This window comes from Triticum urartu, chromosome 3, assembly GCF_003073215.2.
Source record: "Triticum urartu cultivar G1812 chromosome 3, Tu2.1, whole genome shotgun sequence".
NCBI classification, from domain to species: domain Eukaryota; kingdom Viridiplantae; phylum Streptophyta; class Magnoliopsida; order Poales; family Poaceae; genus Triticum; species Triticum urartu.
The window spans coordinates 22,933,414-23,005,502 of record NC_053024.1 but is presented as its reverse complement, the minus strand read 5'-3'; the positions used below and the strand labels follow the sequence as shown (position 1 = coordinate 23,005,502).

General features: G+C 46.1%; 1 protein-coding gene across 1 annotated transcript; it reads left to right on the top strand.

Moving 5' to 3' along the window:
• Positions 1-39,333: 39,333 nt before the first annotated feature.
• Positions 39,334-41,635, top strand: LOC125542479 (cytochrome P450 84A1-like). Its single transcript, XM_048705531.1, has 2 exons — positions 39,334-40,329; positions 40,889-41,635. Exons 1-2 carry the CDS (start codon positions 39,415-39,417, stop codon positions 41,519-41,521), a joined length of 1,548 nt encoding a protein of 515 aa, XP_048561488.1. The 5' UTR covers positions 39,334-39,414; the 3' UTR covers positions 41,522-41,635.
• The last annotated feature ends 30,454 nt before the right edge of the window (positions 41,636-72,089 follow it).

Here is a 72,089-nt window from a genome sequence, read left to right as displayed (position 1 = left end):
CTTACCGCAAGCACCTTCACTTGCACTTCGGACGGAAGCTCTGCCGAACGCGCGTGATCCGCTGGCCCGTAGACCTGGATCACCACCAGCTCGCTCTGAGACTGACGATGGCGAATGTGCCCGGCCAGGAAAAAGGTGCCAACATCCCACGCGACCACCTCGTAGACTGCTTGATCAAAGCCCAGCAGCATACCCCCGGAGTGCCCATTAGCAGCAAGGTGATACCAAGAGAACCTCTCTAGGGGATCGATCAGCAGCAGATCGTGATGCCAAAAGTCAGACTGAATGGTTTACTGCAGAGCGACTATATCAATCCCTTATCTACGCATGTAATCCTTCAACTGGGATCGCCGACCCACATCTAAAGGATTCTGTTCCGGAGACGGATGCCCCTAGAGGACACCGCTTTGGACACGCGCCTCGCCTTGACCCTGCAGGGCGAGGGAGGAGGGGCAACCCCTATTGCCAACACCTCCTCATTGGGCCGAGACGCTAGAGCCTGCGAGGCCCCTGCCTCCTGCTCTAGCTGGTCAGCGCGCGCAGCAGCCGCAACTGCGATCGCCGCTTGAGCCTGCTCTGTTGCACGCAACAGAGGCAACATCTCACGCATACCCCCCAAGCTCGACGCGTCTACACCGCTCGCCCGTAGCACCTCACTAAGATGATCGTCAGTAAAGGACTGCAGAATCGTAAAGCGAGGGGGAGGGTTACCTGATGTCTCGAGATTCTTCTGCGCTTGGATGAGCTAGGCCTGCTGCAACACCGGCAGGCCAGCCTTAGCGCCCCTGGAGCGCGAGCTAGAGCGAACAGGGGCCGCGGACACCGCCTTGGATCGCTTGGCCTGCACAATCGGGGCCGCCTTGGAAGCCTCCTGGAGCAGGGCGTCGACGATGGGCTGCGCAAGGGGAGCAGCGAGCGCCATCACCGACTGGCGCGGCGTCGGCGGCGCACCCAGCGACTCCATGGATTTGATCCCGTCCGCAACCATCTTGCGCCCTGTGAGCTTCTTCGCCTGCCTCACGGATCCTCTCTTGCTACCTCCCTGCCCACCCGAAGCCGGCGAGCCAGCCAAGAATGGGAGGACGGTGCTCGCAGACAGCTGGATTGGCGTGCGCTCGCACGTTGGGACTCCTGTGTCGCAAGAAGTCGTGATCCCCTTGTCGGCCACCGCCTGGGAGGGCACCATGCCCAAGTTTGAGTCGTACTGGTCAGTCACCTCCATGGCTGTTTCCCCCGCCGCAGAGGGGGCGAGGATTTGGCACTGCTGGGCCGGCGGCTGGCCAGCACCCCGGATACCGAGCTTCTCCCAAGCCGCCGTGTCGATGGAGTCGTCCTCCATGCTCGCGTCTGGGTCCTTGTCGTGCTCCTTGTCTTGAGTGTCGTCTTTGTCGCCGTGATCCGGGCTCTTGTTGTGACTTGGAGGCGGGGGTGGAGGCAGCGCCGGAGCACCGCGCCAGGGAGGGGTGAGCTCCGGCTCTAGCTTGATGAGGAAGCCTTCCCCGTCGAGCCAGAGCTGGACCGAACCCCGCAACTTCTCGGGCTTGCGGCAGGAGAAGTGCATCCGAACCAGACCGGAGTGAATCAAGGTCAGCTCGTCCACCACCACTGGGCGACCTAACATCGTCATCCCCGCCATCAGCCGATCCACCATACGGAGCTTGGGGGGATGCCCCAGAGCTTCACCGAGACCTCGGGCATCGCTTCTCCTTTGGGCTTGTCAGCAGCGGCGTCGTGGATGAGGGCGGTGATGCTGTTGATGGACAGAAACAGCTTCCCGCTTCGGGTTGCCATTCGCAGCATAGACGGGTCCGGGAAGACCACGGAGAAGGTGTCGTCATCGATCTGGGCCACCTGCCAGTCCCACTCCCCCTCAAACAGGTGCGGCAGCTCCACTTCCAGAAGCTCCTTCGACAGCATGCCCAGGGCCGCAGAGAGGATGGCGGCGTTGACGCTGAACCCGCACTGAGCATCTTCAACTTCGTCTAGGAGTTGCAAGCAGAAGAAACCCCCTCCTTGGATGGCCTGCCCCATGGTCTGGAGAAGGAGCGGCTTGCCGCGGGAGGGGCAGTTCGCCGAGACGTGCCCCTCTTGGGAGAAGAGGATGCAGAGGGGCACGAACTTGCAAGCGCTCTGGAAGTGCCCCGCCCGACCACACTTGAAACACTCTCCGTCATCGGCCTCCTCCACCGGGATTGGCTCGGCCGCCATGCCCTTGGAGGACCCCGCCTGCAGCGCGGCCGGTGGCTTGGAGGCATGCTGCCCCGCGGCCTTGAGCTTCTTCTTTTTCGGCGCGAAAGGGTCGCCGATGCGGTCGCCTTGGAACTGCGGCATTTCCTCGATGCGCTTGAGCTTGAGCCCTTTCCGCTTATGCTCCTCCTTCTTCCGCTTCTTGTGCTCCTGTTCCTTCAACCACCATGCCGGCGGCGGCCCCCAACCGCCCGATTCGCCACCGCGCGGCGCACCTTGCGCCTTGGCCTGCGCCCGAAGGTCACGCTCGCAGCCGCGTTCCGCCACCGGATCGAGAGGGGAAAGGGGCGCTTGTCCGCCCGTCGGTCGGCCTTGGAGCCCATGGTCACCACCTCGGCGAAGGAGCGCACGAGGGGCGGTGGAGGGGGAATGGGGAAGAGGGAGCGGGCGGAGTGACGAGAGCGTCTCGCTTCCGATTTGGTGGCTGGAAACCCTAGCTGCGGTACTCAGCCACTTCCAAAGCATGTTTGTGCATGCTGCCAGGAAATTTATACCTCAATTAAATTAGCTGCCAATTCGCGTGTAAACAACCATTTCTTCTTTATTCGTTCGGGTTGTTGTCTCACGGGCATTCTGAAGCACAGAATGCCCACCACAATTTGGATTAAGTCTGAACATCATACTTTCGCGGCATATTATCTGGTCCTAAATCTGTATACTGATCTTTTCTCATCAAAAGTTTCACCCCGATTTCCATTAGAGGAAACCGGAATTTGGTACAAAGTCCCGAGTACGAATTTCTCTAACAATGTGCTTTCTTTTCTATATTTCCTGACAAGTGGCCATATGTTTCTGACACTAGTTATTTTTCCTGGAGGTTGGAATAAGTTTCTCAGGAAGATAGGGGTTGACTGAATTAATTACAATGTTGCGTCAAAAAGGAATGGTAAGATGTGTGAAAGAATGTGCAAACAAAAAAGTGTGAACACTGAATTTTCTATCCGATCTCACATTCTCAGGGCACGAGTCATGACTTTGTCCATTTAATTAATTGATTGTTCGGATGACTTAAATATTCCTTTGAAAAAAACATGGAGCATTGGAAAACAGAGCTATCATCAGCTGAGTTTGGTCAATTGCACAACCATCCAAGATGAGCCAAAACCATCCCAGGAAAGCTCTAAGTAGCTTCATGACGGTTGGAACTGGACCTTATTTCGTACCTCCACCGCCATTACCTTCGGAAAGCCACTGATAAAGAACTTTCCGTGACACAAAAGCTAAGTGGGTGACTGTCTCCTATGCATCCTTGCCCCATAGATTTTTCAATTTTTTCATGTGAAAATCCGGAGTGCCGGTGAGTTGGGAACTTGTAAGGCCAAAACTAGTCAACCATGATGTCTAAGCTCCGTAGTTCCATGGAAGTGCACTAGCATGGAATAGTCTGTCATTGTTGGTTCATTGCTGACGGATGGTCAAAATAGTTAGTGATCGATTCAACATAAATGGAGGTTTCAAACAGATATCTTTTTTACATGCAACTTCTCTTATAGCAATGGTCATGTACTGTACCATACACCATACACTGCCTTCTATATAACCCACCAGTCGGTCTCCATCCTATAAAACAATGTCCTAACAGTGGATCTCATCCATCAACTCCCATGACCCATCCCCCCCCCCCCCCCCCCCCCCCCCCCCCCCCCCCCCCCCCCCCAACCCACACACGGCACACACCTTAACCTAAACCTCCCACCGTCCATGGCCCCACACGCCAACACCCAACATCTCATCCAAAGTTTTCGTATTGTACTTGGAGGTCGAAATCTAAATCAATTCTCATTGATCTTTCTTGGTGGATGAACCAAAACATAGTACTTTCGGAAAGCTCAATGAAATGCCAACTGAATTTATTTCATAGGACTAGGAAGCATGGGGAAATCTGCAGCATCAAGGATAGACGAAGCATGAGCAACATCAAAGTGCCCTTGTGCCAATAATAAATATCATCTGGCAAGGCCATCAAACATGGCTACTCGGGCAATTTCTGCAGGTGACACCACACATGTCTCCTGTTTTGGCTAACGATGATTCTTTTAAGAAAATGAGCATCAAGTGAAAAATTAGTACAACTTGTCTTTCTTATATATTATTAAAAGAAACTACTGTATCGCCTGGCCACAGTTGGTAGGCGTACTCTAGGGGCTTATTGTACTCTACTCATACAAAATTCAGGCAATACTATTTACTTAATTAATTCCTCCCTTAATAATATTGATATGTTGTTTCCTCATGAATTTGTAAACTGTTTTATTTTTATTCAAATAAGAAAAGTAGTACTATCAACCATACTTCTGATACTATGATAACGAAAAACATAGATATTCAAATCGAGAAAATGCAATTTTTGGCAAATTTTAAATTACATAAGAGATAAGCTATACCAAAAAATGATGATTTATCGGCATAGATATAAGGCATGCAACTGGCCTTGCTGACGCCTTATTAATAGGTTGGCCCTTTTAATAAAATACAAAACAATGAATAAAACTATAAGGGATAGCATGATGAAGATTACTTCTTAAACTATAAATTCGGCTAGGATAGCATGCGTGTCCTGGAGGATGTGGTCGTGACATGCCTTGGATTGATGTCCTTAAAGTACGGTGCGGCTGCGCACCCCACCATCGCCATGCAACCACCGTGAGATTGGCTCGGCACATCTGTGATGGCATTCAAAGTAAAGCCATATGAGGTGGTGTAAGCCGCCACATGGTGCCATGCCCTATGTGGTGGCGCTTTAAGTGCTTCTGTGTTTGTGTACATTTTTTCCAATAATGTATGTTTTCAACTTCAAATGTTTGGGTTGCGTACGTCTTTCAAATGTTGAGAAGAGACGTTAGATTATTTTAACGAATGTATTATTTTGATGCAACCCTAAAATCGTTAAAAGCTTACATCATTGAAAAATATTTATTTATTTACGGCGAATTTTTTTTTACGGATAAAGAAATTTAGTTGGCCGTAGATTTGGCGGACCACTGAAAGAGTCTCCCTTCACGTGACGCACCGTTGCCCCCTGAATGGTACCAACTCACCAGGGTTCATGTCCTAAAGTTGACCTTGGTGGTGCATTGGTTGGTGCAAACCCATTGAACATGTTCACGCCTGACGGTGACCCGATCATCACGTCGTAGGATCGAATCCAAAAGCGTAACTAGCTGCAAGCTATTGCGATAACTAGCTTTATACCTATCAAGGTTAGATGCAACTCGTAAGTTGGGGATGACCGACCAGAGCTATAAGAACTCCAACTCGCTGTTTGAACAATTGCAGAACCACAAACGGGACTAACCGACACAAAACGGTTAAAACCGTAGAGCACGAATTAGGGGGAACCAGAGGCTCCTTCTCGAGAATCACGATGAACTCACAAGAGCAAAGGTAGTAAGGATCTCTAGTAGTCTTGCTGCATCAGCTTGTAGCAGAATGGTTTGACAAAATGTTCTTAAAAGGGTGTGGGAGATGGTGTTTTATAGCAGGGATAACCCCACTTAGATAGGTGTGAAAAGGTTTAAAAATAACCAATTTTGCATGGATTTCTTGGAAGAATAAGCACTCAACTTTGAGAGTTATTGGAGAGCTCCTAAGGAATCCGTGAAGCCTTGAAAGTATGGACTCACAACTCCAAATGATGTGATATTTTTTGCATTGGAAAGTAAATAGCCCCGTATCTCCTCCAAACGGGTGTGACACATATGAGGTAAAAACTGACTGCAGTAGCTTCACTTGTAACTCGATTTCTGCAACTTTGTTCTTCAACTCGGTTTCTTCAAGAGCTCATAGGTTGTTGGATATCTTCCATGTGATACCTAAATTCAACCAGAAACAATAGAGATGAAAGCATAGTTGTGTTATCAATGTTACAAGATAACCTTAAGTTAGCATTCATCTGGTCACTTTTAAGTTTGGCACAACTTCTTATGTTAGGTCCATTGGTGGATGTTGTATCGAAGTTGGGATGCCCTCATCATGCATTTTATTGCACACATTTCAGCCCTTCTGACAATGTGTGTTCAATGGTTCCTGTGGCGACTTTGTTAATCTCAATACGACGTGAACAGTTTCTCACAGGTGCTCATAAGGATAGAGTGTGCGTGTGTGCATGCATTCATAAGAGGGAGTGTATGTTTGCGCATGAGCATATGTGTCTGTACTTTTTTCAATAAGGGTCTGCGTCTAGATTGTGTTAAAATAATCAACTTAGTTGTTACCCTAAGTACGTCACGTTGAAATATTTTTATAGATCTTTGAAACTGAAACATGGTACGACAGACCGGCCAGTCCAACATCGACAGCCAGGCCCAGACCCGCGCGCCCCCCAAAATTGACTCAACGGCAGTCCTGCGCGCCTTAGGACTGATTTTCTGCCATCCAGCGTCAAGATGGCAATGGGGCCCGAAACCTGCGCCCCCGCGGGTTTTTTGCCCTATTAGGGGATGGGGATGGGTGTCTTTTCATCCCCGCAGGCTGTTGTTAGGCACATTATACAACCCGACATGTTTCGTGGGTTCACACCTGTTTCAATAGTCCCCGAACCCGAAACCTGACAATAGCCGGCAAAATAAGTTTAAATATGCCAATTTGTAGCTACTGTTATTATGAAATATGTTTATCTTTGTTGGTGAAATGGGGTATTATATTGTGCTAAAAAATGCTCCTTGTAGCTGCTGTTATTGCTCTTTTTGCTCAAGTTATGCTACTGAAAAATGCTCCTTGTAGCTGCCGAACCATGTAGTATTGTATTGTGTTGAAATTTGCTCTACGTTATATTGCTGAAATATGTGCTTTTTGCTGCTGAAATACTATTCTTTGTTGCAACTATGTTTGCTTGAATATGCCGATTTCTCCGTAGATTCCTCGTGGGTTTAGAAAACCCGACGGGTTTAGGAGACGGGCAAAAAATTAGCCCCGCGCATGGTGACGGGGATGCACTAGTAGAAAAACGACTTTTGGTACAGGTTCATAAGGACTTTTAGTGCCGGTTCAGGTCGCCCCCTTTAGTCCCGGCTCAACACGAACCGGGACCAAAGGCCCACCACGTGGCACAAGGCGCACCGTGGTCTGGGTTTTTTTTTAAAATAAAGAAAAAAAGCCCGCCTACTGGGCCGGCACGGCCTGCATACGACTAGAAACCCAACCTCTAGTTGGGCCAGGATGCAAACCCGTACGGCCCAGTAGGCCCCATAAGACAGAAGACTTGCAATAGGCCCACAAAGGCCTACTTAGAGAGGAGCTCGACACGGTAGCCGCGGCGGGGCTTATAAACCGGTGTGAACTCCTCTCAACTAGCGAGATGGGACTAAATATTGTGCCTGCGGGTGGCAACGCACCACCTTTAGTACCGGTTGGTGGCTTCAACCGGTACTAAAGAGGGGTCTTTAGTACCGGTTGGAGCCACCAACCCGTACTAAAGGCCATCACCCCTTTAGTACCGGTTGGAGCCACGGTTGGTGGCTCCAACCGGCACCCGTACTAAAGACCATCACCCCTTTAGTACTGATTGGAGCCATCAACCGGTACTATAGGTCACAAATAAATCGAGACTAATGCATACCGTTCGAATCGGGACTAATGGCATTATTAATGCCGATTCACTTATAAACCGGGACTAATGTGTCTCACGTAATGTAATTTTTCTACTGGTGATGGAAACAGGTTTACAATTTTTTTGTGAAGATAGATTTGGGCAGACAAAACTCGGCGGGTTTCGTTCCCGTTGCCATCCAGCGGCACCACCCTCTCTGCACGATTCGCACGGGTTCACCCCTGAATGCAGACCAGAGAGCGCGACACTTGCAGTATCCACGCAACACCCCACCACATTGAGAGTGAGACGTTGTGCTGGATGAAGCTGATCGAACGGGACATAAATCCAACGCCCCGCTCTTTCTACGGAGCTGAGCTTCCCTTCGTAGGAACATGTTGCGTTCAGCACCACCTCTTATCTCCCCACCCGAATATATCACCCACTGCACCAACGTTGTCCGTCTTAGGCCATCAACACCACTGATATACGCCAGCAACTTCGAGGATAGTGCTGCTTGCCACTACCTAGTGTGTGATGTGTGAGAGGAACATGAGGCTGTGGATTTTGACACAGAGCCTCCACGTCGTTTCTGTCGACGGATGTGCGGCGGAAGGTTTTGTTGGCAGATGGCTTTACTTTTACCAGTTTGTTTGTGTAGCGTAGTTGCTTGTAATTCAGCTGCAGCTGCTTTCGCCTTTATCATACAAATAATAATCAAGTGAAAGAAAGCACTGTCAATCTCATATGAGTCGCCGTCTCTGTTTCCCCCGGCATATAGTTTTATTTGTTACCAGTGCATATGGCTTTTTTCTAACTTCTCTAATTCAGATATGTTTTTTTATGCAAGCAGCCATCTTTATTAATTTTTTCACCAAGATCTGCCAAAAACATACATCAAATCACCTGAAGTCATCACTCACACCTACAAACTTGATAATGTGGAGTGCTCTTACTCCCCATATTTATAATCGATGTCGTCACCGATCCATCCATATAACGTATCAGAACCAACAACCGTTCCAATAGACCTAAAGCATACACCACGACCACATGCACACGTTTTAGAAGTCACCACCATCATCGAACCGCTGCCCCATCTTCAGGATAGAGTTCCGCATCATTCTTGCCAGTCCGGCCATCCGTCGACACCACCACGACGCCCAACGACGTCACCACAATGCGCTCGTCCATCCCGACCCAGAGACTCTGGAAGATCTGTCATGCGTAGCATCTGCCGAATAGGCATGACACATCGTAGCACATGTCGGTCAGGCATGACTTGACATCTCCACCAAAACTCCGTTCAAGACGGAGCCGCTCCACCTCCAGCCTCTGTCTTCCAGCGCTGCTCCATAAATGATGCTCCCAAAAGAGAAACGACATCATAGTGCCACCATCGTCGGATCTGCAAGACCAGATCCTAAGATTTCCCCCGGAGCAGTACGAGTGGGTCAACAGTAGTTACATGATGATGCCTTGATTAAGGTAACGAAGCAGAACGCCGCCATCGCCTACCGTCGCCTCGGTTTTCACCGGCAGCTATGTCTCCCTGACTCGCAGGCAGGACAAGATAACGGATCTCGAGATCCGACACCACCCAGCCTCAGGCCGACCACCTCCGAAGGAGGAGATCACCACACCGCCGGCTGCACCGGCCAGAATAGATCTGACTGGAGGTGCCGCCGAGCAGTCCACTAGGCCCTCCATGCCACCGATCCGAAGCCAGATGGTGCGCCGCCGCAGCATAGCTAGCCACGATTGCTGACCGCATAGCGCTACCGCCCGAACCGGGCCAGCCGCCGCACGCCGCCACCCAAGACCGGGCTCCCCGATGAGCCTGCAACCGCTGTCGCCCGAGGCAGGGTCGGCCACCGCCTCGTCGCCGCAGCCATCGCCGCTGCTTCGCAGGATCGATCGTGCCTCCACGCGTGTAGGGGACTCGCACCACCCCTGAGACGTGGGAGAGAGGAAGCCCACCCGCCACCGCCGTCGGCCTCCGGGCATAGCCCGGCGGCATCCCCCGGCGGTGACGAAGGGAGGGGAGGCGGGAGTGCATGACCCCGGCGGCTAGGGTCTGGGCGCCTCCCGGGTCGCCCTAGCAGGGACGACGCGGGGGCCCTATGTCGATCTTGTGCAGACTACTATAATTAGCTAAGAGTTTTCCCCAAAAGAAGAACTGCTTGGAACTGGTGTGACATAATCAGCACCCCTTCTGTTTACCGAAAAAGGCTTTCGCCCCGCTTTATATATAAAGCATCAAACCACAAGTATCCAGTACAACCACACGCCACGCCACCGTAACACAAACATCCACCCAAGACAGGATATATAGGTTCTGAGCGCAGCAACACCACTCCTAGCACTACTGCCCCGAAGAATAAACCTACATATGACGAACCATGCGCTCCAAGGCGGCGCCTTCAGGAAGGATACGACGCCAGAGCGCCGCCACCGCTCGATCCAAGGATCAGAGTTTCCCCCAGAGCCGCATGACGGGCAATGAAAGCCGCGACGACGCCTTCAAGAAGGGAACGATCTTCGCCGCCGCCAGTCCGTCCGAAGATAGAGCAGGTTTTCACCTCGGCCAACAATCACTGCCACCGAACGCCACACCCCGGTAACCACGCCGCCCACACGACCATGGTGACCGGGCAGCACCAAGGCACGGGCTTTGTCCAAGAGCACCGCGCAACCACCACCACCAGGGCCGCCGCCCCAGCATCCAAGACCACGACACCACCTCGCCCGTGACCCGCCGCACCCCAACGGAAGAGACGAGCGGAAAGGTCCCACCTTTCGCGCCCCTGGGCGACCCCCGGCGTCGAGACCCAATAGGTCGGCCAGAACTGGCATCCACCGACCCATCCTGCTGCCCCAAGCGCAAGCTGAGCTCGGTCCTGCAGCAACGAGATGGGGACGAGGTCAGTCCTGCTGCATCGTGCACGAGACGAGCTCGGTCCTGCTGCATCGTGCGCGAGATGAGCTCTGTCCTGCGGCATCGGGCACGAGACGGCGGTGGACCGCAGCTGGGAGAGGACCAACCCTTTAATGGGAGTAGCGCCCGGGTGACGAGGAGATGGGGTGAAGGTCGAGACGGCCCGAACGCAGAAAAACCGACGCCGGAGAAGCCGGCCGTTGCCGCGGACAGATCCATCGAGCCACCGTGAAGCCGCCACGACACCGGTAGGCCACCGAGACCTACCCATGCCGCTGCCCACGGCCGAAGCAGCAGCCACGCCCGGCCGCTGCCCATCTGCGTCGCCCGGCAAGCTCCAAGCGCCGGAGCCGCCGGGCACGCACCACCGGAGCCACGCGCCTTGCCGCCCCCTCCCGGAGACCACCACCACCCGCGTTGACCGCACGGGCGCCACCGCAGCCACCACCAGATCTGCAGCCCCCACGCCCGTACAGCCACGCCCCACCACGAGCGCACCAGCCGGCACGCCGCACCATGCTGGAGGCCGGCCCAGCCTAGCTGGACACCGTCCCCAGCCCGCGCCGCCGCGGCCCGCGGCTCTTGCGTCGGGATCTGACGAGGAAGCCCCGAAGAAGCCAGCACCACGCCCTCCCCACGCACAAGCCCGCGCCACCAGAACCACGCAGCCGCCGCCGCTCCGCCGCACGGCCGCACCACCGGCGCGCCGCCCGGGTCGCCGCCGCGCCGTCCCACGCGAACGACGCGCTCCTCTCCGTGGCCCTGCGTCCCGTGCCGCCGACGCCAGCCGGGCTTCGCCCGGCGGCGCCCTCGGGCGGCGGCAGGGGGAAGGAAGGGTTGGTGGAGGGCCGCTAGCCGGCGGCGGCTAGGGTTCGCCCTGCCGCTCGCGAGAGCGGCACGGGCGAGCGAGCCGAAAGACTTATCTCGTATGGTTTTCCTAAAAGAGCCACCCCCTCTGTTTATAATTATAAGATGTTTTGGATATTTCATTATGGATTATATAGGGACTGAAATGAGTGAATAAAAACACTTAAATACATACATCCGATTCAGAAAAAAAAAGTTAGAACATCTTATATATAATAGTTAACTGAGGGAGTAACAAACATCTTATGCCATGGAATGCGCGAGAAAGTTGCCGGTATGTATGTATTGGAAGTTCGACAGTAAGGTGAGGTTAAAGCAGATGCCCCAGATAGTTTCAGCCAGCAAACTAGAGAATAATGTGACAGATGTGTTAGGTAATCCAAACATAAGTTAGTTTTAACTAGGTAAGTTCTAGTTATGTGCAAGCTAGCACTAGCAGGCTGCGTGAGACACAGTGTTGAGTTTGATTAGGATTAGTAATGTGATCAGCGTTGCTGGAAATTAGATTACGAAAGCAAAGTTGATCTAGGTGCCATGTACGAGTACTAGTCCTAGTTGGGGTAGGTATGCTAGGTTAGCTTTGGTTGTGTCCGTGTAGGACAAGGGGTCATACACGTATGTATAGGGTCAGGTTGTCTTGTCGGTCATGGCCTCGTGTATATATACACAGCCCGGCGGTGTGTTTTGTAACCGTGAAGAGAAAAGAGAAAAATAAATAAAGAGAAAAGAGGGCACGACAAGGGTTTTTAGCTGTCAGTTTTATGTATGCATGCGTTCGTATAATTTTATGTGATCAATTCTGAGGACGGATTTCCAACAAGATGTAGGTTGCAACTCTGTCTACTTTTCTAGATAATGAATAACTCACTCTACCAATGTTCTTGGAATATTTTTCTAAAATGTTCTTCAAACAAAAAGGATCCTACCTTCTAAGCACTTCCCTTTCCTTTTCCAGTTGCTTTACACAACTCTAACATGTTAACAGCCGCAGTTTTAGTTCTCAAAACAGGAAAGTGCAGATTTGCCTATGAATCATATTTCTGTTATCATTTTTTTGAAAGATTGGTGGCATATGTTTTTTGCATGCATAATACACAAGTACCACATTCTGAAAGTTACCCGCCTTTCTTCCAACATATTCCTTCAGCCTCTTGCCCCGTGGTTAGCCACTACTGAAGAGGAACTAAAGCATATTGACTGTTAGACAGACGGCAAAAACTTACCTTACTGATTTGTGGAAAAAGTTAAAGGCGAATAATTGCCAACAGTCTAGTTGTTTTTACTGCTGTTAAAGTGTTAATCATGTTTCCTGAAATGGCATTATTGGTTTTTGGCTAAACACACACATTGGGATGCTCAGTGAAATTCTGCCTAAGAAGCAAATACCGCTTTGTTCAAACCTAAAATATGCACACCGAATCGTGTAGCTTTTCTGTGGCAAGAATCGTATACAAAGGAATGCTTTTCAACAGGACTAACATAACATGGAACCACAGAGACGGCAGCAGTAGCCCTCATGGTGTAAAGCAGAGATTTTGGTGCTATGGTGCCTTTACCTCTAGCTCAACAACTAAGATCTTTGATCCGGGTCGTTTTCTTCTTCCCAGCTTGGAATAGCAGGCCGTAGTTGCCCTCATGGTGTAAAGCTTTAAAAATGTACTCCTCAAGTATAATTAACTGGGAAACGGCTAAAAAAGCACTAACTATTTTGAAAAAAATTACTTTCCTTTTTCAGGATTTTACAACTTTCCCTAGTTCGGCCTGGGCAATCACTAGGCAGAGACACAGAGTATGATCCATATTCTCCTACATAGAATATACCGGAGAAATCTCCATCATAGGAAATCAAATCGCTAGATCTCTCAGGGATTTCTGATCGAGATCTTGCATGAGAAAAACAGAAAGGAACTTGGAGATTGTTAAGATTGATGATTGAGCTTTATTCAGCGATCGAAAAAAAATATCCTATGAACACTTGTGCCAATAACAATCATTCTTAGAGCATGTACACAAGTGCCTAATTTGATGGGTGCTTTCTGTAAAGAAATGATTTCCTTTGGCTTGTGAGCTTGGAGATGTGCGGGTGTATGACATAACTTTTCATTACGAACTAAGTATCATAACTATAGTAGATCCTATATAAGAACATCGATCATCAATATCCTACTAGTGGTTCCATAATTTTATTAGTGGTCACAAGCTTTGATCGTACATATCAAGAAAGTGTGCTTTATGCTGGGGCTTAAAAAATACTTTTTGAGAATAACTGCAAAGTTTGTGTAATAAATTAACTGGGGAAGAGCTCCAAAAGCACTACCCTATTTAAAATAAGGAACATATTATCTTTTGCAGAATATTACTCCAGCTTTTTCTAGTTTGGCACAGGCGATCCATTACCAAAATTCGATCCAATTTGTGTTGCATGGAATATGCAAAAGATATATCCATGATGGAAAATCCAATTGTTCCAACTCCACAGCATATGATCTTATTTACAAAGGATTACCGATCGAGATCTTGCTCGAGCGCAAACTAGAAATTAACCACTTGATACCAGATAACGGCTGGCATCAATCTCCAATAATTAGGACTTTCGGTGGACAATCAACTCCACAGACTGAGGTCTAACTAACTTTTCGGTGCACATCCATGCCCATCCTTGGTGGCACCCTGCAATTTGTCCCCGGTCCAATTTTGGCTTCCTCTTTTGTACCCAGAATGTTCCTCCCTTTGCTTTCTTCTTGTTTAACCATATTGTGGTGTGCCTGAATAATAATTTCACCATATCCAATTAGAAGAGGAGCGAGAGCAGCAGATTCCACTAGGCCTGTATAGGAGAATAAAGGCAGTAGCATATGGAATGCAGCAGCAAATGACATATCATTATCCATTTGTTTTCTCCATATAGACTGAGTAATGCAATTGAATAAGCCCACATGTCAAATGATGTGGTTTCTTTTATATTTCCTTGCAGGTGGCTGATATGTTTCTGTTGTCAAATTTGTTGATTTTCTTGAAGGTTAATGACATCATTTTCCTCCTTGAAGGTTAAAATGATGAAAGTACATTCTTTAGTAATAGTGACCATGTCTTGGACTCGGACTCTAGTGCCAGTCCAGGTCAATGGTCAGCATTTTCAAACTAATGAAGCAAGTGTAGACAATGATCTTATGACTCATGACCCAGTCCACCAAACTGATTGATTGTTGTGTGAATCAGAATATTCCCTAGAGCAATGAACACAGAGTAGATTGACATGCCACACAGTAAATCATTACGTTTAGGATCTGTAGCATCTTTAGGATCTGGACTGTGCTTGGCTTGCAGTGAACCTTGTTAGTCTGTCTGCTGGCAAGTATTTGGCAGAACAACAAATGCCCTGACTAAATTCTTCTTGTCTTGAAAATTTGTGTTCCGACAATTCAGTGGGTATCATGAACATGGATGGATCGATTGTGTTCTGTTGGGAACAACCGAGAGAGAGGGAGAGAGAGAGAGAGAGATTACAGGAGGGTAGAGATAGAAAGATAACCATAAGAGTCCTATCTCTATACAATGCTTGAGCTACAAGATATGTGTTGGCCGAACCAACATATACTCGTTTAACACCCTCCCTTAATCTAAACTCCTCAAGTTAAGATTACGTCTGAATTCTTCAAACGGTCTTGTAGTCAATGCCTTAGTAAAACCATCTGGAACTTGATCTTTGGAATGAACAAAACCTATTTCAAATTCCTTATTAGCAACCCTTTCTCTTACAAAGTGATAATCAATCTCAATATGTTTAGTTCTTGAATGAAACAAAGGATTAGCAGACAAGTATGTAGCACCAAGATGGTCACACCAAAGACAGGGAGTTTCTTTATGACGTATTCCAAGCTCCTTAAGCATGGATTTTACCCAGATTAGCTCCACTGTGGCATTTGTCAATGCCTTGTATTCTGCCTTGGTGCTAGACCTAGAAATTGTAGCATGTTTCTTTGTGGTCCACGAGATAAGGTTGGGCCCAAAGAAAACTGCAAAGCCACCAGTTGAGCTTCTGTCATCTACGCAACCTGCCCAATCAGAATCTGAAAAAGCGCTCACAAGTGTAGATGATGATTTGCTGAAGGTTAGACCAACACTCAAGGTGTTTTTCACATATCTCAGTATGCGCTTAGCAGCAGTCCAATGATCTGTGGTTGGTGCATGAAGAAACTGACAGACTTTGTTTACAACAAATGAAATATCTGGTCTAGTAAGTGTCAGGTACTGAAGTGCACCTACCAGGCTTCTGTACTTTGTGCCATCTTCTTGACTCAAAGGTTCTCCTACTAATAGAGAAAGTTTTTCAGAACTGGACAGTGGTGTAGGCGATGGTTTACAACCTTGCAAGTCAACCCTGTTCAAAAGATCAGTTGCATACTTCTCTTGTGAAAGATGAAGACCGCCTTCATTGTTTTTCTTAACCTCAATACCAAGGAAAAAATGCAAGTCACCTAGATCCTTATGATCAAATTCTGAATTCAAATCTTTCAAAAAGGCAGTGACTGCTTCATTTGATGAACTTGTGACAATGATATCATCAACATAAATGAGCACAAATATAGATGTTTTGAACTTATTGTATATGAACAATGACGTATCAGACTTGGAGGGAACAAAACCCAGTGTTGGTAACTTAGAACTCAAGCGTGAGTACCACGCTCTAGGTGCTTGCTTCAAGCCATAAAGAGACTTATCCAGCTTGCAAACATGAAAAGGTTTGTTTTTGTCTTCAAACCCAGGAGGTTGTTTCATATATACTTCCTCTTTAAGAACACCATGAAGGAACGCGTTATGTACATCTAGCTTCCTGAGACTCCATCCTCTAGATACGGCAATAGAAAGAACAAGACGTATGCTAGAAGCTTTGACAACAGGGCTGAAAGTATCTTCATAATCGATGCCATACCTCTGTTTGAATCCTTTTGCAACGAGTCTAGCCTTGTAATGATCGATGGTGCCATCTTCCTTTTTCTTTATCCGGAACACCCATTTGCAATCAATTAAATTTTTACCTTGCTGTGAAGGAACAAGATGCCACGTTTTATTTTTCTAAAGAGCTTGAAACTCTTCCTGCATAGCTTTCCTCCACTTGATATCCGTGCTTGCTTCCTGAAATCGTGTTGGGTTCTCCGGTAGAACAGGTCAGGTCATATTTAACTTTATACTTAACAGGTTGAATTACCCCGGCACGAAGCCTTGTAACTTGTGGCGTAACATGAGATGCGGGTACTGTAGCAGGAGAACCAGGAGACCCATGCACGTCCGCAGAAGATCCCACGAGCTGCTGTTCCTGGACAGAGAATCCAGAGGATCCCGAGGCTGATGCAGACCCCGCTGGTGACGCCGGATTTTCTACGGCCAGATCAGGAGACGAGGTAGCTGTGGGCGGCGCAGAGAATCCAACTGGACACGCCTGATCCGGATGGGCCCCTGTCGTCTGGCGTCTGGCGTATACCCGCGGGGTCGATCCAAACCTCCTAGTCGGCTGGGCCCGCGAAGGCGACCCCCTAGGTGGAGACGTGTCAAGCGAAGAGGGGCCGTCCGCGTCGCCTGGTGAGGATTCGGTGGCGCAGCGCGCCAGGCGCGGCGACGATCCCAAAGTAGATGGCGGCTGCGCTGTCGCCACCGATCCCGAGGGGGATTCGGCTGCAGCTCTGTCCCCAAGCGGCGGACACATGAAATAACGACTGTTTGAGCCATTTTCTTCATTGTTTTGCATCAAATTTTGTTGTAGAGTTTCACCACTGGATCCTGCATCATCAGAAGCCTCAAAAACATGGTCAGGAGAGTTAGTCACGTGGTCATTACAATTGTCGTCCCCATGAGATATGCCAGATAGATGTGGTGGAAGGAGAAGGATTTCTTGGCGAAGAAGAGCACCGGATTAGGGTGGAGATCTGCGAAAGGAAAAACAGTCTCATCGAAAACAACATCACGAGAGATATATACACGACCGGTCGGAACATCAAGGCATTTGACACCTTTGTTTTGGGCACTATAACCCAAGAAAACACATTGTTTTGAGCGAAAACTAAGTTGCGAGTATTATAAGGACGAAGATTAGGCCAGCTAGCACAGCCAAAAACACGAAGTGAATGATAGTTCGGTTGAGTATGAAGAAGGCGTTGCATGGGTGTGTCATTGTTAATGACATGACTAGGAAGCATATTAATAAGATGGACTGCCGTAAGGAATGCCTCGTCCCAAAATTTAAGAGGCATGGAGGCACTTGCAAGAAGGGCAAGCCCTACTTCAACAATGTGCCTATGCTTGCGTTCGGCAGAGCCGTTTTGTTGGTGCGCGGGAGGGCATGAAACATGATGAGAAACACCCAACTTTTGAAAGAAGGAGTTTAGCTTCTCATACTCGCCACCCCAATCAGATTGGACATCGAGAATTTTGGTGTCAAATTGTCATTCAACAAGTGCTTGAAAGTTATGGAAAACTTGGAAAACGTCGGAACGTTTCTTAAGAAGATAAATCCAAGTGAATTTACTGTAGTCATCTGTGAAACTAACATAATAAGTATGTCTACCAACAGAAGAAGGGGCTGGACCCCAGACATCAGAAAAAACAAGTTGTAAAGGTTTGGTAGAAATAATAGTAGAAACTGGATATGGTAACTGATGGGCTTTCGCCTTTTGACAAGAATCACAAATAGTTTCAAGACTACGCTCACCAACACATGGGAGCTGATTATTTCTAAGCACTTGGTGAACAATAAAAAAAAGGGGTGTCCTAATCTCGCATGCCACCGTTTCGATGAAAGTTTGATAACGCCACAAACTTCACTACTAGGGAAAACCTTATACACAGAATCTTACCAGTAGCGCTGGACAAAATCATGCACTACTGCTACTTAGTAGTAGCGTCTGTAAATAAACCGCGGTACTGCTATAACTTTAGCAGTAGCGCATACTAGCAAAAAGCGTTGCTGCTATATTTGAACTGGGCGCACATGGCTAGCCCAACTTAGCAGTAGCGCGTATCCTCGCCCTGCGCTACTGCTATTCTCCTTAGCTGTAGCGCTTTTCTCGCACACGCTCTACTACTAACCCTACCTTATCCTCCCCACGTGGCCGACCCTCTCTCACTCACTCTCCCTCTCAGTCACTCTCGCCCGCGTCGATACCCGTCGTCCGCCGCCGCCGTCGTCCGTCTTCCACCGAGGTACTCCCTCCTTCCCTCCCTCCTCCTCCAACCGCGCCTCCTCCCTCCGCCTCCGGCTGCCCCCTCCTCCCTCCTCCTCCGGCCGCCCCCTCCTTCCTCCTCCCTCCTCCTCCGGCCGCCCCCTCCTTCCTCCTCCCTCCTCCGCCGGCAGCCCTCCTCCCACCGCCCCTCCCTCCTCCTCCCCCGGCCGGCCCCTCCCCCCCTCCTCAGGCCGCCCCCTCCCCCTCCTCTCTCCTCCCTCCCTCCCTTGTCTCTGTTCTTGCAAATTGTAGGTAATTTAAATGTAGATTTTAGAATGTAGACATTGTAGAATGTAGGTTTTTTAATAGAATAATTTTTTTGACTATTTTAGGTGTTTTGAATAAAATAGAAGTAAGAAAATTTAGGGTAGAACTAGGGTAGTAGAATTTTTAGCAAGTGTTTAATAGAACTAGTTTATTTATAGTAAGTGCTTAATATGTGATGGCCTGGCTTATTAGGGATAATAGACTACTCATATCAATAAGGAATTCCTTCTTTTCCGGGAGCCCATTGGGACAGAACTCCAAAGTTAAGCGTGCTCAGCTTGGAGTAGTGTCAGGATGGGTGACCGGCCGGGAAGTTGCTCCCAGGTGCGCATGAGTGAGGACAAAGTGTGCAGAAAAGACTAGTATTGATCTGTGGGGCCAGTCTAGATCCCGCCAGGAGTAACGACCACCGGCGGGTGTGTCCGGGGCGTTACATAATAGAACTAGTTTATTTAGTAAGCGTTTAAAATAATTAGTAAGTAAATTAATAAACTAGTTGAACTACTTTATTTTTAGAAAGAACTAGTTTTTTTCTATTTATAGTAAGTTTATATTTAGTAAGAACTAGTTGAATTAATAGAACTAGTTGAACATGTCATATTTGTTGTTATTTTTTTATTTTAAGCAATTATTCGGGATGTATTAGTGATAACTTATAGGGTTTTTGCTTTTGCAGAAATCAAGGAGCCCCTCCATCATCCCCGTCGTCGTCCCCGTCACCGACCCCCTCCGACCTCGAGGTGAGACCAGCCAAATCTCCATGTCAATATGAGTCCTATAAGATATATATGATGTAGATAAAAACATGTATATCCTGTGTTGCTCAAATAGAATATGTGGTTGCCCAAGTGGCCGGTCATGTTCAGGTTAGACCTCCGAGTGGCCTATGTTTTGCCGGAGTGTTGATTAATTTCCGTTCCGGCAAATTTCAGGTGCTCGATATGTCCTTTTGTAGCAAAGGTCATGCCAGATTTTTTCATGAATTCTGGCATGACTTGTGCTAGAATATGTAGGAAATATCGAGTGGCCTAGATTTTCTTGAAAAATAATGATCTAATTTAGGTTTTTAGTACATATATTTAATTGTACAAGTTTAATCTTTGAATTATGAACGTAGGAAATGTCGTACTCGGATGACGAAAGTCTCCCGGGGGAGTGCAGCTGGTGCCACGACGATCGAGGTCTGTGTGACAGGTGCCCTCACCTGGACGATGATCGGCGCTTCAGCATTAAGCTCGAGGAGACCTTCGACGTTGAAATGGTATGCAACGACGACAAGTGTTTTTTTTGTAATTAAGCACGACTTCAACTATTTCAACGTCTAATTTTTATCTTTTACAATTCGACTAGCTTATCCCATGCCATGCAAGACGCTATGTCTTGGAGAGGATGGGTTTTGAAGACCATGAAAATTTTGAAACAAAGAAAATACACCTAAGGACCCATCATGATATGGATTTTGAAGTAAATCTGTACAATTCTCAGAGCGTAACCCATTTTGGTTGCCAAAATTGGGAAGCACTTTGCAAAATGTATGGTTTTTATGAGGGTATGATTGTCACCATGGATCTTGGTGATCCTGACATCGAGCAAAACAATATGGACATTTGGGTCCTTGTTGATACGCTTCCGATTCTACCGCTATGTCAGTTTCTCAAACATAGTTATTAACTAATTTATATTGTTTATTTCAAAATAGTTGACAGCTTATTTTCATTGACAGCTTATTTTCATTCTTCAAAGAATGTGCGGAAGATGGTAGACAAAACCCACTACACCGATGGCTCCGAATTAACTTATAAGGAGAAAAATCATCTGATCGCATTTTGTACTTTCTTTGAGAATTACAATACCTATTATCGAACTCCTACAAATTATGGTGAATACGTGCCACTAGTGCACGTGTTGAACCACGATAACTTCTATGGAGATACCCTGGTAAGATTTTTTACTATTACGACATCCGTGCATCCTTTGCATACTTCTAAAACTAGTACATCATTGCTAACTACGAAGTTATTACTATGTTTTTCAATAGAAAATCCCGATGGATTGTGTGCCTCATCTGATGTATTACAATGGTCGCCTTGAAGTTCTGAACATACAACCAGGTCATCCTACGGATCTCACATGTGCATATCGAATTTCTGAAACCGGTGAATGCATGTTAATCAAAGAGTGGAAAAATGTTTGGACATTCGTAAGGAGGTTCTTGGAAGCAACATTAAGCGAAAGGCAAGAATTGGAGATAGGATAATCTGCATTCTCCATAATGGAGAGCTAGGGGCTATCTTGTTTTTTTCTATTTTACCTTAGAGAATATAGTAGGTCCTAAGAGAATGTAGTAGGTCCTATGAGGTACAATATGTTTATTATGTGGTACAATGTGTTAGAGTTGATGATGAGGAGTAGTTGTGATTATGACTAGTGACCAACTTGCTATGTGATGTCTCATCGATCAAAACGATGATCATGAGGGGTGTTATATGACAATGATGTATTATGATGATAAGTTGTTAAAGATATGATGATGATGATATTTATTATATCATTGCGTGAAAGAACTGTGGATTAGTTTCAAGTGGATGTCCATCCACTTGAAACTAGTCCACGGTTCTTTCACCCAATGATGTAATAACTCATTATGATATAAAAACAACCTCTAAATTGTTGTTGTATGAAAACTTGTATAGAGGTGTATGAATACAACATGAAATAAAAAAGAAATAAAATACGGAATAATAGTAGTAGCGCGGGCTGGGAGAAGCGCTACTAGTAATTACCAGTAGCGCCGCGTCGAGAAAGCACTACTACTAAGTCGATGTAGCAGTAGCGTGGGTTAACCAACGCTACTGCTAACCTTTAGCTGTAGCGCCGTACCAGTAGCGCTCCTGCCCGCTCTACTGATAGTCCTAAAACTCGCGCTGCTGCTAGGCTTTTCCCTAGTAGTGCTTGTTTATTGAATCTTCTAAACTAGGTAATCAAAGGGTAGAGCCCATGCACGCATCTACCGCGGTAGAGAATGTTCCTCGTGGCCTGATCATGAATCAAAAAGAAATATGGGCGAAACTCAAGAAAAAACTTTGTTGTCTATGGCAATGCGACGAACGGAAAGGAGATTTTTTTTTTAGTTTGTGGGACATGCAAAATATTTTTGAGATGAATATTGCGATGAGGGGTAGTGACAATTGCATGACCAACATGATCTATCTTCATACCTTCACCGTTTGCATTGTGAACTTGGTCTTGGCCATGGTACTTCTCGTGCATGGTGACCTTCTCTAGCTCATTGGTGATACGATTCGTGGCACCGGAGTCGATGTACCAATTTGTGTCCACTCCGTATGAGGTGTCTGCAGCTGCTGCAACTTTCTTGCGTTGGGAATTGTTCTCAGCATAGCGCCAGTCACAATCCTTGGCAATGTGATTATTCCTTTTACAAATTTGACATTTATTTTCATACTCATCGTAACCTTGGAACGGGCATCCCCTGTTGTTGTTGATGATGATGATGATGAGGTGTTGTAGTTGTTGCTGTTGCGTTGGTAGTGGCCGCTACCACCACCGCCGCAGGTGTTTCCATTGTTGCTGTAGTGGTTGTTGCCGGTGTTGTAGTTGTTCCCCCCGCCGCTGCTGCTGCCACCACCATAGCTGCTGCTGCCGCGAGAGCCCCCGCCACCACCACCCTTGCGGTAGCCTTGGGGAGACCCGCCGCGGCCTCGGGCAGCAAGATTGGAAGACGACTTCAAGGCTCCTGCCCCCGTCCCTTGGAACATCTCGACGCGTTGGTCGAAGTTAGCGACCATGCCAAAGAGATCGTCCACGGACAGGGGTTCCACGCGCACATCCAGCGCAGATATGAGAGGCTGATAGTCCATATCCAGCCCCCCAATGATGAAGGAGAGAAGTTCTTGGTCGGTGATGGGCTTTCAAGCGGCAGCTAACTCATTGGAGAGGGCTCTCATGTGACCGAAGTAGGTGGAGGCATTCTAGGTGCCTTTCCGGGCATTGGAGAGAGCTATGCGACAATTGTTCTTACGGGAGCGGGATTGAGCTGTGAACATCTTCGCTAGGGCACACTAGATGGCATGAGATTGCTCTAAGGATGCTACTTGGATGATAACTTCCTTGGAGAGGTTCCGCAAAAGATAGGCCACGATCTGCTGATCCTGGACAAGCCAGGGGTTGTAGTCGGGTTGGGAACGATCTGGTCTTTCCCTTCAGAGTTTTTGGTCGCGATGGTTTTGGGTGGTTCAGGAACTGATTGATCGATGTACCCATATAGCCCTGCTCCCATAATCTGGGAACGAGCTTGGGCTTTCCAGAGGATGTAGTTGCTGCGATTGAGTGGCTCAAAAGTGTTGTAGTTGAGGCCAGGGGAGGAAACTTGCGAGGAGAAGGACATGGCTGCACAAGGGGAAGGTGATGGCTGCGAGGGGGAAGGGTTTAGCTAGATGCGATGGAAGAGGAGGCTCTGTATACCATGTCAAAGATGGGTAAAGCGTCTCAACCCCCAACATGGGAGCCCGCATGGTATATATTGATTATGTCGATGTGTTACATGAGATCGATTGTGTTCTGTTGGGAACAACCGAGAGAGATATTACAGGAGGGTAGAGATAGAAAGATAAACATAAGAGTCCTATCTCTATACAATGCTTGAGCTACAAGATATGTGTTGGCCGAACCAACATATACTCGTTTAACAAGACTTTTGCCGTCAGCGATGCAACAGCTGACCAATCCAAGGCACAACAACTGATTGCACAAGCATTAGAGCATCTCTAGCAGACCCCCTATTCTGCGAAACTGTAAACTGCATTTACAGTTTGCACGGGGGCATTTATACAGGCTCAAAATCGCCGCGACAGAACAGAAACTGTATCCAAACCCGTAAAATTTAAACAATTGTAAACGGTCTGGGGGATGCTCCCTGCCGCGGCACCGCCCGGCATGACTCATCGCAATCGATCTCACGCAGACCTGTAAGTATGAAGAAAGTGCCACATAAGCACACATTAGCATCTCTTGCCTACTTTGTCATCTCTTGGCCCCTTTCAGATTCCTTTTTTTTTGCAGATAGGCCAAAGGCCATATATCAACAAAACACATCCCCTTAACAAAATGCCCTTACAGAAATTCCAAAGTACATCTAAATTCTTTGGAGTGCTGAGTTTTTTTCCTCCTGCATCCATAGACGCCGCACCGTAAAAAAAGTCATTGCCGCCTCTCGGCCTACATCTCAGGTCCATCTTCTCGGAAACAAACAACCCGAAACCATCCCACAGACACGCCAAAGAGTCAACTACCGCAGCCATTGCCATCACCCTCTACCCTCGCTCATCCCGCATCATTGACATAGAAGTCCAAACACCACAACCGCCATCTTTGATAAGTCTCTCTTGCCGATGCCCCGCTTAAAAAACGATCCTCTGGGGAGGGAAGATGACGCAAAGATTCTGCCATAGTCTAATGTCATGGATCTAGGCCGGAAGCAAGAAAGGTAGAGGCGGGGAGGGTTGAGGCAGCAAACCTGGCGACGCCTCCCAATGTCCCAAATTGTGTTTTGGGTCATGATTGTTAGCACTAATCTTGACTTGCACATGTTTTAGAATTTTTATTTGTGTCAGTGTGAGTCGACACGTTATGTGTGTATGGGTCATGTATGTAGTTAGCAACAGTGGACGTCGGAGCGTCCGGCGATGGGTGTGACAGCCAAGTCTCGACGAGCTAGGTCCGTTGTCGCGTGTGTCGTGGTTGGAGAAACGGTAGCAGAAGACTCGGAGCGACGTGCTCGGCCAGAAACAGGACCGCTTCTTGAGGGCTGCGTGAGCTGCAGTTTCCATTCGTGCGAAGAGGCGGGAGTGCTGGCCGGGTCATGCGTTAGTGACCGATCGATGTGGTCTACGTGCATGGAGTCAGTGCATGGATGAGTTAGTTAGTTAGTGGGCAAATGTGGTGGCCGGGTCATGCGTGCGTGAGTTAGTGGTGTGTGTGTGTGTGTGTTTGTGTGTGTGTGTGTGTGTGTGTGTCCGCTGTGTTGTAAACTGGTGGCACCAATCCTCCCGTGTTCTCGTTCGTGAGTGAGCTGTGGGAAGCGGCCGCCAGGAAGAAGAGGAGCCGTGTGTCGGGTCCAACAATGAGCGATGCATTGTCTGCACGGCCATTTCGATTGTTCACCTTTGTTGTTTGCCATGACAAGACATTGCAGACGAGAGATGACCAATTATAGAACCAAGTTTCATCTGTCTTGAAGAAATCATGTTTCAGGACTCGGTGAGGATCTATGAACATGAAGGAAGTATCGCCAACATCTAGCTTTGCCACCCGCAATGCAGCAGGCCCGGGACACGGCCACTGCGAGACCCATGACCCTGGAACGCATGGCAACCCCAATCGGACCGCGCGTGGCATTTTTGCCTGCTTCCAAAATCGACCGGTCGATGCTGCCGCGGCGCGGCACCGGCTGCCACGAGTCGTCGCTCTCGCCGACCACCACCGTATCCTCCACCACAGGCTTGCGCTTGGCTCTCTCGGGGTGCCTGCTGTCAGGCCCCGATCAAGTCTCAGGTTGGAGTTTTGGGTGATCTCGCTCCTGATTTGGGAAGCGGATTGAGAAGAGCATCGGGGGAAGAAGAATGCGAGCCCTAGCTATATTTACTCTAGTGAGATAATGTGAACTTTCTTCTTACTTCTCCATTCCCAGGGTCTGGCTTATATAACGCCTGAGAGTTAGAGCAGTGAAAACAAATGACATACAGCTGGTAATTTGAATTACATTGGTAAACTCGCTCACTCGACCAGGTAACACATCCTGGCCTTCCGGTCACAATCACCCGCTCTTCTGTACACCGTCCGATAACTGACAAAGCGTTTTCTTCAGTCTTCGTCAGTTAGCTACATCTTCAATATTTGGTCATCAGATATACTCCCTCCATCCCAAAATTCTTGTCTTAGATTTGTCTAGATACAAATGTATCTGATACTAAAACGTGACTTGATACATCCGTGTTTAGACAAATCTAAAACAAGAATTTTGGGACGGAGGGAGTATTCAGTTAGCTTCAGGGCCTGACAATTCCACCCTCTTAAGGTGTTTTTTGTCCACGAGCAGCGATAGGAACATGAGGTGGCTGTGGTGGTGGTGGGGCGAAGGCCAGGAAATTGACCTGCAAAAAGAGAGGTATTCCCATGTTGCGTCAGTAGCAGCCATATTTTCCCAGTGAATTAACCATTGGGCCACAGGGGTGTTTCTCCTCTGGATAATTCTTTTGTCTAGGACTGCAAAAGGTGATGTTTTGAGTTTGACGTCTTCTGTAACGAGTGGTACATTGGGAAGAGGGATAGCCTGTGAGCCGAGATGTTTGTTCAGGTCACTAATGTGGAATACTGGATGGATGAGAGCAGTTTGTACGCAATTGTGCCCACCTTGAATACCTTGTAAGGGCCATAGTATTTGGACCTGAGCTTCAAAGAGCCTCTTAGTCCAAAAGCATTCTGCCTGTATGCTTGTACTTTGAGATAGACATCGTCTCCAACTTCCAATTGTCTTTCTGTTCTCTTGAGATCTGCAAAATACTTCATTATATCCCGAGCTTGCAGCAGATTTCCTCTTAATTGCTCCCTCATCTTTTCCCTTTGCTCTACTAGGGCTCTAGCTTCTGGCAGCACTATTATGGGCAAAGATATTTCTCCAACCTGAGGTGGCTGATAAGCATACAGTGCTTCAAATGGAGAGACTTTTAAAGATGTGTGGTAGGTAGTATTGTACCACCACTCGGCCATTGATAACCAATTCATCCAGTCCTTGGATTTTGAAAAACCATATTCCTCAGAAACTATTCCAAACATTAATTTGCATGTTCTGTTTGCCCATCCGATTGGGGGTGATGTGTTGTGCTGAAACTAAGCTTTACTTTGAAACTAGTAAGTATGTCTTGATAGAACTTTCTTGTGAAGATTATGTCTCTGTCTGAGACAATCGCTACTGGCATGCCATGTAGTTTGACAATGTTGTCCAGGAACAGCCTAATAACATATTCCACTGAGTAAGGGTGGCTGAGTGGTAAAAAATGGTCATACTTGGTTAATCTGTCTACCACTACCAGAATAACTTCTTTCCCTTCACATTTTGGAAGAGCCTCAGTAAAGTCCACGGAAATATGTGACCAGGGCACAACTGGTATTTTCAGAGGATCTATCCTCTAGTAGGCCAGGAGAGTGCACATGCTCCAATTTGGTGAGCTGGCTGACAGGGCAAACAGATATGTATTGTTATACATCCTTTTTCATGTTAGGCCAATAGAAGTGTTTCTTTAACCTATTCATTGTAGCTCTTATGCCAGAGTGACCCCCAATAGCAGAATTGTGGAAGGTATCAAGGAGAGTTTCCCTGAACTTGGTGGCAGCTCCGATCTAGACTCAGTTTTTCAATTTGAGGATACCATCTGTCAAGGAAAAATTAGATTGCTCTTGGACATCTTGAGAAAGTTTGTCAAGTAGTTTGGAGAAGCGATTATGGTTTCCGAAATGTCAAGTTCATACGACAAATGTCACCAGTGAAGTACTTGATCTGGAGGCAGCTGGAAGCCATACGCAGGACGGTATACCTAGGGATCTTGGTAATTGTCAGAATGTACCTGCAAGTGTGGTTTTGACCAGTGATGGTATCCCTGAATTATGTTCTAGCCACGCGAGGCACAAGTTTACTATTTCAAAAATTAAGCACGGCCGTCTCGACACTCATACTGTTAGTGTTGTATCCACTAAGATCATTGTTGCATCCCCATGTCAGAGTCCACATATTGCCAGCGGTTTAGTGGAAGACCAAGTCGCTCCGAGTGTTAAACTCGGTGGAAAGCATGCTTGTTTCGAGGGCTTAGATGTTGGAGGTGAATGTGCAAGGCCATCTGTTCATGTCACTAGGCTTGATGGAAATAATGCATGTGTGCTACCCTTTTTTCGTTTGTTCTATCCCTCTTTTCCTTTTGTTATTTCCGTGTTTTTAGATAACTGCGCCGACGTGGCGCGTGCTAACTGCATTCATTTCCTTGCAGATAGGTTGCTGCTAGGAAGCCTCGGGATCAGGTCGCTGCCCATGGTCCAAAGAAAAAAATGGCAAAGTATGTGGTGTACAATGCCAGTGCTTCTAAGAGGATCAACGTAATTGTTCGGTGTTCTTTGTGAGAGGTATCTGAGGCTGGTGCTCTGCTTTAGACACGACATCAAGACATTATCCATCAGCCTGGTTTTGGATGTGTATTCGACTGGTTTTTGAAGGGCAATGTGTTACGTCTTCTCATGTGTCACTTGATTCTGATGAAGGTTGCGAGGGTGTTACGTCTGCTTTAGACATGACGATGTCTTGGATGATGACCATTTGGGCGGTGATTCTGATGAGGGTTGCGAGGTTGTTGATGACATTGTTGACCTTACGAAGGCAGATTCTACACCAGTTCAGCCCCTAGCCCTAGGTGAATGCGGCAAATCTGATGAGCCATAGCTTGTGCGGCAAGACTATGCAGTGTTGACCTTTTCCAAAGGCAAGCAAGCCGACTTTGATTGTCATGAGGGTGTGGTGGTTACGCTTGATGGTGGTGCAGCAGGGAATGATCATGCTTCAAATGATTCAAGTCGTTTTTTTGTGTGGACAAAGTTGAATGTAGTTCAGCATTGCCTGAAACTAGACGGATGCCCGGAGGGGCTTGCACGAGTGTTTTTGTCATGGATGGCGATGCTGACCCTGCTTGTCTGAGAGGCGATGCACTTAATGCCGCAGCAACTCGCGAAGGGAAAAAAGTGTTGAGGGATGTAGACTTCTTCGCACTCATTGTCAACGTCGTCAACCGGGATTTCCTACCACACTTGAAGGGTTTGGAAAATAATATTCATATTCACTGCCCGTCGTAGTTCACATCGGCCAGCATCGGGTACTTGATGGGGATGTTGCGATGCGACAGTACGTTTGCACCACCCGTTTCTCCACCACTAGTCGCTGATTTGCCGTCTTCTTCACCTTGTAGTCGTTCTTATTTGCCTTGGAGCCATCGTTGCCTGACTTGTTTGCCTTGAAACCGTCGTTGTCGGACATGCTGACTCAACTTCATTGTTCATCATCGTAAATCATTGAGGCTCTAAATACCAATTGTAGATTTTTTTTCAAAACTCTAGATCAAATCACCAGGAGTTATGTACCGAGTGCGTGCAAAGCTAGCTTCCAAGCAAGCAGGCAAGCACACAGCTTAATTGATAACAGTGCCACGTCCGTCTAGCCGGGTAGCCTCACGTACGTACGAGCCAGGTAGAACTAGCTTGATCGAATCGATCTTTCTCTTTCGACGGAAAGCCTCGGCGAATTCTCACGTACTTGGCGACACTGAAAAACAGATCAGAGGAAAGATTTTTTGCGATGCGTGATCTTGCATGTTTTTGTTTATTTTCTGTAATATATAATAAAGGGTTACAGGGACGGCACGTCCAACACGTTACCGACTCCACAACCAACACGGTGCGACCCCTACTTGGTGCAAGCACCTCGTGTGGTATACTCACGTGAAATCTTCCAGAAACCGAATATAAACAATGAAACTATCTAGGACTCTTGACACATAGTATGACTACGACCTGATTAATTATGACATTCACCTCGTTAATTCGGTTGCTTATTTGTCTCTATTGCTTGTAGTTCGAATTTCTTCCTCATCTTGATGAACTTTTGTTGCCTGAGGGACTTGGTTATAATGTCGGCAAGCTGGTCATTCATGTTCACGTGCTGAATATCGATTATCCCTTCATCAATGCACTTCCGAATGTGATGGACCAAGTATCTATGTGCTTGCTTCTCTCGTAATGAACTGGATTTTTATACAATGAAATTGCAGCTTGGTTGACAATCTTCAGTGACACCTTCTGCACCTCCCGCTTTACAAGACTGCTTAGGAGTCTTCCCAGCCACATAGCTTGACAAGCTGCTATGTATTCTGGCTCGCAAGATGACAGTGCCATTACCTTTTGCTTCTTGGAATTTCAGCTGATGGGGTTCGGGCCAAGGTAGAATACTATACGTGATGTGCTCTTCTCATCATCTACATCACCAATTATGTCGTTATCTGAGTATCCATGAAGGACCAATCATTCATTTTCCTCTTTGTACGTGCATCCATGATTAATAGTGTGTGACCTTGCACCTTTTTGTTTATTTGCTCATGTATATAACGGGATACAGGAACGCCACATCCAACACGTTACCGACTCGGTAACTAACACCAAACGAACCCGACTCGCTACAAGCACCTCGGCTGGCTTGTTCACATAAAATCTTTCTAAAATTTAAAAAGTGCATACGCATTATTTGGAGACAACGAGCGGCCGGGCTTTTTAGCCATGCATGAGTTGTTTTTTTGTCTGCTAGTGCATGTCGTTATCAGTATTTAATGCGTTCACACTGGTTAGTCCGATTTAAAAGAAACAGCTTCACATATAATTATTTTGGTTTTCAAATTTTTAAAAAGTCATATCTTTCAAACTGTGCGTCAGAATTCAGATTCGTCTTCACTATTGAATTCTTTGCGACGAGATCTTTAAAACTAGATCCCGCATGGGTATGTTTCGACGAAATTTTTTTTAATGCCAACTTTGGCGCTATATTGTGCAACTTCAGTAATGCTTTGTGCAACTTTATTACTACATGGTGCAATTTTTTTAAACCTAGTTTTTTGGAGCTGCATCCACAGTAGTTGTAGTTGCACACATAGTAGTCCTAGTTGGCACATCCATGGCCACAGATTTGCATAATCTGATCCGCATAGTCGCATATGAATTGTCATAGTTTGTAATGTAGTCTAGTTGCACACACATTGATATTTAGTTGGCTTGTAACGTAGTCTAGTTGCACACACATTGATGTTTAGTTGGCAGGAAGACTAGTTGCACAAATATATGCTTAGTTGGCTTGTAATATAGTCTAGTTGCACACACATTGATGTTTAGTTGGCAAGGCACTAGTTGCACACAGGTATGCGCAATTGACGCGACAATGTAGTCTAGTTGCACACATTGATATTTAGTTGGCAGGACTATTGGCACACACATTCTCAGTTGGCGCATCAATGTAGTTTAGTTGGCACGACTATTGGCGCACACATATGCTCAGTTGGCGCGGTAATGTAGTCTAGTTGCACAGACATTGATGTTTAGTTGGCAAGAAGACTAGTTCGTCGAAACATCCTCATGCTGGATTTACTTTTGAAGAGCACGTCGCGAGGGTTCCAACAGTGAAAACGGATCTTAATTTCGATGCGCGGTTTGAAATTTATGATTTCTTAAAAAACTGAAAACACGAATTAAATGCGTTCACATTCATTCACATGTATGATTTGCAATTATTTATTCTCTTCACATATATCCATACCTGTTTACTTTTTCTAACATAAGTCAGGGAGACAAAAACTTACCTTTTTCGACCAGCCACCACGAAGGGCTAGTGGGCAGCCGGCCACCGGTTAAACGTGTCCTAAAATCTTTCGTAAACAGAATCTATACAATAAAACTACAAGGACACTGCTTTTGAATTCCAGAAAAATTATATGCAAGTGTGAGCGGTTGTCGTGCCCAATGCATATTCCATAACCTTCACGTGTGAGGCGAAACAGCAAGCGATTGTGTCCCTCCCATCCAGCCGGCGAGGGCGGTGGTCCCTCTCCCAACCATTCGCCGCCAGCAGCGTGAGGGTGGGGAACACCGGTTCTTTGCGTCCAGCTTGTTGATAGGGTTAGGGTTTGGTTTCTAGGCGCCGTTCGGGTGGTGGCGACGACGCTGCGTCAGAATAAATTGCAGCGGATCCACCTTCACCACAGCGTCTCTCGTGGCGGCGCGAAGAATCTCGCAGCTCGGTCTTCTTGCTGCTCGTGCGCAACGGCGAGATTTGTCTCTCGTGGCCTCGACGCTTGGTGGATGGCGGCGATGCGACATCGAGTTCTTTTCCTGGGATCTGATTGACTGCAACTTCATCGATCTAGACGGAATCGTCGGGTCGTCGGCGTAGTTTCCTACCATCCCATGGGGCTGGCGAGGTTAGGATGCCTTTGTCATCGATGTGATCCGCTTGGGCAGGGGTGGAGCTCTTCTGGATTTGTAGCACTTCCACCATGGACGATTCTTTCTTCTGGGGTGATGATCTAACACGATCGGGGACCAGTGACATCCCATCTGCCACAACAAGGACATGCTGGCTCCGGCAATAGAGACGCAGCTAAGGTGCGTCACCGGCGGTTGACTCCGTTTGGACCTTGTTGTAATTTTCTACTTTGTTGGGATTGTTTGTACTGCTGGTGTTGCTAATAGATCTGAGTGGTTTTTTGCAAAAAGAAAAAGAAAAAGAAAGAAAGAACTATCTAGGACACACTTTGGCCTACTACGACTACAATCTTGTTAACTATAACAAACCTGCCACCTGATGTAAGATACATTGAAGCCAACACGTTTGTTGAGCCAGAGTGATAATAGAATGGTTGTTCCACCTAAAAAAAGACAGTGAATCGGCTGATGCTTCACGGGTCAAAAAAATGTGCGCTCTTGATCCTTGGTTACACTGATATGAGAAAAATTGGAGTTTGCTGAATTTGGCATGTCTTCTCCCTGATATGAATCTTTGAATTTCTTTTTGCATCTTGTACGATCAGCCGTTAAGTCACGTAAAACCCCAGTGACCACAGGTCACACACAGAGAAACACCAACAAGCCGAGCACCACTCCTGATCACTGACCTTCACACGCCCACCCATCAGGCGTGATTTTACTTATCACTAGAACCTTCATCCATTAATTCAAATTCAAATTTTCACTCAATACATGACTACTGCGACGGGAAGTTTGCTCTGCTTCTTTCAGGTGCTCCAAGGGAAGTTTATCTGCTTGCCTTATCGCGACAAGCTCCAGGAAGATGAGCCACTGTTCTAAGCGCTTAGTAATAAAATATGTCTTATATGCCACAAAAAGTAAATATATATTTAAGAACTTCATTCGAATATGATTCCAGTGATATGTTTTTGTGTAACACCTAAAACCAACGTAAGTCCGACTGACCCGGTAAGAGCGGTATATCTTATGGATGGCTGCGGCAACATGTCACTTTATGTTCTATATATTGCACCTAATTAAAGTAGTTGAAGAGTGTACGTCACAAGCGGACGCAATATGCCGTTGTTCTTTTTCTTTCGCTCCTAAAGAAATGTGCCGTTTGATCACATCACTGTATGGTCCAAACTCCACTACTCAACCTTACTTGCTGCCATGTGCCTAGCTTGACACATGTGCCCTTGCAACCCAAACTTCGACCAGGAGTAAATTTTGTGTTGCGTACCAAGTACATTGGCAACTTGAGGTAGTAATTTTTCATTCATATGTTTTCCATTTAATATAAATCAAACACACAATTCTGTAGAACTCCCTTTTTTTTGGAAAAGAAGGCTTGCCTCCGGCCTCTGCGTCGGAACGATGCGCAGCCATAAGCAGAACTCTCTATGTCAACAATTTTGTTGCACATACAATCCTATCCGTGTTTTGGAAATTCCGTGAATTATAGAGGCCCTTTAAAGGGGTATAGGCGACAATTCTCTGCTGCCACCGAATGCTAGAATGATCTTGACGATCCCAGCAAACACAGTAGATGACACAACACCTCCACCCCCCACAACGTCACCCCATGAGGTTGTTGAGATCTGATTTCCGCGTGCAGCCGTGGTGTCAATCCAACGGCACAGAGCCTCGTTGAAACCTAAGTTTAATGTCCACACATTCACATGTTATAAAACAATTAGGGCTTCTTTGATTCATAGGATTCTGAAAACACGGGAATAGGAAAAACATAGGATTGGAATGTCATGCTCATCTCCATCCTATAGGATTTTGGGTTGTTTGATTGCATCATAGGGAAACAAAGGATTCCTTCAAAGAGGTTTGAGTGGATGGTAGAAATCCTGTGAAAAGTAGTACAAAGAAATCCTTAGAAAAAATTCCCGTAAGATTCAATCATTTAAATCAAACAGCCAACATAGGAAAAAATCCTAAGGATTATGATCCTCCAAAATTCATGTGTAGATCCTTTGAATCAAAGGAGCCCTTAACATACACTGCTTGTGTCAGCTTGCTAACTGAAAGGTGCTTAGCTAGAAATCCCCAATACACCGCTCGTGTTATAGCTTACTAATTGAAGGCGCTTAGCTTGAAATCCCCAATTATTGGGGGCACTACACAAACTACATATGCTGACTGGACATATATATACCCTCCCCCGTACCACCAACTCCATTAAAAAAAATCCTAACAACTCCACCCATAAAAGAACCCTCAACTACTCTAGGGTATCAAATAATATATCATGCGCCTTCTTTTATGAATAATAATTTGCGTTATTATTTGTTTTAAAAAGTCAAGGATTTAGATGTTTTAACATATCTCACTAAGGTTATTTTTATGAAATCCACAAAAGTATTTGTTGATTATTCTTGGTCCAGACTCATGTGAGCCTAAGGCTCCCAAGCACCGAAATAGCCAATTTATGGTTCTTGAGGCAATATTCCATTGCTATTTTTCTTTCGCTCCTAAAGAAATGTGTCGTTTGATCACATCATTGTATGGTCCAAACTCGACTACTCAAACTTACTTGCTGCCATGTGCCTAGCTTGACACATGTGCCCTTGCAACCCAAACTTCGACGAGGAGTAATTTTGTGGTGCGTACCAAGTGCACTGGCAACTCGAGGTAGTAATTTTTTATTCATATGTTTTCCCTTTATTATAAATCAAACACACAATTCTGCAAAACTCCCTAGTCCACAATTTTGTTGCACATTCAATCCTATCCATATGTTGAAAATTCCATGAATTATAGAGGCCCTTTAAAGGGGTATGGTCGACAATTCTCTGCTACCACCGAAAGCTAGAATGATCCTGAGGCCGTGTACAATGCAAGGTCCTTAGGAGAGGTGTTTGGAGAAATAAACCAAACTTTCCTTCAGCATCGGTGCTTATTTGAACATGATAGACGCTTAATTATGCGTCTCTTCTGTAGAAATAGTCACATGTGCTTCAGAAAAACCCGATTTATTTTTTAAAGCACCTCCCTAAGCACCTAGCATTGTACAAGGCCTAAGAATCCTAGCAAACACATTAGATGCCACAACACCTCTATCCCCTATAACGTCACCTCATGAGGTTGTTGAGATCTGATTTCCCGGTGCAGTCGTGGCGTTAAGACTAGCCACAGTGGGAGTAACTTCAGCAGTAACATCGAGTCCAACTCAGCAAATTTGCTTATGTGGCAATGAGTTAATGAGGAGAGAGGTAGTTTGAGTAACTTAGCTAGTTACGGTAACATCACATGTCCCAATACAATATGAGTCTATAATCTAATAAATGAGGATTTGCATGTTGCCATACTTTACTACCCATTATGAAGATAGTAACATAGTCTAGGGATATGTGTATGTTACTAGTGTATGTTACTCTCCACTGTGGCTAGTCTAATCCAATGGCACAGAGCCCCGTTGAAACCTAAGTTTAATGTCCACACGTTCACATGTTATAAAACAATTAACATACACTGCTTGTGTCAACTTACTAATTGAAGGTGCCTAGCTAGAAATCCCCAATACACTGGTGGTGTTATAGCTTACTAATTTAAGGCGCTTAGCTTGAAATTGCCAACTATTGGGAGCACTACACAAGCTATATATGCTGAGTGGACATATATACAGTTATATACCCTCCCCCGTAGCAGCAGCTCCATTTAAAAAAAAATCCTAACAACTCCATCCAAATAACTCAAAAAAAAAAAACTCTACCCATAAAAGAGCCCTCGACTATTCATCTAAGGAATCAAACAATATATCATGCGCCTTCTTTTATGAATTACAAATTGCTTTGTTATTTTGTTTTAATATGTCAGGGATTTAGATGTTTCAACATATCTCACTTAGGTTATTTATATGAAATCCACACAAGTATCTGTTGATTATTCTTGGTCCAGGCTCATGTGAGGCTAAGGCTCCCAAGCACGGAAATAGCCAATTTAAGGTTCTTCAGGTTAATCAAGAAAATATTATTTTCAACAGGTACTTTGCATAAATACAGCATGAGAATACTATTTTATGTTTGATCTAGTGACATTGATTTGATAGTGTGCATGTTGATATTTTTCTCGATAATTAGAGTCCAACTTAAAAATCAAGTAAAGCCTTGTGTAAACCCATCCGGTGGGAGTATTAATTATTTGACGCGAAAACAGAAACACTAATGATAGTTCACGTGTGATGCGTGGGGTGTGCAAGTGGAATAAAACAAAACACTTCACCCGCAAGCAAAAAAGAAAAAAAATAGTCGGCCTCATTTGCAATTGCTATCATGCGGTGTGACACTACAGTTTTTCAACTACGGTAGTATATATAAAGGCCCCCATGCATCCACAAGGATAACAACGGAGTTTCTTGTTTGAAGGCAGTGATCGTGCTCGATCGTGCAGTATTGTCATTGGCGACCTTTGCAAAGATCGGCATGGAACTCCTCGGGGATCCACTGATCTGGTTGTTCCTCGCCTCGCTGGCCTTGGTATATGTTTCGTGGGGAAAACAAATGAACTTTACAATCCACTCATTGAAACCTATTTTAAAGATTTCTTTCACGCAGAACAAGGCAAAAACCATAAGAAATTTAATATCAACCTAATCTTACATTTGCATTTGTTTAAATGTTAAAAAAATTGAACAGTTTTTATCTTAATTTGAATGTGTATTTTTTATTCATATGTTTTCGCTTTTGTACAAATCAAACACACAATTCTGCAAAAACACCCCATGTCCACAATTTTGTTGCACATACAATCATATCCATGTTTCAAAATTCAGCGACTTATGGAGGCCCTTTAAACGGGTATGGGCAGCAATTCTCTGCTGCCACCGAATGCTTGAATGATCCTGCGAGTCCCAGCAAACACAGTAGATGCCACAACACCTCCATTCCCTACAATGTCAGCCCATGAGGTTCTTGAGATCTGATTTCCACGTGCAACCTTAGCGTTAATCCAACGGCACAGAGCCCCATTGAAACCGAAGTTTAATGTCCACACGTTGAAGCTAATAGAGTGGTTGTTCCACCTCAACAAAAAAGGACAGGGAATAGGCTGATGCTTCGCAAGTCGAAAAAGTGTTGCGCTCTGATCCTTGGTTACGCTGATATGAGAAAAATTGGAGTTTGCTGAATTTGACATATGTCTTCTCCCTGATATGAATCTTTGAACTTGTGTTTGCATTTTGTACGATCAGCCGTTAAGTCACGTCGAACCCCACTGACCACAGGTGACACCCCCAGAGAAACACCAACGAGCCGAGCGCCGCTCCTGATCACTGACCTTCACACGCCCGCCCATCGGGCGCTCCGTGATTGTACTTATCACTAGAACCTTCATACAAAAATTCAAATTCAAATTCAAATTTTCGCTCGTTACATGATTATTGCGATAGGAAGTTTGCTCTGCTACTTTCAGTTGCTCCGAGAGAAGTTTATCTGCTTGCCTTGTCGCGACAAGCTTCAGGAAAATGAGCCACTGATTCGAAGTGCTTAGTAATAAACTATGTCTTACATGCCACAAAAAGTAAATATATATTTAAGAACTTCATTCGAATATGAACCTAGTGATATGTTTTTGTGTAGCACCAAAAAACAACCTAAGTCCGACAGACCTGGTAAGAGCGGTACATCTTATAGATGGGTGCGGCAACGTGTCACTTTATGTTCTAATATAGTAGCACCTAATTAAAGTAGTTGAAGAATGAACATCACAAGCGGACCCAATATGCCGTTGTTCCTTTTCTTTCGCTCCTAAAGAAATGTGCCGTTTGATCACATCACTGTATGGTCCCAACTCCACTACTGAAACTTACTTGGAGAACTTACTTGCTGCCATGTGCCTAGCCTGACACATGTGCCCTTGCAACCGAAACTTCGACGAGGAGTAATTTTGTGGTGCGTACCAATTGCACTGGCAACTCGAGGTAGTAATTTTTTATTCATATGTTTTCCCTTTAATAACATAAATCAAACACACAATTCCGCAAAACTCCCTATGTCCACAATTTTGTTGCACATACAATCCTATCCGTGTTTTGAAAATTCCGCAAATTATAGAGGCCATTTAAAGGGGTACGGGCGACAATTCTCTGCTGCCACCGAATGCTACAATGATCTTGAAAATCCCAGCAAACACAGTAGATGCCACAACACCTCCATCCCCTACAACGTCACCCCATAAGGTTGTTGAGATCTGATTTGCGCATGCAGCCGTGGCGTGAATCCAACGGCACAGAGCCCCGTTGAAACCTAAGTTTAATGTCCACACGTTCACGTGTTATAAAACAATCAACATACATTGCTTGTGTCAGCTTACTAATTGAAGGTGCCTAGCTAGAAATCCCCAATACACTGCTTGTGTTATAGCTTACTAATTGAAGGCGCTTAGCTTGAAATCCCCAACTATTGGGAGCACTACACAAGCTATATATGCTGACTGGACATATATATAGCTATACACTCCCCCGTAGCACCAACTCCATTTAAAAAAATCCTAACAACTCCATCCAAACAGCTCAAAAAAAAAACTCCACCCATAAAAGAGCCCTCGACTACTGATCTAAGGCATCAAACATATACCATGCGCTTTCTTTTATGAATTATAAATTACATTGTTATTTTGTTTTGAAAAGTCACGGATTTAGATGTTTCAACATATCTCACTTAGGTTATTTTTATGAAATCCACAAAAGTATCTGTTGATTATTCTTGGTCCAGGCTCATGCGAGGCTAAGGCTCCCAAGCACGGAAATAGCCAATTTAAGGTTCTTCAGGTTTATCAATAAAAATATTATTTTTAATAGGTACTTTGCGTAAATACAGCATGAGAATAATATTTTACGTTGGATCTAGTGAAATTGATTTGATAGCGTGCATGTTGATATTTTTCTCGATAATTAGAGTCAAACATAAAAATCAAGTAAAGCCTTGTGAAAACCCATCCGGTGGGAGTATTAATTATTTGATGCGAAAACAGAAACACTAATGCTAGTTCACGTGTGACGCGTGGGGCGTGCAAGTGGAATAAAACAAAGGAACACTTCACCCACAAGAAAAAAAGAAAAGAAAATAGTCGGCCTCGTTTGCAATTGCTATCATGCGGTGTGACGCGCTACTGTTTTTCAACTACGGTAGTATATATAAAGGCCACATGCATCCACGCGGATAACAGCGGAGTTTCTTGTTTGAAGCTAGGCAGTGATAGATCGTGCTCGATCGTGAGTATTGTCAATGGCGACCTTTGCAAAGATCGCCATGGAACTCGTCGGGGATCCACTGATGTGGCTGTTCCTCGCCTCACTGGCCTTCGTAGCCATGCAGAGGCGGCGGCTGGGTAGAGCGCCGTTTCCTCCGGGGCCCAAGCCGCTGCCGGTCATCGGCAACATGACACTGGTGGACCAGCTGACCCACCGCGGCCTGGCCGCGTTAGCGAAGCAGTTCGGCGGGCTGCTGCACCTCCGCTTCGGCTGGCTCCACGTGTTCGCCGTGTCGACGCCCCAGTACGCGCGCGAGGTGCTGCACGCGCAGGACGGCGCCTTCGCGAACCGCCCGGCGACCATCGCCGTCGTCTACCTCACGTACGGCCGCTCCGACATGGCGTTCGCGCACAACGGCGCCTACTGGCGCCAGATGCGCAAGCTCTGCGTCACCAGGATCTTCAGCCGCCGCCGCGCCGAGACGTGGGTCGCCGTGCGCGAAGGGTACGGGGCGCTGGCCCGCGAGGTCGGCCGGCGCAGCGGCGAGGCCGTCAACCTCGGCGAGCTCATCTTTAACCTCACCGTCAGCGTCATCTTCCGCGCGGCCTTCAGCACCCGCGACGAGGACGGGCTCATCGAGTTCGTCGCCATCCTCCAGGAGTTCTCCAGGCTGCTAGGATTGTTCCACGTCGGTGACTTCTTCCCGTGGCTCGCCTGGGTGGGCCGTCGTGGCTTCGACCGCCGGCTCAGCGTGGCGCGCGGCGCTCTTGACAGGTTCATCGACAAGATCGTGGACGAGCACATGAGGAGGGGCAAGAACCCGGCAGACCCCGACGCCGACTTGGTAGATGGCCTGCTCGCCTTCCTCGCTGACGCAAACCCTGTCGGCGGCAAGCGCAGAGAGGACGCTCTCCGCTTCACGCGGGATAACGTCAAAGCTATGATCATGGTACGCGAGTAATTTGCTGGACTGGTATACTATCTCTGTTCACACAATCTCACGAACTTCATTTGGTACTTTTTTTATTACTGAGTACTACTGATGTTCTTTTTTTGCAACGGAGTACTAATACAAAAATGCTACACGTACGGGACTTTAAAGGCTGTTACAGATAAACACACCCCCCCCCCCCCCCATTTTTATGGGGATGGGCCCGCGTCCTCCCTTTACACCCAATCAAAAACTGCCACATCAAATCAATCATGTAAACTCCTGTAGGAACATGTATGTGTAGCATTGCTCGTACTAATAATACTAATAATAAACTAAAAGCAGGACAGGTATTTTGGAACCGAGGGAGTACAATTTTTAAGATAGCTAGTGTCTATCCATAATATGAAATGCTAAAAAGAATTTCCACACCCACAAAAAGAAGAAATTCCACACATATGTAAAAAGAGTTCCATTTGTTTGGTTTTATCGTTGTACTGGTATATGACTTCCTAAAAGAAAAGGAATATTTTTTCCTACTATTGTGGTGACGTGGCTATCTTCGTACGGCATATAGGACATGCTATTTGGTGGACCGGAGACGGTGGGGTCCACAACCGAGTGGGCGATGGCAGAGATGATGCGTAGCCCAGACGAGCTCGGGCGGCTGCAGCAGGAACTTGCCGATGTGGTGGGGCTCGACCGGGCTGTTGAAGAATCCGACCTCGACAAGCTCCCTTTCCTCAGGTGCGTCGTAAAGGAGGCGCTTCGCATGCACCCGCCCATCCCGGTGCTCCTCCACGAGGCCGCCAAGGACTGTATTGTTGGCGGCTACTTCGTACCGAGAGGTTCCCGCGTGTTGGTCAATGCATGGGCGATCAACCGCGACTGTGGGGCCTGGAAGGATGCTGACACATTTCGACCAGCACGGTTCATGGCCGGCGAGGGCGAGGCCACCGGGCTAGACCTCAAGGGAAGCTGCTATGAGTTCTTGCCGTTTGGGTCTGGCAGACGATCATGCCCTGCGCAGGGGCTCGGCCAACATGCGGTTGAGTTCGCCGTCGCGCAGCTGGTGCATGGTTTCAACTGGAAGCTGCCGAACGGCATGAAGCCAACAGAGCTTGACATGGGCGACATTTTTGGCCTCACCGCGTCACGCTCCACACGGCTCTATGCCGTGCCCACGCCTCGGCTCACCTGCGTTGTGTAATGTGATAATTATTGGACAAGGCGTGCAGTGCCCACAGAGACGTAACATTATATTGCCAATAATGCTACACCTACAAACAACCTATAAATGTTTACTTAACTTTTCAAACTATAATTCTCTGCACCCTAAATTTAGCAAAGTTTGATCTGTTATCACGTGTTTTTTTGGTATGTGACAAGCATAACACATCCGACCATTGTCATTGTGAACCGTCATCGGAGCTTGAGAGAGAGAGAGAGAGAATCATATTTGGTCTTACAAATGTTGATCTTGTTTTGTAATGTTTGACTTCGGAAAAAATATATAATATTTACGTTTCAAAACATAATACCATTCATTATTAGTGTAGATATGCCTTTCTCATTTAGCATGTAAGTGACATTGCGCACAAGTATATGAGCGGGCTAAAGATGGGTATGTGATATGGAGGAGTTCAAGTCATACCAGAACCTAAAATCTCCTCAACATAGATTCTCAAAGAAAAATCTTCTCCACAGACAGAGTTGACATGTGAGCGAGCTATAAGCCTGCTGTTGTATTTACTCTGATCCCCCCGATGACTTGGACTGGGGGAGCACGACCGCGACCACCACAGCATGCTGCCCAAGACGAAACTGATCGATTAGCAACAACTAGGCGTCGGGGATGTGTGTGTGTGTTTGCGCGTCAAAGTGTGAACAGAAGTCACATCTCCTAGGCGTGCCATATGAACGACCTCGTAAATACTAATACCCGTACCACACTGTCATTTCAGATGCTGAATGTATTATTCTGATGCAAAGGCCGGAGGTAATCCTTCTTTTCTATAAAAAACAGTAATTTCGGAACATCCCTCAACACCCACTAGTCAAGTAATCCAGCCAGTTAAGCCTCCTACTCCTCAGTGCACTGGGTGCTGGTCCAGAAAAAGAAAATGTGCTTCGAGTTAGCTCGTGCTTCCGCGGCTTCAGAGACGACTGTTAGACAAAGTAGAGATAGAATCCTCTACGTCTTCTGTATATCTCTGTTTGTTTAAAACTCCTTATCCTCATGTAACGGGATGAATTCTAGCGATCTTCCTATGCTTGTACGCCATGGCAGGCTTTCGCCATCGATCAATATAAACCACACGCGGCCCTACGGAGTTGATACGCTTCCACAATACTCTTACATGGTAATCAGAGCTCTTCCTCTCGTACATCTAGCCTACCTCGAATAAGATCGATCTAGTTGATCACGAGAGAAAGAAGAGAGACGCCGAGAGGAACCCATGGCAGGCACCGCCTCCAGCACCGCTGCTTCCACCACCGCTTCCACCGCTGCCTCCATAATCGCCTCCACCATGAGCGCCCTATCACTAGTGCAGAACCGGGCAATAGCACCGTTTTGTAAGATCCTTTAGTATCGGTTCGGTAACCGGCACTAAAATGTGGGCACTAAAGGTCCCCCCTTTATTACCGGTTCAGCACGAACCGGTGCTAAAGGGCAACCACGTGGCACGAGCCAGCTCCGGGGGCAGGGAGCCCTTTAGTACCAGTTGGTGACATCAACCGGTATTAAAAGGTTGGGGGGTTTGGGGTTTATGATTTCTTTTTCATTTAATTTTGTATTTTCCATTTAATTCTTTTTCATTTGCTGGTATTTTACGATACTACATATTGTACACGTTATGCATATATATAAATAGAATTTCTAGTAGAACCGATCATATATATATACATATATATACATACATACACATACACACACACACACACACACACACACACACACACACACACACACACACACACACATATATATATATATATATATATATATATATATATATATATATATATATATATATATATCATCGAATGTCTCACAACCACCATTAATTAATTCACACATATATACACACATGTATATATATATATATATATATACACAATTAGCTAGCTATATACAATTTCTCCTAATTGGTGCCTTCGGAGCACGATAACAATTGGAAGTGGCTCATGGGGCGGTAGCGGGTAAAAGTATTCTCCTTTGGGATCTATGACCTGATCGAGCAAAAATCCCGCTATTTCCTCTTGAATTGCTTGTATGCGGTCCTCTGGTAGGAGCTTTTATGCGGCCTTACGAAATTCTTTAAACTGTTAAGAAGGAGATCAATATGCATGTGTATTAGTTGTGTGACGAGATATCGATAATGGTGTAAAAATTGTGAATAGTGTTCTGACAAATGTACCCACTCCTGTCTTTGAGATCTGCTCCTTTCGGACGCCATCATGCGAATGTTCTCGCAAACATAGTATGCACACATATTATTCCCCGACGCCTGCTTCAGGGCCTTTACGAGAATGGAATTTGATCAGATAATAATTAATCAAGCATGATAATTAAAGAGATGACAGGTAACTAGTACTACTTAATTACTTACCATGGGTCGATATAATTTCAGATTTCATTTCCATTGGCCTGGAGTGACGCTGATGAACTTTGACCAAGCCCCGCCCGCCGACAAAGAAAATGAATAAATGGGTTATTAAATAGTTGTTATCAGGAAATGATAAACTAATTAAATAGGCCGAGATATAGTTAATAATGATTGAAATTACCTGTTGACTATCCACTTCACGATGGTGTAGTCAGTTGGTTTCTTAAGTAGTGAGTCTAGTACTTCAACTGTTCCTTCATCAACTTTAATGATTAACAAAATCGAGTGAAATCTGCATGCACACATGTTTGCATGTCTTAATTAAGCGGGTATATGTAAGCAAAAACATGTAGCTAGCTAGTAGGCAAAAACAGAATTTGTAGTACAAGACAGTGTGACTCACTCGAAGTTGTAAGGAAGTAGTATATCTTCATTGTATTTAAGGCGCTTGAAGAACTCTAGCATGCTTTCCTCTACACTTTTTTCGTAATATGGATCTAATTTCCATGTGTATTCATTAATGGTATTTGGTTCAACGAACCCAATGCCATAGCGTCCACCTTTTTTCATTTCATAAATCTTCATCCTGCATAATACCACAGAAAAGAATATAGTGAGGATAATTACAGGTAATGATTGATCAAAATGATCATTACAGAAAGAAATCACTTACAAACAATAGCAACTGATGATAGATTTGTCAAGTGTGTCTTGATTGTATAACTGAAATAGTTCTGAATACTCAACGGACACAGCTTTCTCATGATAGTAATGGTCCTTCTTGACATTCACCATGAGGGACTCTCGATTGGAAATCTTGGTAATGTCCATGTACCATTGATGCAATTCATACATTCTCGTTGAGAGCTTCTTGACCTCGTCTGACTCGACCAAAGGTTGGCCCCGGACATATTTCCGTTTTATTTCCTCCTCTCTAGTCGGAGACATGGGATCAATATCGAGGAGTTGTCCAATAGTGATCTTAAGGATTTCAGCCTGCTCAATATGCTCCTCGGTTATTACCACATCGCCCAGCTCGGGAACGTAAACGGTTTGCCCACAATAATATTGGGCGCGCCTACTCTCATGTGTTGTTGGCACAACAAGCGGGGGGATTGATTGCGCCGCCTGTTCTCCCAGCTGGGGAACGGTTTTACCGCATGTTTTGCCAGCTGATTTGCTCGACCTCGAGCTCGCGTCTTTCTGTAGACGTGCTCGATTTAACTTCCTGAGGTGGCGCTCATAGTCTGTGTCAACAGGCTTGGGAGCTGGTGCTCTAGCCATACGAATGAAGTGGTCAATCTTTTCCTCAGGCACTTTCTCCCTTGGCGATAGTGGCGGTTTCGGTGCAAAATGGACTTCCACCTCAGCCTTCGATATGGCTGTCTTTTCCTCCTCGGACTTGTCGTAAGGCCTCTGCGGAAGAGAGGCGAGGCTGCTTGGACCATATTGAAATCGCTTGCCTCCGCCTGTACCTCCAGTACTACCTCGACTTGTACCGCTACGCACCATAGCTGAGGCGGCTCTCTTCCGTGATTGTTGAGGCGGCGAAGACGGCTGACGTGGCTGAGTTGGAGAAGGAGTGGCCTGAAGTTGTGCCGGACTTGGAGGAGGAGTGGTCTGATGCTTTGCCGGACTTGGAGGAGGAGGAGTGGCCTGAAGCTGTGCCGGACTTGGAGGAGGAGTGGCCTGACGCGTTGGTGGACTTGGAGGAGCGGGAGTCTGCTGACTCGGTGGCGAACTTCGACGAGGAGTCGGATGACGCGGTGTCGGTGGCCTTCGAAAGATGATGCAATCCTTTTTCCATAGGATGATACGATGGTTGGCCTCTCCCAGTGTGTGCTCCTCGTCACCTCCAGGAATGTCAAGCTCTAGCCCCGAATATTGGTCCACCACCTCATCAACCAAGATACGAGCATAGCCCGCTGGAATCGGGTTGCAATGGAAGGTTGCCTCGGGGGATTTGTAAAAGCAACGGCGTCTGCCACCTTCATGGATATGTTCTTCATTTTGAAGTGTAGCTCGCAGTTAGTATTCTCCATAATGTCATCCACTGGGTAGCTATCCAGCAATGTGTCGCCCGGGGCGGAACCCACGCTGCTTCTCGGCATGGATGGGACGGTGCTATCCAATGCTGGATCATCCGCTAGCTGCTGCAGCTGCTGAGACCCCCTTTGCTGGCTAAGTGAGTCGATCTGCTCCTGCTACCGTTGGAATTTGACTGCCAAACCCGCGTGCGCTGATTCTAGGCCTTGAAGGCGTTCATAGTCCAGCTTCCTCTGCTCCTCCATCTTCCTCTTCGTCTCCTCCGCAATCTTCTTTCTCGCACGGGTTCTGTAGTCGGCGTTCCAGTCTGAAACCCCTCATACCACGGAATAGCGCCCTTGCCTCATGTTCTTCCCGGGTGTTCAGGATTTCCTAGGGCACGCGTAAGCTCGTCGTTCTCTCTGTTGGGCTGGAACACCCCCCATCGAGCCTCTTCTATTGCAACACGAAGCTTATCTTCGGCTCCGTCCAGACATGCCTTCTTCGAAACTTTGCCTGTCTTCGGGTCCAACTCCCCCCCATGCGCATAGAACCAAGGCCTGCACCTGGGGGCCAGCTCAATGTTTCTGGAGTGACACCTGCATCCTCCATCTCTTTCTCAGACTTATCCCACTTAGGCATTCCCACCGCATAGCCACCTGGCCCCAGCTTATGGAACTTATCCCTTTTTGCGGCATTGGCCTTGTTTATTCTCGACCGTTCCTTAGATAATTCTGAATCCTTGAATTTCACGAAATCGTTCCAATGAGCACTTTGCTTCTCTAGTGTTCCCTCGAATACTGGAGTCTTCCTTCCTCCCTTGACGTACTTGTCCCATTCGCGATTCTTGTGGTTGTTGAATGCAACCGCCATCTTCCTAAGAGCAGCGCCCTTGACTTTCTCCACATCTGCATCTGTGAAATGATATGGTAGGGTGAAATGTTTCATGAACGTTTCCCAAAGCAGAAGTTTTGGTCTGTCGTCGACAAAAGTAACTCCTGGACTTGGCTTTGCTGGCTCTCTCCATTCTTGAAGGGAGATCGGGAGTTGGTCCTTCACAAGAACTCCGCACTGACGAATGAACTTGTCCGCAATCTTCTTAGGCGCTAATGGTTCGCCATTAGGTTTGATGTCCTCGATATTGTACTTTACGCCCTCCTTCAACTTTTTGTCCGGGCCTCGTTTCCTGTTACCTGAAGATTTGCTTGATCCGGATGGCTGAAAGAAGAAAGATCGATTCGTTAATATATCTTCAAGTCATTTTGTGATGCTCGGATAATTAGGCTACAGTAATCCCACGTTAACGATGCCATGTCACCATGGTTACTGTTGTTAATCTCGCGTTAGTTCAAAACCGATTCAAATTCAAAATTGAATTAAAGACAAACAACAAAAGTTTTCAAACTTTAAAACTAAAATGTCTGGGTTGTGCCAAATAATGCAAAGTTAATTGTGGTGAGGAAACCCCACTTTTATAAAATGTTTTAATACTCTAAAATGATTATAACGGTAGTTGGAACGATTAAATAAGTGCCTTTGATATTTTATAAAATCATAAACTATTTTATTTTGAGGTGAAACTTTTTAGGGTAGTGGGTTACTTTCAAACACTATTTTTGGAGCTAAGTGTATATTTTACTAAAACTAAAATAATTGGAAATAAAGTAAAACAGTAAAAATTAGATAAACCAAAAAGAACAGAAAAGTAAAAAAACAAAAAAAAAAGAAACCCCCCTGGCCAACTGGGCCAAACGGCCCAGCCGGCCAGCCCTCTAACCTAGCCGGCCCACCCCACTCCATTAACTCCCCTGGGCGACCGAACCCAAACCCTAGCGCACCCCACTCCTCCACTCGTCCCACCCCGCGCGTCTCCCTCGCTCCCCCCAATCTGGATCGGGGGAAACGGCGCCCCGACACCGCCGCCTCATCCCTACGCCCCGTCGCCGGTAGGCGCCGCCCGTCTCCGCCGGTGCCTCCTCGTCGCCTGCCCACACCGCCTCCTCAACCCTCCTCCCCGGCCGACCTCCTGGCGCCTCTGCTTCCTCCCGGCGCCACTCCGCCATCGCCGCCTCGACCCCGACTCCGTCGTCCGAAGCCGTCCCAGACGCCGCCAGACTTCCCCGTCTACGCGCGTCGTCCCCGTCCACCTCCTTGTTCCCCCCGCTGCCCGAACCCCTGCAGCACCCTTGTGAGCTGCCGCCTCCCCTCCTCACTCCCTCTCTCCCGTCGTTGACCCCCCTCACCACGCACGTGCCTCGCTCGCGGCCGCGGTCACCGCCTCCGCGGCCCCCCTCCCCGTGCGCACCCAGCACCGCGCTCGAGCCCCCTGCCTCACCGTGCGGACACGCCCGACGTCGGCCTTGCGCCGTTCGCGCCCGCATCGCGCGCCCGTTAGCCGTCCATCGTGCATGTGCACCGCCCGCGCTCACCCCGTCTCGCTGTGCTGCCGCTCGCGGCCGTGCTCGCCGCGCGCCCTCCACCACGGCCCTCCGCTCCCTTGTCGGAGCTCACGATCGCTGCTGCTGCAGTGGTCGTGCTCCTCCAGCCCCTCATCGCGCCGCTACACTACTCCCCTGCTGCTCCGCCCGGTGGCGGCCCGCCGGAGCTCCACGCCGGAGCGCCGGCACTCGGTCCCGCCAGCCGCTCCACAGCGCCCTCCCGGGCAAAGCACCCGCCCACCCACAGCGCCCCTGCGCCTGTAACCTGCTAGCACCGGCGCCCGCTTTGGCCTTTGGCCCTATGACAAACGGGGCCCACGCCCAGAACAAAAAAAATAAAATAAAAATAAAAATAAAAATAAAATAATAATAATAAAACAAATAAATAATAAAATTAATTAATTATCTACATAATTAACTTAATTAATCATGTTTAGTTAGCTAATTAACTTAATTAACCTGTGTTAGTTAACCTAATAACCTAATTAGTCTTTTAATCTGTTAGGTTAGTAAAACGGTGTATGACAAGGGGGCCCCACCCCCTGTTGACCAGTCAAAGTTTGACTGGTCAACTGGGACCCCTTGGACCCACATGGCAGCCCCTCTGGTACACTTATGTGTACCCAGAGCTGGGTGCACCTAGCAATTCACATTTATTTTGAATTAAAATAATCTGATGATTTTAGAAAATGAATTAAAACTTTAAAAATTAATATAAAATAAACCGTAGCTCGGATGAAAAAACTTTGTACATGAAAGTTGCTCAGAACGACGAGACAAACCCGAATACGCAGCCCGTTCATCCGCCACGCATCCCTAGCATAGCGAACACGCAACTTTCCCCCTCCGGCTCCTCGGCCCAAAAACGCGAAACACCGGGGATAATTTCCCGGATGTTCCCCCCTTCACCGGTACCACCTCGTACCGCGTTAGGGCACACCTAGCATCACGCTTTGTCATGTCATGCATCGTCATGCATTTGTTTGCATTATATTTATTGTTTCTTCCCCCTCTTCTCTCGCTAGACACCGAGACCGACGCCACTGCTACCCAGTACGACTACGGTGTTGACGACCACTCTCTCTTGCCAGAGCAACCAGGCAAGCCCCCCGTTTGATCACCAGATATCGCCTATTCTTCTCTCTACTACTTGCATTAGAGTAGTGTAGCATGTTACTGCTTTTCGTTATCCTATCCTGATGCATAGCCTGTCCTTGCTACTACTGTTGTTACCTTTATCTGCAATCCTAAATGCTCAGTATAGGATGCTAGTGTTCCATCAGTGGCCCTACACTCTTGTCCGTCTGCCATGCTATACTACTGGGCCATGATCACTTCGAGAGGTGATCACGCGCATATGATATATACTTATACTGTTACATTACTTATGATATTGTTCGGAGATGGGGGCTGAAGGGGCAGGTGGCTCCATCCAGGTAGTGATGGGCCTGAGTTCCGATGGCCCCCGACTGTTACTTTGAGGCGAAGCGACAGGGCAGGTTGAGACCACCTAGGAGAGAGGTGGGCCTGGCCCTGGTCGGCGTTCGCGGTTACTTCAAAATAACACGCTTAACGAGATCTGGGTATTTGATCCGAGTCTGGCTACTGGCCTATACGCACTAACCATCTACGCGGGGACAGTTATGGGCACTCGACATCGTGGTATCAACTGAAGCCTTCGTGACGTCAGCGACTGAGCGGCGCGCGCCGGGTTGGACCACGTAACGCAACTTCCTTTTTAATGGAGGTTGCTAGGTCTGCTCTCCGGCCGCGTACGCAACGTGCAGGTGTGCAATGGGTGATGGGCCCAGACCCCTGCGCCATAGGATTTAGACCGGTGTGCTGACCTCTCTGTTGTGCCTAGGTAGGGCTACGACGTGTTGATCGTCCGAGGCCGGGCATGACCCAGGAAAGTATGTCCGGCCAAATGGGATCGAGCGTGTTGGGTTATGTGGTGCACCCCTGCAGGGAAGTTAATCTATTTGAATAGCCGTGTCCCTCGGTAAAAGGACGACCTAGAGTTGTACCTTGACCTTATGACAACTAGAACCGGATGCTTAATAAAACGCACCCTTCCAAGTGCCAGATACAACCGGTGATCGCTCTCTCACAGGGCGACGAGTGGAGGATCATCGGTTAGGGTTATGCTATGCGATGCTACTTGGAGGACTTCAGTCTACTCTCTTCTATATGCTGCAAGACGGAGGCTGCCAGAAGCGTCGTCTTCGACAGGATTAGCTATCCCCCTCTTATTCTGGCTTTCTGCAGTTCAGTCCACCGATATGGCCCTTTACACATTTACCCATGCATATGTAGTGTAGCTCCTTGCTTGCGAGTACTTTGGATGAGTACTCACGGTTGCTTTCTCCTTCTTTTCCCCCTATCCCTTCTACCTGGTTGTCGCAACCAGATGTTGAAGCCCAAGAGCCAGACGCCACCGTCGACGTGACTCCTACTACACCGGAGGTGCCTACTACTACGTGCTGCCCGCTGACGACGACCAGGAGTAGTTAGGAGGATCCCAGGCAGGAGGCCTGCGCCCCTTTCGATCTGTATCCCAGTTTGTGCTAGCCATCTTATGGCAACTTGTTTAACTTATGTCTGTACTCAGATATTGTTGCTTCCGCTGACTCGTCTATGATCGAGCTCTTGTATTCGAGCCCTCGTGGCCCCTGGCTCTTAATATGATGCTTGTATGACTTATTTTATTTGTAGAGTTGTGTTGTGATATCTTCCCGTGAGTCCCTGATCTTGATCGTACACGTTTGCGTGTATGATTAGAGTACGATTGAATCGGGAGCGTCGCACATTTAAAACATGTGATGATCACCAGATGCCTGCTTATATAAATATATATACCTCGCCGGTCTTTGTTGTTTCAAGATCAACATTTTCTTCGTCATGTTCATAGTTCATGACTTCATCAATTCGGTCGTCGCGATCGAATATCATATCACCCTCCCCGGTGTTGTTTAGATATTCGGAGCCGTCATAATCTTCTTCATTCTGATCATCATCTGGCCCGCGAGGATTGCGTATGATATTGAACAGGGCCTCTTCTCCCTCTTTGTCGGTATTTCCGCCATAGGTTTTATTTAACTAATCCAAAAGAAATATATTCAAATTACAATGCATGGATGCAATCAATTAATAAGGAAAAATTGAATCAATCATAGTACATAATAAGCATCATCGAATATAATCTCGAATGCGTCGTCTCAAATAATAGATATAATCTCGAATACATCGTCTCGAATAATAGATATAATCTCGAATACATCGTCTCGAATAATAGATATAATATCGAATACATCACTAGCTAGCTAGCTAGCAAGCTAATAAAGATCGAATACTACAGAGTAATCTAGGCCACTCGCGGTTCCTGAGGTCCGGGCGGTGGACACCCAAAGAGAAGGAACCATCACTCGATCATAACTCGGGTGATCTTCCAAAAGAACCTGCCAGGTATTGGAGAACTTGACGTCCATAGCAGCCATGTAGTGATGGGCGTGCTCGTTCTCCTCCCTGACACGGCGACGTACCACCTCCGGCGGGGCCGGCTCCCTCCGCACCGAAAATGGCCCACGCGAACGCCACCAATGGAGATCAGGGTCGACGACGGGACCCGGGGCCGGGTTCCTCACCAAGCGTCGCGCCCCTGAAAGTAGCACCTCCCAGTGCCAGCCCGGTGGAGCCCAGTCCCGGACATGGGTCCTCTAAAGCAGGACGTCGTCGCGAACGGGTCGACGGCGAGGATGCGGGTCGGGCATCGTAGACAACGAATACTATATGCCGCAAAAGTAAAGTAACATTTTTTAAATGATGGATTGTGATTTCATATATGCAAATTCTAAATTTTATAACTGAAACTAACATTTCTAATATTTCTATAAATAAACTAACATTTCTAATATTTCTATAACTAAAAAACATTTCTATATAACTAACATTTCTATATAACCAACATTTCTAATATAACTAACATTTCTATATAACTAACATTTCTAATATTTCTATATAACTAACATTTCTATATAACTAACATTTCTAATATTTCTATAACTAAAAAACATATCTATATAACTAACATTTCTAATAATTCTATAACTAAAAAACAGAAAGATTGCTAACATTTCTATAACAATGTGTGTGTGTGTGTGTGGTACATGGCGGCCGGGGCAGGAGCTCACCGGCGAGGCACGATGACGGGGGGCGGCGACGGGGACGGAGACGGCGACGGCGACGGCGACGGGGCGGCGACGACGGGGATAGGGCGGCGACGACGGGGACGGGGACGGGCCGGGCGGGGAGGACGGGGCAGGGTGCGGCGACCGGGCGCGGTGCGGAGATAGGGACGACGGGGACGGGGACGGGGACGGTGACGGGGACGGCGACGGATGACGACGGGGGCGGCGGCGACGGGGCAGAGGAGAAAGAAGCAAAGGGAGAGATGAGAAACTAACAAATTTTTTGAAGTGTTTTCTTATATAGAACAACCTTTAGTACCGGTTGGAGCCACCAACCGGTACTAAAGGTCTGTTTTGGCCAGGCCAAGCGGCAGGAACGGCCCCCGTTAGTACCGGGTGGTGGCTCCAACCGATACTAAAGACCCCCCCCTTTAGTACCGGTTTGAGCCACCACCCGGTACTAGAGGGGGTGCACTGGCGCAGGTGCGGTGCGTCGTGTTTAGTCCCACCTCACTAGCCGAGGGGTGTCTGCACTGGTTTATAAGCCCCAGTGCGGTAGCTCCCTCGAGCTCCTTTCCAAAGCAGGCCTACTGGGCCTAAATGTTCTGTGTTGTCCTGTGGGCCTACTGGGCCTTTGCGGGCCTGCATCCTGGCCCAACAACAGGTTGGGTTTCTAGTCGTATGTAGGCCGCTGTGGCGTAGTAGGTGGGCTTTTTTATTTTTTTGCTTTATTTATTTTTGTTTTATATATTTTTGAGTTGTTTTTTGCTGTATTTCGAGTTTCTTTTTGAATATTTTTTGCTTTAGGTACAAAAAATTACAAACTTTTTGTTAGTACCGTTAGTTTACAAATTTGAATAGTTTAAATTTTGAATTATTTGAAATTTGTGTGAATCACTAGTTTGTGAATAACTTAACTTTGAAAATAGATTTTTTAGTGATTCTTTTTTCTTATGTTTAATATTAGTGTGTTTTATCATTATATTCAATTTGGTAATGCTTAGGTTATTTAAAAAATGAAATGCCTTTGTAACGGATGAGTTTTCGTCCGAAACTCTGATACTTGGAAAGAGATTGTCCATTTTGTACACGAAGTGCATCCAGTTTTTGCAGTAACCCTCTCTACTTTTTTGCACATCCTATGTGGGTGAAATTATGATAGCATGCCAACTTTCAACCTTTTCTGAATTCATTTGAAATGCTTTTCAATTTCAGGGTCATTTAGCTGAAAAAATCAGTAAATGCATGAAAGAATTTGCTTGGACATAAAATTTCTTCTCGTTCCAAATGCCAAAACAAATAACTAGCTACCCTAACTATTACAGAGATTCCCTCCTGGGTGTGAAACACAGAAGAAAGTGATGGTAGTGAAGCCGATCACATCTCAGATCTTTGGGTGTGAAACTTTTTCTTCGCGTGTGTCCCTTTGCGCCGTAGCCATGGAAAATCTTCATCATTTAACTGGATGCTCGGGTCAATATTCACTGTGAATGGAGCAATTTCATCAATCTTTTCATAACCTCCTGACATGTCTGTCTTTTCATCCACTCCCACGATGTTTCTCTTCCCAGAAAGAACTATGTGCCGCTTTGGCTCATCGTACGATGCATTCGCTTCCTTATCTTTCCTTTTTCTCGGCTTGGTAGACATGTCCTTCACATAGAAAACCTGTGTCACATCATTGGCTAGGACGAATGGTTCGTCTGCATACGCAAGATTGTTGAGATCCACTGTTGTCATTCCGTACTGCGGGTCTTCCGTTACCCCGCCTTGTGTCATATTGACCCATTTGCACCGAAACAAAGGGACCTACAAACCACGTCAATAGTCAAGTTCCCATATGTCCTGTATATAACCATAATATGTTTCCGTTCCCGTCTTGGTTTCTACATCAAAGCGGACACCACTGTTTTGGCTGGTGCTCTTCATATCTTGGGCGATCGTGTAAAATGTATTACCATTTATCTCGTACCCTTTGAAAGTCATTATATTGGAAGATGGTAACTGGGACAGAAAGTACAGGTCATCTTCAATAGAGGCGTCATGCATGGTACGTGTTTGCAACCAGCTGGCGAAACTCCTGGTTTGTTCACATGTAATCCAGTCATCAGACCGCTCCGGGTGTTTGGAGCGTAGCAAATTCTTGTGTTCATCCATATATGGAGCCACCAAGGCGGAATTCTGTAGAACTGTGTAGTGTGCTTCAGTGAGAGAATGTCCGTCCATACATATTATTTGTTCCCCTCCTAGCATGCCTTTTCCATTCAGTCTGCCCCTATGCCGCGATTCAGGAACACCAATCGGCTTAAGGTCAGGAATAAAGTCAATACAAAACTCAATGACCTCCTCATTTTCATGGCCCTTGGAGATGCTTCCTTCTGGCCTAGCACGGTTATGAACATATTTCTTTAAGACTCCATGAACCTCTCAAAGGGGAACATATTGTGTAGAAATACAGGACCCAAAACGTTAATCTCTTCGCATAGGTGAACTAGGACGTGCGTCATGATGTTGAAGAAGGATGGTGGGAACACCAACTCGAAACTGACAAGACATTGCACCTAATCATTCTCTAACCTTGGTATGATTTCTGGATCGATTACCTTCTAAGAGATTGCATTGAGGAATGCACATAGCTTCACAATGGCTAATCGAACGTTTTCCGGTAGAAGCCCCCTCAATGCAACCGGAAGCAGTTGCGTCATAATCACGTGGCAGTCATGAGACATTGGGTTCTGGAACTTTTTCTCTGCCATGTTTATTATTCTCTTTATATTCGACGAGAAGCCAGACGGTACCTTAATACTGAGCAGGCATTCAAAGAAGATTTCCTTCTCTTCTTTGGTAAGAGCGTAGCTTGCATGACCCTGATGTATGCCGTCTTTTCCGTGCATACGTTGCTGGTCCTCCCGTGCCTCAGGTGTATCTTTTGTCTTCCCATACACGCCCAACAAGCCAAGAAGGGTCACACAAAGATTCTTCATCACGTGCATCACGTTGATTGCGGAGCGGACCTCTAGGTCTTTCCAATAGGGCAGGTCCCAAAATATAGATTTCTTCTTCCACAAGGGTGTGCGTCCGTCAGCGTCATTCGGAACAGGTTGTCCACCAGGACCCTTTCCAAAGACCACCTTCAAATCCTTGACCATATCATGTACATCAGCACCAGTACGGTGACGAGGCTTCATCCGGTGATCCGCCTCACCTTTGAAATGCTTGCCTTTCTTTCTTACGGGATGCCTGCTCGGAAGAAATCGACGATGTCCCACGTACACATTCTTCTTACAATTAGCCAAATATATAATGTCGGTATCGTCCAAACAGTGCGTGCATGCGCGGTATCCCTTGTTTGTCTGTCCTGAAAGGTTACTGAGAGCAGGCCAATCACTGATGGTCACGAACAACAACGCCTTTAGGTCAAATTCTTCCCCCATGTGCTCATCCCACGCACGTACACTTGTTCCATTCCACAGTTGTAGGAGTTCTTCAACTAATGGCCTTAGGTACACATCAATGTCGTTGCCGGGTTGCTTAGGGCCTTGGATGAGCACTGGCATCATAATGAACCTCCGCTTCATGCACAACCAAGGAGGAAGGTTATACAAACATAGAGTCACAGGCCAGGTGCTATGGTTGCTGCTCTGCTCCCCAAAAGGATTAATGCCATCTGCGCTTAGACCAAACATTACGTTCCTTGCGTCATCTGCAAACTCCTTCCCGTACTTTCTTTCGATTTTTCTCCACTGCGACCCATCAGCGGGTACTCTCAACTTTCCGTCTTTCTTACGGTCTTCTCTATGCCATCACATCACCTTGGCATGCTCTTTGTTTTGAAACAAACATGTCAACCATGGTATTATAGGAGCATACCACATCACCTTGGCAGGAATCTTCTTCCTGGGGTGCTCGCCCTCGACATCACCAAGGTCATCGCGGCTGATCTTATAGCGCAATGCACCGCATACCGGGCAAGCGTTCAAATCCTCGTACTCACCGCGGTAGAGGATGCAATCATGAGGGCATGCATGTATCTTTTGCACCTCTAACCCTAGAGGGCAGACAGCCTTCTTTGCTTCGTACGTACTCTCGGGCAATTCGTTGTCCTTTGGAAGCATGTTCTTTATCATTACCAGCAACTTTCCAAATCCCTTGTCAGATACACCATTCTCTGCCTTCCATTGTAGCAATTCCAGTGTGGTGCCCAGCCTTTTCTTGTCACCTACGCAATTCGGGTACAATATTTTTTTGTAATCCTCTAACATGCGCTGCAACTTCTTCTTCTCCAAATCACTTGCGCAGTTTCTCTTTGCATCGGCAATGGCCCGACCTAGATCATCAACGGGCTCATCCGATGCCTCTTCTTCAGCTTCTTCCCGCATTGCCGGCTCAGCTTCTTCCCGCATTACCGGCTCAGCTTCTTCCCTCATTGTTGTATCATCGTATTCAGGGAACCCATGGCCAGGATAGCTGTCGTCGTCCTCTTCTTCTTCATTGTCTTCCATCATAACCCCTCTTTCTCCATGCTTGGTCCAAACATTATAGTGGGGTATGAAACCGGACTCAAACAGGTGGACGTGAATGGTTCTTGACGTAGAGTAATTGTGACCATTCTTATAGCCAGCGCATGGACAAGGCATAAAACCATCCGCCCGCTTGTTTGCCTCAGCCTCAAGCATAAAAGGACGCATGCCATTAATGAACTCGGGAGAGCATCGGTCATCGTACATCCATTGCCGGCTCATCTTCAATACACAGCACCGAAAACACCAAATTAATACAATACATAAAGATCATACAACACTTAAATGCAACAAACAAATAACTCTCTAGCTACAGAATTTAAATGCAACAACAAATGCGATCAAGATCGCAACTAAGGTAACAATTGATCCAACAGCATAATGATACCAAGCCTCACTGTGAATGGCATATTTTCTAATCTTTCTAATCTCCAGCGCATTTTCTCCATCTTAATCTTGTGATCATCGACGACATCGGCAACATGCAACTCCAATTCCATCTTCTCCCCCTCAATTCTTTTCAATTTTCCTTCAAATCCTCATTTTCTCTTTCAACTAAATTTAACCTCTCGACAATAGGGTCGGTTGGAATTTCCGGTTCAACTACCTCCTACATACAAATATCTATGTCAACTTGATGGGCATAATTTGTCATAAACACAAAATGCAATGAATAGTTTTAAAAGAGAATATACCACATCCGAATCATAACCCGGACGAGGGCCGACGGAGACGGATATCAAAACCATGGCACTATGTATAACAAACAACGTATGGGTAAGATAATTATACGAGTAACTATATATCCAAATCACACAAACATCAATTTTTTATATAAAACTTCATGAACAAGAGGCTCACCACAAGGTGGTGCCGGCGACGGGACGTTGCGGGCGATCGACGGTGGTTACGACGGAGATTTAGAAGACACTAAGTAAACCACACCTACATATGCAAACTAAGTGTTATTTTTGACCTCAAATTGCATATAAATCAAATACTAGCACATATATATAATTCCTCGCAAATTACTAAACTCAAAAATCAATCACTATATAAAGCATTGCACGATCTAATCTAGCAATGAGAGATGAAAGGACAGAGTTGCTAACCTTTGTGATCATTTGAATGGATGGGGGCCTTCAAATCTTGTAAATTTTTGGGAAAAATGTGTGATGAGCTTGAGAGAAAGAGGGAAAAGAACACAGAGGAGAGGGGAAAGGGGAAGAACAGAGAGAGCTCGGGTGGACGAAGGGTCTATGTAGGACGACCTTTAGTACCGGTTCGTGATATGACCCGGTACTAAAGGTGCTGGAGGGACAACATCCTGCCACCACTCACTTTAGTACCGGTTCGTGGCACGAACCGGTGCTAAAGGTTCATCACGAACCGGTACTAATGATGTCCGCCCGCTTAGCCGTTGGAACCGACACTAATGAACACATTAGTGCCAGCTCAAATTCAAACCGGCACTAATGTGCTTCACATTTGACCCTTTTTCTACTAGTGTATCCACCCAATCTGCAGGCCTCACTTTTGGGTCGTCTTCCACCTCCAGCAGCAGCCATACCTCCCTTAGTGCGCCTCCGTCAGAGAAGCTCGTGAGGACAAACTTCCTCCTCTGGAAGGCCATTGTGCTACCCCAGATTAAGGGAGCATAGTCGGAACACTTCTTGGACGCCGCAAAGCCCGCCGCCTCCTGCCACTCTCACCGTCACCAAGGACGGGAAACAAGAGCAGATCTTCAACTACGCCTGCACAATCTGGTACGCTCAGCAGCAACAATTACAAGGTTATCTGATGGCATCTCTCTCCTGTGAGGTTCTTGCCCAGGTGGTGACTCTTCAGACACCGGCCGAAGTGTGGACGGCGATCCACGCTACCTTCGCTGCTCACACATAGGCGCAAGAAATCAACAACATGATTGAGCTTGCTAATCTCCATATGGGGAACTCCACTATGGCAGAGTATCTCGCCAAGATCAAGGCGCTGGCGGATGAGATCGCCACCATCAGTGCACTCCTGACCAATCGGGAGATGAACTCCTATGCCCTAAAGGGACTGGACCTCGAGTACAACTCCATGGTGTCAGCCTTCAAGCCCGCGTCGAGCCCATGACCACTCCAGAACTGTACAGCCAACTCCTTAGCTTCGAGGCACACGTCAATCACTATAAGAAATATGTCAACTTGTGACCCTTACTATTGGGTGCTGAAAGGTCATAGTTTTTCATTTGCGACCTTTTTGTGACAAAAAACAGAAGGTCAAAAGCTGGCGGTCGTAAACTGAAATTTGTGACCTTCTTTGTGATATGTAAAAGGTCGTTGGTTCCACGACCAAATTTTTGGTCAATAGCAACATCCCCAGGCCACGTAGGCATCCAGCGTGGCAAGCTGACGTGGATAAGATTCAGCCCGGTCCAATTCTGTCTTTTATGTGGGCCAAGCCCAACAATTCGGCCGTTTTATATGTTTTTTTGATTAATTTTGGTCAACTACATGGGCCAGGCCCAAAATTTAAGCCTTTTTATTTTTGGGCCGTAGCCTTTTTAGTCCATTGATTTTTCTAGTTTCAGCCATTATACATTGGGGTACCACTAGTAAGCCAGCCCACATGTCATGCTTATCTCAAAATATGTCCCACATGTCATAAATTTCGACATTTGTCAAACAGCCATTATAACTTGGACCCTCTTGTCAGGTTTCCATTTCACGGGTATTCCAATCACATACACAATCATTGTTTTGAACAGACCAGAGAGCAAATGAAATTCGTCCAAAACAAGACTACATTAGTCTATTACAATTCAGTATACTACAACCCAGATATGCGTACAATTACAACACATAATATGCTCCTCTTTGTTGATATGCTTCACAGCTTCAGCCTTGGATTCACACTTCACCTGTGCAAGGAATAAGAATGAAAATATAAGAATAAGAATGTGTTCATGGAGTGATCCAATAACTTATAAGCAAGAATTGACATCAAATGCCATGTAGATAAATAGTATGACTAACACTAACTAGTATGTGTTCATGGATTTTTTTGGGGTATATAGAAATGAAAAGAATTGTAATCATGTTTTTTTGGATATATAGTATACTGACATGTTCATTCAGAATCCAGGCAGCAACAGATACACACTAGCAAATACACAGCAGATACACATTCACAATCCAGTCAAATTTTAAGCAACAGCAGAACAGATCTAACAAACCAGACCATAATCAGCATGCATCAAGATTTATGGTTCTAGCAAAAAAGTAAGGAGACGGAGATACACGCATCAACCATACCAGCTACTACAATAAGAGGTCCAAACTATTGCAATCTCAGGCCTCTAATTCGCTAGTTTCTTGGGCAAAAACATCATTGCAAATTTGCAATGCAGCATAGATAAACCAAATGTAACATCAAAAACAACAAGGTAGAATCATCCAGACCACATGTTTACCAGCAAAAAAAAATCTAAAATGCACTAGTGGAGAGGAAGGGCGCTATCTTGTTGTTTACCAGCCCCACATGTCACCACCAGTAAGGAGACCAGAATGCACTACTCCATTCTCATAATATTAACATAGAGGAACGGCGTCTATTAGACGATCTCCACAAGGACCAAGCATCCACACTACACAAACAGCACGCTCGCATGCAGAGAAACAGAGCTCAGGCAATAGCAAATAAACATTGATGGATTACCCACCGTGCATAGACCAATCAGCAATAGCAGCAAAAGTAGGTAGTAGAAGTAGAAGAGGAAGGGCGCTATCTTGCGAGGAACTCCCCGGATTGCAGGAACCACAAAACAGCTCGTGGATGTACTGCTTCTGCAGACTAACAAAATGGCAGCAAACATACTAATCAGATTGATTCGTTCAATTAGGCAGGCAGTCAGTTAGTCAATGTGGCTAATTTATACTAGTACTACCTAGTGCATTCCTTGCACCACAAGTGGTGGAGGTACGGAAATTCGTCACATTGGTCAAGCTTCTATTAATTCCCCTAGCCTTAAACGTGATCTACTTCTAAAAGATGTTAGTCATGTTCCTCAAGCCGACAAAAATCTAGCATCTATGTCTCATTTAACTTCTGACAATAATGTTTTCTTTGAGACTCATCCCACCTATTTCTTTATAAAGGATCGGGTAACGAGGGAGCTCATTCATCATGGTAGATGCATTGGAGCACTGTACCCCATCACATCAAGATTCTTTAGTCGCAAGCGTCATCGTCAAGCTTATTCCGCCATCAAGCCTTCACTGGCGAGGTGGCATCAAAGATTAGGACATCCCTCGTCAACAGTAGTCAAGCACATAGTCAATAAAGACAATCTATCATTGTCAAGTAGTTCAAATAATGAGTCTGTGTGTGAAGCTTGTCAATGTGTCAAGAGTCACCAACTTCCCTATCCTATTTCACATAGTGTGTCTCATGCTCCTTTGGAGCTTATTTTTAGTGATGTATGGGGTCATGCAAGAGATTCTTTTGGAAGGAAAAAACACTATGTCAGTTTTATCGATGATTATAGCAAGTTTACATGGATATATTTGCTTAAGTTCAAATCCGAAGTATTTTCTGTTTTCCAAGAATTTCAAAAAATTGTTGAGAGATACTTCGACAGAAAAATTCTTGCAGTCCAAAGTGACTGGGGAGGAGAGTATGAGAAACTCAACTCCTTCTTTCGCAACATACACTGGTAGAAAAAGGGCCTGTAGTCCCGGTTCATAAGGGCCTTTAGTCCCGGTTCTGGAACCGGGACTAAAGTGTCGGTACTAATGCCTCTCCCCTTTAGTCCCGGTTCAATCCAGAACCGGGACAGATGGGCCTCCACGTGGCCTGTGCACGGAGCCTAGGCAGGAGACCCTTTGGTCCCGGTTGGTGGCACCAACCGGGACCAATAGGCATCCACGCGTCAGCATTTCTGTGGCTGGGGGTTTGTTTTTTTGAAAGAGGGGGGTTAATTTAGGTGTTTCATATATTGTGTTGGGTAGCTATAATTAATAGAGAGAAGTGTCCTCTCTTATGTCCGTGTTTGGTCGACGCTACGTACTATACATACGTATACACTACAAAAAACCTGTTAATTCATGACGGATTTCGGGTGACATTTTGAGAAACTGTCATGGATGGGCTGGTCCAGCCCCAGAAGCCCTCTGAAGCCCGCTAAAGCCCGGCTAACTGCTCCCCGTATAAAAACCTAACCCTAACACATTCTCCATCGGCCCTCTCCCTCCTTCGCAGCCCCCTCCCATCCCCATCGTCTCCCACACATCGCCGCCACCTCGTCGCCTCCCTCCTCCTACAGCTTGCCGCCGGCCCTCTCCCTCCTCTCACCTCCCAGCACCGGCGGCTGCTAGATCCGCCACCACCCCCACCCATCCATCCCTCTCACCACCCACCTCTCTCCCCTATGAACCCTCGCGCCGCCACCAACGCTTTCCTCTTCTTATTTTCTTCTTTCCTATCCTTCTTTTTCTAAAATTGTAACTTTTGCATATATAAAACTTTTCTAAAATTGTAACTTTCTATATATGAACAAAAAACTTTCTATAAACAAAAAAACATTTTTAACATATATATTTAGCAAATTCTAGCCACATACATCACATACACATATACATTATAGCCACATACACATATACATCACATATGAACAAAAAAAATAAACTAATAAAAATAAAAAAAACATATTGCAACATATGAACAAAAACATATAGCCACATACATACACATACATTATATATATATATATGAAAAAAAATTAAACTAATAAAGGCAGGGGCGCGGGAGTGGTGGCGTCGGCGGGGCAGAGGGGCATGGCGGCAGCGGTGGTGCCGGCGGGGCAGGGCAGGGCAGGGGCGGGGGGGGGGGGGGGGGGGGGGGGGGGGGGGGGGGGGGGGGGGGGGGGGGGGGGGGGGGGGGGGGGGGGGCGGCCTGACAGGGCAGTGGCGGCTGGGCGGCGCGCGGCGCCAGCGCAGGGCAGGGGTGGCGCACGGCAGCCGCGCAGGGCAGGGGCGGCAGCCGCTCAAGACAGGGGCGCAGGGATCGCGGGACGGGAGGGGCTGTGCTCATAGGGGGCGGCGGCGATGGCGAAGGCGAAGGCGATCAGCCTGACGGCGTCGGTGGCGGCAGCGACGGCGAAGGCGAGCAGCCTGACGGCGTCGGTGGCGATGGCGACGAGGAGGAGTAGGGGCGTCGGGCAGCGACGGCGACGAGGAGGAGCAGGGGGCGTCGGGGGAGAAGTGGGTGATTTGGTCGAAAACTGCTAAGTGTTGTATATATAGCAAGAGCATTGGTCCCGGTTGGTGCCACGAACCGTGACCAATGCCCCTCTTTAGTCCCAGTTGGTGCCACCAACCGGGACCAAAGGCCAATTTTCAGCAGCCCAAAGGGCGGGAAGCGGCGGCACGAACCGTGACCAATGCCCCTCTTTAGTCCCGGTTGGTGCCACCAACCGGGACCAAAGGCCTTGTGCTGCCCCGCGCCCAAAAGTTTAGTCCCACCTCGCTAGTTGAGAGGGCTCGGGAGTGGTTTATAAGCGCTGATGCGCCCACCCTCCCGAGCTCCTCTCAACTACAGGCTTTCGGGCCTAATCTGTCACTGCAATGCCTGTGGGCCTGCTGGGCCTGCTGCAGGCCTGAATCCTGGCCCATGGTAGGGTTTCTAGTCATATTCAGGCCGTGGTGGCCCACTAGGTGGCATTTTTTTGTTTTTTTGTTGCTTTATTTATTTTCTTTTGTTTTTTGCTTTATTTTTTAATTCTTTATGCAAATAGTTTTAGAAATATTATAAACTTCTTGCTAAAGCCATTAGTTTTCAAATTTGAAAACATTTTTTTAGTTTTTTTGTTTTCTTTGTTGCTTTATTTTATTTTATTTTGTGATTAACTTTACTATAAAAGTAGTTTTTCCTGTTTTTTTTATTTGCTTTTTGCATTATTTATTTTCTTTTGTTTTTTGCTTTAATTTTTAATTATGTTTGCTTTTAGGTTAGCAAAATTATAAACTTTCTGTTAGTGCCATTAGTTTTAGAAAAATTATAAACTTTCTGTTAGTGCCATTAGTTTTCAAATTTGAAAACACTTTTTTAGTTATTTTGTTTTCTTTGTTGCTTTATTTATTTTATTTTCTGATTAACTTTACTATGAAATAGTTTTTTCCTATTTTTTATTTGTTTTTTGCATTATTTATTTTCTTTTGTTTTTTGCTTTAATTTTTAATTCTTTTTGCTTTTAGGTTAGCAAAATTATAAACTTTCTGTTAGTGCCATTAGTTTTAGAAAAATTATAAACTTTCTGTTAGTGCCATTAGTTTTCAAATTTGAAAACACTTTTTTAGTTATTTTGTTTTCTTTGTTGCTTTATTTATTTTATTTTCTGATTAACTTTACTATGAAATAGTTTTTTCCTATTTTTTATTTGTTTTTTGCATTATTTATTTTCTTTTGTTTTTTGCTTTAATTTTTAATTCTTTTTGCTTTTAGGTTAGCAAAATTATAAACTTTCTGTTAGTGCCATTAGTTTTAGAAAAATTATAAACTTTCTGTTAGTGCCATTAGTTTTCAAATTTGAAAACACTTTTTTAGTTATTTTGTTTTCTTTGTTGCTTTATTTATTTTATTTTCTGATTAACTTTACTATAAAAATAGTTTTTTCCTGTTTTTTTATTTGTTTTTTGCATTATTTATTTTCTTTTGTTTTTTGCTTTAATTTTTAATTCTGTTTGCTTTTAGGTTAGCAAAATTATAAACTTTCTGTTAGTGCCATTAGTTTTAGAAAAATTATAAACTTTCTGTTAGTGCCATTAGTTTTCAAATTTGAAAACACTATTTTAGTTATTTTGTTTTCTTTGTTGCTTTATTTATTTTATTTTCTGATTAACTTTACTATAAAAATAGTTTTTTCCTGTTTTTTTGATTTGTTTTTTGCATTATTTATTTTCTGTTAGTGCCATTAGTTTTAGAAAGTTGAAAGTTGAAAGTTGGCATGGGCCAGGGACTAATGGTCATGGTATTACGAGGGCCGAACCATAAGACATGAAAGCATTTCAAATGAACTCTGAAAAAGTTGAAAGTTGGGATGGTATCATAATTTCACCCACATAGCATGTGCATGTACAAAATGGACAATGGTAGCATGTTCGTGTGTTACAAAGTTGCGGGAGAAAGTCTTCACTTTTTCTTCGCTTGTGTCATTTGCTTATTGCGCCGTAACCATGGATAATCTTCATTGTTTATCAGGATGCTTGGGTCAGCCTTGACATTGAAGGGAGGAATTTCATGAAACTTTTCATAATCTTCAGACATGTCAGTCTTGCCGTCCACTCCCAGGGTGTCCCTTTTTCCTGAAAGAATTATGTGGCGCTCTGGCTCATCGTATGATGTATTCGCTTCCTTATCTTTTCTTTTTCTCGGTTTGGTAGACATGTCCTTCACACAGATAACCTGTGCCACATCATTGGCTAGGACGAACGGTTCGTCAGTGTACCCAAGATTTTTCAGATCCACTGTTGTCATTCCGTACTATGGGTCTACCTGTACCCCGCCGCCTGACAGATTGACCCATTTGCACTTAAACAAAGGGACCTTAAAATCAGGTCCGTAGTCAAGTTCCCATATGTCCACTATGTAACCATAATATGTGTCCTTTCCGCTCTCGGTTGTTGCATTAAAGCGGACACCGCTGTTTCGGTTGGTGCTCTTTTGATCTTGGGTGATCGTGTAAAATGTATTCCCATTTATCTCGTATCCTTTGTAAGTCAATACAGTCAAAGATGGTCCCCTGGACAACAAGTACAACTCATCACAAACAGTGTTGTCACCTCTGAGACGTGTTTCCATCCAACTGCTGAAAGTCCTGATGTGTTCACATGTAATCCAGTCGTCGCACTGCTCCGGGTGTTTGGAGCACAGATTGTTCTTGTGTTCATCGACATACGGGGTCACCAAGGTAGAGTTCTGTAGAACTGTGTAGTGTGCTTGAGACCAAGAATATCCGTCCCTGCATATTATTGAGTATCTTCCAAGAGTGCCTTTTCCAGTCAGTCTCCCCTCATACCGCGATTTAGGGAGACCTATCTTCTTAAGGCCAGGAATGAAGTCAACACAAAACCCGATAACATCCTCTGTTTGATGGCCCATGGAGATGCTTCCTTCTGGCCTAGCGCGGTTACGGACATATTTCTTTAGGACTCCAATGAACCTCTCAAAGGGGAACATATTGTGTAGAAATACGGGCCCCAGGATGACAATCTCGTCGACTAGATGAACTAGGACGTGCGTCATGATATTGAAGAAGGATGGTGGGAACACCAGCTCAAAATTGACAAGACATTGCGCCACATCACTCCTTAGCCTTGGTACGATTTCTGGATCGAGCACCTTCTGAGAGATTGCATTGAGGAATGCACATAGCTTCACAATGGCTAATCGGACATTTTCCGGTAGAAGCCCCCTCAATGCAACTAGAAGCAGTTGCATCATAATCACGTGGCAGTCATGAGACTTTAGGTTCTGAAACTTTTTCTCTGGCATATTTATTATTCCCTTTATATTTGACGAGAAGCCAGTTGTGACCTTCATACTGAGCAGGCATTCAAAGAAGATTTCTTTCTCTTCTTTCGTAAGAGCGTAGCTGGCAGGACCTTTATACTGCTTCGGAGGCATGCCGTCTTTTTCATGCAAACGTTGCAGGTCCTCCCGTGCCTCAGGTGTATCTTTTGTCTTCCCATACACGCCCAAGAAGCTTAGCAGTTTCACGCAAAGGTTCTTCGTCACGTGCATCACGTCGATTGAGGAGCGGACCTCTAGGTCTTTCTAGTAGGGTAGGTCCCAAAATATAGATTTCTTCTTCCACATGGGTGCGTGTCCCTCAGCGTCATTCGGAACAGCTAGTCCACCGGGACCCTTTCCAAAGATTACGTAGTGTAAATCATTGACCATAGCAAGCACGTGATCACCGGTGCGGTGATCTGCCTCGCCTTTGAAATGCTTGCCTTTCTTTCGACATTGATGGTTGGTCGGAAGAAATCGACGATGGCCCAGGTACACATTCTTCCTGCATTTGTCCAGGTCTATACTTTCAGTGACATCTAAACAGTGCGTGCATGCGTGGTATCCTTTGTTTGTCTGTCCTGAAAGGTTACTGAGAGCGGGCCAATCGTTGATGGTCACGAACAGCAATGCCTTAAGGTTAAATTCCTCCTGTCTGTGCTCATCCCACGTACGTACACCGTTTCCATTCCACAGCTGTAAAAGTTCTTCAACTAATGGCCTTAGGTACACATCAATTTCGTTGCCGGGTTGCTTAGGGCCTTGGATGAGAACAGGCATCATAATGAACTTCCGCTTCATGCACATCCAAGGAGGAAGGTTATACATACATAGAGTCACGGGCCAGGTGCTGTGATTGCTGCTCTGCTCCCCGAAAGGATTAATGCCATCCGCGCTTAAAGCAAACCATACATTCCTTCGGTCCTTTGCAAACTCATACCAGTACTTTCTCTCGATTTTTCTCCACTGCGACCCGTCAGCAGGTGCTCTCAACTTCCCATCTTTCTTTCGGTTCTCACTGTGCCATCGCATGAACTTGGCATGCTCTTCGTTTCTGAACAGACGTTTCAACCGTGGTATTATAGGAGCATACCACATCACCTTTGCAGGAACCCTCTTCCTGGGGGGCTCGCCGTTAACATCACTAGGGTCATCTCGTCTGATCTTATACCACAATGCACCGCATACCGGGCATGCGTTCAAATCCTTGTATGCACCGCGGTAGAGGATGCAGTCATTAGGGCATGCATGTATCTTCTCCACCTCCAATCCTAGAGGGCATACGACCTTCTTTACTGCGTATGTACTGTCGGGCAATTCGTTATCCTTTGGAAGCTTCTTCAATATTTTCAGTAGCTTCTCAAATCCTTTGTCAGCCACAGCATTCTCTGACTTCCACTGCAGCAATTCCAGTACGGTACCGAGCTTTGTGTTGCCATATTCGCAATTGGGGTACAACTCTTTTTTGTGATCCTCTAACATGCGATCGAACTTCAGCTTCTCCTTTTCACTTTCGCATTGCGTCCTTGCATCGACAATGACCCGGCGGAGATCACAATCATCGGGCACATCGTCTGGTTCCTCGTGATCTTCAGCAGCTTCACCCGTTGCAGCATCATTGGGCACATCGTCTGGTTCCTCTTGATCTTCACCAGCTCCCCCGTTGCAGCATCACCGTATTCAGGGGGCACATAGTTGTCATCGTACTCTTCTTCTTCGCCGTCTTCCATCATAACCCCTATTTCTCCGTGCCTCGTCCAAACATTATAGTGTGGCATGAAACCCTTGTAAAGCAGGTGGGAGTGAAGGATTTTCCGGTTAGAGTAAGACCTCGTGTTCCCACATTCAGTGCATGGACAACACATAAAACCATTCTGCTTGTTTGCCTCGGCCGCTTCGAGAAACTCATGCATGCCCTTAATGTACTCGCAGGTGTGTCTGTCACCGTACATCCATTGCCGGTTCATCTGCGTGCATTATATATAATTAAGTGTCCAAATTAATAGAAGTTCATCATCACATTAAAACCAAAATGCATACATAGTTCTCATCTAACAACATATAGCTCTCCAGAGCATCTAATTAATTAAACCATACATTGAAACTATGTAAAACATTTCAATGCAAAAACAAATGCGATCATAATCGCAAACAAGGTAACAATTGATCCAATGGCATAATGATACCAAGCCTCGGTATCAATGGCATATTTTCTAATCTTTCTAATCTTCAAGCGCATTGCATCCATCTTGATCTTGTGATCATCGACGACATCCGCAACATGCAACTCCAATATCATCTTCTCCTCCTCAATTTTTTTTATTTTTTCCTTCAACAAATTGTTTTCTTCTTCAACTAAATTTAACCTCTCGACAATAGGGTTGGTTGGCATTTCCGATTCACATACATCCTACATAAATAATATCTATGTCACGTTGGTCGGCATAATTTTCATAAACAATAAATGAACCAATAGTTATAAAGATAATATATATACCACATCCGAATCATAGACAGGACGAGGGCCGACGGGGGTGGATACCAAAACCATCGCACTATATAAGATGCAATAATAAAAGTAAGCAAATAATACAAGTATCTATGTAAACATGCAAGTAAGAATATTTTTCCTTTCAGAAAGAAGATAAAACAAGAGGCTCACCACGATGGTGCCGGCGATGAGCTCGACGTGGGTGATCGACGGCGGTGAAGACGGGGACGGGGCGTGATGGACCGCTAAACCTAGACAAATATTATGGAAAATGGAGCTTGGAGGTCGAGCTTGGAGAGGAGAAAGCTTAAGTAGTGTGGCTCGGGCATTCCATCGAACACCTTGTGTGCATAGGAGGTGAGCTAGAGCACCACCAAGCCCTCTCCCCCTCGGCCAGAGAAAAACAGAGCACTGGGGTGCTCTGCTCACGAGCGAGGGGTATATATAGGCACCTCATTGGTCCCGGTTGGTGACATGAGCCGGGGCTAAAGGGGAGCGTTTGGTCCCGGTCCAAGCCACCAACCGGGACCAATGGTGGTGGGCCAGGAGCGAGGCCCATTGGTCCCGGTTCATCCCACCAACCGGGACCAAAAGGTCCAAATGAACCGGGACCAATGGCCCACGTGGCCCGGCCGGCCCCCTGGGCTCATGAACCGGGACCAATGCCCATATTGGTCCCGGTTCTGGACTGAACCGGGACTAATGGGCTGAGCCGGCCTGGACCAAAGCCCTGTTTTCTACTAGTGATTGGCATTGTTCATCATGTGTCTTGTCCTCACGAACATCAACAGATTGGCTGGGATGAAAGAAAGCATCGTCACATTGGTGAAGTTGGTTTATCTCTTTTAGTTCATGCATCAATGCCACTCAAATGTTGGGATAAAGCCTTCATTACGGCTACCTATCTTATCAACCGTCTCCCTAGTAGAATCATTGGCAACACCACTCCATTAGAACGATTGTTTCATCAAAAAACAGACTACAACTCTCTCAAAATCTTTGGGTGTGCATGTTACCCAAACTTGCGTCCATAAATTCACCACAAACTCGAGTTTCGCTCCACTCAGTGTGTTTTTCTCGGATACAGTAATCTTCATAAAGGATATAAGTGTCTAGAGATTGCAACGGGTCGTATCTATATTTCTCGAGATGTCGTTTTTGATGAAACATTATTTCTTTTTGCCAAGCTTCATCCTAATGCCGGAGCCTTATTACGTGCTGAAATTTCCATTCTTCCGGACTCTATCAAATTTTGATCACGGGGGTGAATTAACTAGAATTGATCATGTGCAAAAATCCATGGAAATTTTTGATTCTGGTGATACTTGTGCAGAAACAGGGCATGATTTTATGTACATAGATATAGCCAAATTAAAGCTGGCGCTGGATCCCAGGAGGATGCTTCCTGCGGTTCTGTCAGCCGCTCACTGTGATCCGAAGCGGATCACCCCTGCAGGCCTGCCGCAGGTGCGGGATCCCAGGCGGAGCTTTTTGCCACTTGCGCTCCAAGCGACCGGGTGGCTGACAGCCCAGCCAGTGCAGATCCCACCAGCCCAGTCAACACGGGCGGGGACGAGTCACTCGACGCCACGACTCCGCCTGCCGGGTCCAGTGGAGTCCGCAGCGGGGCGCGCACGCCGGACCGATGCTCCTGGACGAGGAAGTCTGAGGCAGATCTCTACGCCCTCGGATCTAGAGGATCTAGCCGGATCGTCTGTGGAGGAATTTGCTATAGAACCTGTTGTTTCTCCTGGATCTTCTGTGGTGAGGTCTACAGTAGCACGGACAACAGCACATGTGCTTCCTCCTCGGCATACATGATCTCAGTCAGGTATTGTAAAAGAAAAACAGTACACTGACGGTACGGTCAGGTATGATAAAATCAAGCGTGCGTTTCTTACTAGCATCGGTGAGCCAACTCATTTAATTACATGATGCTCTTGCTCATAGTTTTTTTGGAAGAAAGCCATGGATAGTGAATAATTTTGGCTCTTGTTAAAAATAAAACTTGGCATCTAGTACCGCCAAAGAGGGGTAACAATGTGATTGATTGTAAGTGGGTATACAAAATCAAAAGAAAAACTGATGGAAGCATAGACAGATACAAGGCTAGACTAGTTGCAAACGGCTTTAAGCAAAAGTTTGGGTATTGATTATGAGGATACTTTTAGTCGTGTTATTAAAGCGGCTACTATTCGACTTGTATTGTCCATTGCTATTTCCATAGGATGGAGTCTACGACAGCTAGATGTTCACAATGTGTTTCTTCATGGTGTTCTTGAGGAAGAAGTGTTCATGCGGCAACCACCAGGATATGAAAACAAAAACACACCACATTATGTGTGCAAGTTGGATAAAGCCTTGTATGGTCTGAAACAGACCCCAAGAGCTTGGTACTGAAGGTTAAGCACACAGTTACAAAAGCTTGGTTTTACACCGTCAAAGGCAGATACCTCACTATTTTTCTACAGTAAGAGCAATGTTATCATATTTGTTCTTGTTTATGTTGATGATATAATTGTTGCTAGCTCAAGTCTAGATGCCACTTCCTGTCTGCTTAAGGATATGAAACTAGAGTTTGCCCTCAAGAACTTGGCGGATCTTCATTATTTTCTTGGAATTGAGGTCAAGAAGATCAAAGATGGCATACTTCTTACAGAGGAAAAGTATACTACTGATATTCTCAGTACACCTATCTCTACTTCAGAAAAACTTACTGTTGAAAGTGGAGAGACACTTGGATCAGAGGATGCAACAAATTATAGAAGTGTTGTAGGTGCATTACAGTATCTGACTCTTACACGTCCTGATATTTCCTATTCTATGAACAAAGTATGTCAGTATTTACATGCTCCTACTACAACTCATTGGACTGCAGTAAAAAGGATTTTGAGGTATCTTAAATTTACCGGAGGACTTGGGCTTCAGATTGTGAGGTCCTCATCCCTACTTGT

Excerpts from the sequence above, each read along its gene's own strand:
- LOC125542479 (XM_048705531.1), top strand. The coding sequence starts at position 39,415 with ATGGCGACCTTTGCAAAGATCGCCATGGAACTCGTCGGGGATCCACTG. Across the intron at positions 40,330-40,888 it reads ACGTCAAAGCTATGATCATG|GACATGCTATTTGGTGGACC; the intron begins GTACGCGAGTAA and ends TACGGCATATAG.